The 72,089-nt window shown below is 32.8% G+C and overlaps 2 protein-coding genes and 1 long non-coding RNA gene across 4 annotated transcripts; 2 read left to right on the top strand and 1 right to left on the bottom strand.

The window, feature by feature from the left end:
• Positions 1-553: 553 nt before the first annotated feature.
• On the bottom strand, positions 554-39,118 carry LOC110647784 (cleavage stimulation factor subunit 77). 2 transcript variants are annotated; one of them, XM_058139137.1, is made up of 24 exons: positions 38,909-39,118; positions 38,697-38,777; positions 38,539-38,613; positions 38,380-38,442; positions 37,364-37,473; positions 31,939-32,039; positions 29,681-29,745; positions 29,379-29,519; positions 29,158-29,286; positions 28,385-28,431; positions 26,906-26,969; positions 25,826-25,946; positions 25,523-25,581; positions 25,359-25,427; positions 12,435-12,575; positions 11,774-11,838; positions 11,548-11,644; positions 10,046-10,105; positions 8,985-9,137; positions 7,013-7,079; positions 6,796-6,897; positions 4,262-4,429; positions 1,953-2,153; positions 554-899 (listed from the first exon to the last, which is right to left on the bottom strand). In XM_058139137.1, the coding sequence occupies exons 2-24, from the start codon at positions 38,724-38,726 to the stop codon at positions 736-738; spliced, it is 2,292 nt and encodes a 763-aa protein (XP_057995120.1). In that variant the 5' UTR covers positions 38,727-38,777; positions 38,909-39,118; the 3' UTR covers positions 554-735. The 2 variants fall into 2 exon arrangements, with proteins under 2 accessions (XP_057995120.1, XP_021657456.2); XM_021801764.2 differs by having other exon boundaries at positions 29,681-29,742; positions 38,909-39,117.
• A 167-nt stretch (positions 39,119-39,285) lies between these two features.
• LOC131175337 (pentatricopeptide repeat-containing protein At1g31430-like) lies at positions 39,286-41,493 on the top strand. Its single transcript, XM_058139138.1, has one exon. The coding sequence runs from the start codon at positions 39,293-39,295 to the stop codon at positions 41,174-41,176; it is 1,884 nt and encodes a 627-aa protein (XP_057995121.1). The 5' UTR covers positions 39,286-39,292; the 3' UTR covers positions 41,177-41,493.
• A 2,232-nt stretch (positions 41,494-43,725) lies between these two features.
• Positions 43,726-50,378, top strand: LOC131175438 (uncharacterized). The gene is made up of 4 exons (XR_009145644.1): positions 43,726-44,145; positions 48,244-48,307; positions 48,919-48,988; positions 49,076-50,378. It is a non-coding gene; the product is annotated as an uncharacterized LOC131175438 (long non-coding RNA).
• Positions 50,379-72,089: the final 21,711 nt, after the last annotated feature.

The following is a 72,089-nucleotide window of genomic DNA, read 5'->3' on the forward strand; positions in this document are numbered from 1 at the left end:
GGAACATTAAGTTGCAACATCTTTTTGGCATGCACAATGGTACTAAGTGTGAGCAGTGTTGTTTTGACGCCAACCTATTTCACACATATTTCTCCAACACTACTCTGCTGCAAGAGAGTACGCCAAAAAATAACCGAGATGAATGAAGGGATTAATGGCAACATACTCCATGCATAGGATTACTATCCTTGATGAATATAGAGAGAGAAAGTGTTAGACACTCTTTTTGCCTATGATTACCATCAAAAAAATAAATTAAAGCAAGATAAGGCATACACATTTAAACTAACAAAACCTAGCATGTCATTTTCTAGTTTGATGGAGTTGGCCTTATTTACCATATTCCCTTGTTAACTCTGTTTTTAAATCACTTTCATGCAAAGTTGTAAGTTTCCAATTATTAAGAAACTTGATTATCACTCCCGAGTCCTGAATGTTGAAATTAGATACTAGATCATGAACATGAACGAAGTACTTCTATCATTGCCCAACGGTAGCTGATTCTGTTTCATGCTTGCCAAGCAATGTATTTCAGTAAGTTCACTATCAATCGAAAGACAACTTCAAAACTTTATGATGGAAACTGAATAAAGTTTTACATTAATAATTAAAATACAATTATTTGCTTAAATTAAAAATGGAAACAAATATCAGCCCGGATAATAATATTAAATACATAAGCCAATTTACAAAAGAATGAGGGGGTGGGGTGGGGGGGTGTGGAGGAAACAAGTATCAGCCAGTGCTACCAGAGAGATCTCCAGAAAGAGCACTTCCATAGGATGCTGATCCTGTTTGTGAAGTTGTACCTACACGGGCTTTTTGAATCTGTCTTATTCTGAAAGCATCTCTTGGTAGTGGCTGGCTTTGGACAGTTGCAGTGTCATCCTCCTCTTGCCCTATAATCACAATAACATATATCAACTTTGAATACAAAAAGTAAGGGTGAATTAATACTACCCTGAGGTTTGGTCAAATATTAGTTAGCCATTGCTTTGCTTTTTCCAAAACTGACCTAAATGGCCTCTAAAATTTGATTTTGTTCTGTTAATTTTTGGTACATTCAGCCGTTAGTCAAAGATGAAAACTAAATGGACTTCCAAATCCTCGTAGCCAAGTTGTTTACGTCCTTAAACACGACACTCAGCCATCACTTGTGTGGCTGCCAATCAATGCCTAGTTTAATTCCACCAAACTCCAAGCAAAGCATCAATTTTGACATCCTCAATCTCCAAGCAAAGCATGATTAGGTAGAAGAAAGGCGGAGAGGAAGAGGCCTAAGCAATCAGTGAAATCAGAAGACTTTGGTTTGGCATTAGATAGAGAAGAGTGCGCATGAGTGATGGCTTTTTTAATTTGAGAGACTTTTTCACTACCGAGTCAAATCCCAAAATTAGGGATTTTGACAGGACTCTTTGGTACATACTATATAGAGTCAAATCCTAAGGATCATTCCTTTCCGCTTAGAAAAGCAAGGACTGATTAGTATATTTGACCAAGCCCCAGGAGATAATAGTGATTCACCCAAAAAGCAAATATGTAAAACAGAACACCAATAGATGGAGCAGTTTAGTGCGCTCAATTTTAAAATGAGTACAAACACATTTTATTGCTTCAGCATTGTATGTGGCTTCTACCAGTGAATAAATAGGCTATTTAGTGACACAGTGTGGTGATACCAGGAGGTTACACTTAGCATGGCACGTCAAAAAAAGTTTGTGCAACACATGCATGGCAAAGGCTGCACTGACATACGGATTTAAGCGCTAAAGGCTAAATTGCTTTTTATGCATTGCAAGCAAAGATAATCACATCAACTTCCAACACTATAAGCATTTCATCTCTAACAGAGTATTTCCTAATACACTTGGTGACTGAGATATATATGATTTGATTCCAAAACCAATATATAACCATAATTATCCATAGTTTTGATGAAGAGGAAAACATACTGTCTAAGTCCTTCCTTTTTCCAGATTGTCTATCTCTCAACTGTTTGAAAGATGAACCACTAGGGACAGGACGAGACTTGCTCGAACCAGAAAGGTCACTTGTAGCAGGAGCAGGGGAAGTCCCTAACTTTCCCGCCTGCCCATTTGGTATGTCACTCTGCAAACAAATTGATAATACAATATCCACATTTGGTGTTGGACCTAGAATCATTCAAGAACAATCCATTAGAAACCAAGGTAATTTCATTCATGATCATTAATCTTGTCACTAAATTTCAATATAACCACTGAACGTCAATTTATATCAACAAAATCACTAAACTTCAATTTTTCAAGGTCTAATCAACGAAGGAAAAACATATTACGTTCACGAGAGTTGTCAATTTTAGCCAATTATTTTAATTTTATCAATTCTACCATCAACTTGTAGGATGAGTTAGTTCACTCGTTAAAAAAATTCAGTTTCTCAGTTCGGTTTCGGTTTTAATATTGAAATTCCCTAGCTCACTGAACTGACCAATATTTACATAGATATTAAAAAACAAAAAATTGTAGAACTATCATGTTACAATTTATAGCTGAAATTCTCTCTTAAACAAACATGAGCCAGCTATTCACTATAATATTTTAAATGCCTTACCATGGATTTATAGAAGTGAAGAGATATGATAACTCCTCAATTCTTCCAGATGTAGGACAATGAGAGGAGGCTTGTGCTTCCTTTTATTTATTTAGTTCTTCCACATTTAGGAAGATTGGACAAAAACCTGGAACTTTGTTTGGAAGGTCGCATGGAAAATACAAAGCTTAAATCTCAGTTCATGCCCATGAAGACAATTATAGAAAAAATGTGAGACAATCCCACTTTGGAATCTTGACAGGCAGACCGGGATTTATTTCTCCGTAAATAAAGGAATTCCCCCCACTTCACTACATTAGTTTGAACAGTTAAGGCCAAGTTAGAAAAGCTGGAAAGAATAAATTTTTTTCAAAGTTTGAATGATATCATCTATACTCGTTACATTGATAAATGCATGGTTAACTGACCAGTTTATGCAGGCAACAAAAAGTTAGATGATGATTCTCTAGCAGTTCAGTTTTGGTTTCACAAGTATGTGAACCAAAAGGATTGATTCAGTTTGTGACGGGGAATTGTTCAGTTAACCAGAATATGTTCACTCCTAATTTTGCATGTTTGAAAGGAGGAGAGAGAGTGGAGGCAGTGAGAGAGGACTGAAAGGGAGGGAGGGAAAAGGGTTTAATTGTCATTTTGATTAAAAATTATACTTAGTTCAGTTCAGCAATGAAATCTTTTTTGCCAATTCAAAATTAATTGCTAAAATTGAATGGTGGAATTGATAAAATTAAAGTTTATAAGTACAATAACCATGGATGAAACTAACCTCAACTACTATAGCGTGAAATCACATAAATTTGATACCAGAGCAAAGTTAGTATGTAAGGCACGGCTCGTTTCGCTATGCAATTAATGCTTTTTTATTTTGAGGGAAGTGGAGGGAAAAGAAAAGAAAAGGAAATTCATTTCTTTAATTTCTTTTGTTTGGACAGCAATTAGAAATTATAAAAAAAGAGGGGGGGGGGGGGGGGGTGTTGTTGGGGTGTGGTGGGGAACAATGGAAAATGGATTTCCAAATTTCCCTCTAAAAAACCACCAAATTTCAAACCAATTTGGAGTGAAAATGAAGGAATAAGAAAGTAAAAAAGTTATGAAGGCTGAAGTTATGAATATATCATTGACACCATATAAATAGTAAAGGCAACATGATAAGGGTAAAACAGTAAAAATAGACTTTATAAACTTATTTCTTTTTTTTTTTAATCCACCTCCTTACATAAGGTAACAAAAATGGAAAATAGATTTCTTTTCTTTTCCTTTATTTAATTTGTTTTCATTCCATTGCACAATTAAGGAACCAAAAAAAGACTAAATGATATTTGGACATAAAATCTATTCTTGAATCTATGCAAACAGAAATTAGATATTTCACAAAATCTACGTAAACATAAGTAAGCAGTTTTACTAAAGAAGTAATAGTTGAAAAGCTTCAAAGCATTTTCACTAATCCCATTTCTTTTCCACAAGTTGGGATCATATGTTCTTAAATTACTAGACCTTTTCTCGTGTCAACAAATATATTGGCTAAATTCCTTTAAGCAACAAATGTAATTTCACGTTCACTCTAATATGCATTAGAAAACAATCTAATTAAAACTTAGTCAATTGGAATTTGGAAATTTGGTATGAATTAAATTTTATACATAACAGGCATTGAAGTTCTGAAAGTTACCTTCAACTGTAGGCAAGTTTACTAAAAAAGACATCAGTGCCGGAGGTGTTGCTTTCAATACTTCATCAAATGCATTGGTTGCTCCAGAACCCACCAAACCAATAATGGGATTAGACATGTTGGAAGCAGTAACTAACCCAGGGGTCGTGCTTGGAGAAATTCCAGCCTCTCTGATAACAAGATAACTATTAGTTATAGTTAAGATTATATAAGCATGTGGCTCCAATGGTTTGGAATTTTGGAATATAGAATCTTATAAAACAAACATTTATATTGCATGGAAATTAAAGTGAAACACTAAAGAATACATCATCTTAACCAGACTCTTTTCAAAGAAAAATTATCAACACTGATGAATGATGATGCCCAACATTAAACTCTATCGAGCCTCTCAATGAATGCAGGAAAATGTCGACTAATTAAAGCAAAATTTCTGCTGAGACAACAGTATCTACATTTTTAGTCATCTGGTTGGAGTTATCTTTATTTACATCAATATTATTTTAATAAATGTGAACCCATGTTGCTCAAAATAATGGATGAACTAGAAAGAGATGGGTATTGGGTCTAGGCATCTGACCTTTCTCAACTATACACTCTAGGATACAAACACTGATTTAAAAAAACAAAAAAATAAAAATAAAAAATAAAAAAAATAAAAAACACCAAAATTAGATGCAGGCATGTGGATGGACACATCAGGTGTCAACTGTAAACTAGTAAATAGTGCAACAAGTAATTTATGCAAATTTTCAGAATAGACACATATAAATGCAAGCATTCCTGTAAATAATTTAATGAAATAATTAAGTAAAATAAAAAAAAATAAATTCTGTTAAAAAGTAAAATATTAAATATAATAAAAAATCAAATAATAATATTATTTATCACGTCAAAACCATGGGTTAATTTGACACTATACTAAAAATTATTGCTTCAGTTCGGCAAAATTTAAATTTGAGGGTTTATTTGGCCAGTCAACCCCTCCTTGTCCCAAATAAAATTCTATACCTACAACAGATGTCCACAGAATCTTTGTTTCAGAGATTTTACCATTACCAAGACTCTACTATCCTTGTACAAATATCCCATTCAGAAAATTCAAAGTCGTCTACAAAGTTTTGTCTACAAAGTTCCCTTGAATTTAGAAGAACTTCCAGACATTTTTATAACTTTCAGAAAGCAAACTATGGCCGAGTCAAAAAAACAAACCAAACATATCTAATTCGGGTTTGAATTTTAAAAAATTTCAATTAATCAGTTCAGTTCAGTTAATTCATTAAAAAAAGAAAAGAAGTAACCAAACCGACCGAATTTTAATACACACCATTTAACTCTATGCATATGTATGTATTATAAAACCCTAACTATCTCTCATTCATGCTGCCTGCCCACCTCCTCTGTGAGATTACTCTCAAATTCGATTCTCATCCTCCTCTACTCAATCCTTACTCTCAAAATTCTCAATTCCTCATCCTCACTCCCTTAATTCATTCTCATGCCATTTTTCACCTCAATTTCTCACCCTCACTCTCATCTCTCTCTTTCTCACTGCATCGCGAAGGCAAGGCAAAGAATCCCTGCATAAACTCTTCTTTTCTTATTCCAAAAAATAAAAAATGTGCCTTTCTTTTTCTTGATTTAAGTTCTTTTCATTTGATTTCCCATTTTCACATCACTAATCCAAAACAAACAAACAATGACTAAAGGTTTTTTATTTGATTTCCTGTTTTCACATCTTTCTTTCTTACTTGGTACCAAGGCAACAAACCCATGACTGCTCTGGCAAGAAGTCCATCTAAGCAAGCTCTACCAACAACGATTCAGTGAAGCTAGCTAGTAAATTGTAACTTTGAATGCTATGTCGTTCCTCTGCTTGTACACTGATGTTTAGTTTTTCTTTTTTTTTTTTTTTTTCCTCCTTTTGCATCAAATTATTTTTCGATTGATATTTAATAGTGAAGCTAGATGGTTAATAGTATTGCGTTTGTGGATTTGTTTCAATTTTTCAGATGTTGAATTGCCCCTCTCATCTCTAGCTTATGAAAGATATTATTTGTGGATGTTCAACCTCAGTTTTACTAGTCCTTTTTTTTGTTGGGCGTAAATTCTGTTGATTGCTTTTTAAGTGTTTGTTTGTTATGTAGGAGTGGTTGCTCCTGAGGTGGTTGCTTGTTTAACCAAGCTTTTAAATTTTCTTATTTTTCACTCTTTGTTCTGTAAATTGCAAATCTTATTTGTTGATTGCCTTCACCTTGTTTGAATCACTTGCGAGTTGTGAAAGCATCACATAACCAATAGATCAAATTGAACTGACTTATTTTGGTTTGATTCAATTCGGTTAGTCTCTTCAATACGGTTCAGTCCCTTATAAAATAGAAACCACTTTTTGATTTGATTCAGTTTGAAACCGAGGCAACCGATTGCACACCTAAAGCAAACTGCATAACAATGCCAATGGGTATTGTAGCATTCAAACTGACACATAATGAGAACTTTGTTTAGAGAATTATGATAAAACCAAAGTTACATACCATGCTTTTGCCTTGGCTCATAAATCACCATACAAGAAGTATCTGGATAAACAACTTTTGCAGATACTGCTGAATTGCTTGTCAGACCTGTACTATCCTTATCTGCATAAATGGAACAACAACAATTAAGAAAGTGATGAAAAAGGGAAATAAAGATAGATAGAAAAGAAGAAAAAGTAGCTATACAATTTTTCAGGAAGAAAAATGCAATTAGTACCTACAATCCCAAGTCCATTAGAAATTGCAGACTTCTCCATTTTCTTACTAATATTTTTAGCAAGCCACTGCAAAAGAACCACAGTAAAGTTTCAAACCAACTATACAGTTACAGAATTTGTAACTCAAAAGGATCTTACACAGTTTAGAATGCTCCTACACATGTTTAGGTAGATTTCTAAAATCAAAAGTGCATGTATAATCTCTATGATAAATAACTAAACAACAAAAACAGCAATTCAACATTTTTTTTTCATTATCAAATAACAATTTATGATGATAAAAGCAACCCCTTGGATTAGTTGACTCAAAGCAATAAATATTGTTTTTGCATTGTTTTGGCTATAATATTCCAAAAGTAACTTTGGCTACGTTTTGCTAAGGCATCCAAAGGAATGCCTAGAGTAGAACAATTGCAATAACCCCTGAAGAAGCCTCAAATCCAACTTTGAGCCCATTTAGGATTTTGGATAGCTTTCTCAGTTTCTCTAGTCAAAATCAAGTCTCTTTTTCAGGTCTTATCCTTAGTTTTAACTGTCAAGGGTATTTTGGTTATTTTTGGTTTTGCTAGATAATTGGTTAAAAGTAGTGGTGCATAGATTTTCTTCTGTGTCAAACAGTTATATTGGGCCTTTGTTTGTTATAACATTATATGTAATAATATCATATGATGCTTTGAAGTTCAATTGCTAGATGTATAAGAATTTAAATAACGTCAAAAACTTTTTCAGGGTAGGTATAATGCCTAGGGATGTCACAGCACTCACAACAGTACAGCACTGGAGATATAGTTAATATTTTTGTTGGACAATGATCTCAGAAGCAATTCTAGAAGGCACTATTGTGTAGCGGGCCAACAGTTTACAAGTTTATAAAACTAGGATCTTGCAAGTGCACTATCAAAGTAGAAGCAGTTTGTCATGACAAGAATCTTCTCCATTGAGGGAAAGAAATGTTGATGCCATACAGGAATGAGCTTGATTATCAATCCTCACTTGTTGAGGGGCACACTGATCAAAACAGAACAAACACAGACTGGATATTGATAATGGGCTTAGATCTGCTTTAACACAACGAACCCCTCACAGAAAAATGCTAGCTAAATATGCTTTTTGAAATATTAAACTAACGAATACATAGTCTCCCCAATGCACTAACAATGTGGGATGTGGGATGTGGGATGTGGGATGTGAATGCTGCATATGATTCCTAGAACCATTGAACATTTGAACTTTTTTTCTTTTCAAATATTTAATACTTCATAACCAAAATCAACAAAGCCCAGGCCTAGATTTAGTAAAATACAGTTCAATAAACTTGTAAAATCACAGCTCAAGGTATAGTTAAGTCCGGTACAATGGTGCCAAGTTCCTGAAGTATGGTTTTCCTTTTTTTCTTTCAACTAAAAGCACCCACATTTAAACCTCTTTTCGCTGCTGTTCAACATACTTTTGGCCAAGAATTTGTATTTCTTTATGGCAGTTGATAAAAACTAAAGTTGATGATGTTTCTAAATGTAGGATTTCAGTGTCAAAGTATCACATGTTCAGCTCCTTGAGCACTAAAATATTGTTTCATATCTTCTGTATTGAAGATCTATTTAGAAGGTTACTTTTTTTACGTTTTTTGGGCAACTAGAGTTACATTAATCAATAAATAGAAAATTGTATTAATCCATCATGAAAAAGGTAAGTGCAAAAAGAAGGGGTCATTACCTAGGGATAGTGCAACACAAATTGAGTGATAACAGAAATTTGAAGACAATTTTATCCTCTAATTATTCTGCATGAGTATTCATAATTCCCAAATTTGCACCCATGTGGCATTTCCAAGACTTATACCATTATACTAGGCAATGGCCTGTGGCTCATGTTTGCATTACATCCCCTTGGTGTGCTTTTAATTTAATCCAACATTTTCTACTAAACAGTGTTAAAACAAATGATAATTTAGAAAAGAGTATTCCAAGGTACCTCTTGACGGGATAAATGATCCAAGTCCTTGGAAGAGCATGGCCAAAGATCCATGAAACTATACCGTGAGACGACTTCTTGCAACGAACCCTCTAATGCTGATGCTCCATCTTCACCTGACCTCGAAAGAGCTTCTTTTCTTCTTTGCTCAACCTAAATTACATTATTAATAGTTAAGGCTGAAATTTGACAGAAGAAAACCAAATGTGTGTATGCATATGGCATGAAACTTCTAAAGTGAATATTTTCAATAATTATCAACATCTTTTTGTTCATGGGTAACTGAGTTTGTATTTCAATTTTCATGTACAGATGTGTAGATACCCATCTCTATGTATTACCATGGGAGGGTGAATTATGATTTATGAAACCTCTTCTATTTTCCTGCAAGGATTAGGCTAGTCTCAAATCAGAAAGTAGACTCACCAACCATGCATTGTATAGGTTTGATGCGACTATTGCTTTTATGTGAGGTGTACAATATGACACAGGACAAGCTAGAAAGAGATTATTAGTCATATGTGTCCTTTCATGCATGTGCAATCTGGTTGGTAAGCATCACAAACTCAGAACATTACTAGAAAAACTAAGAGCTAATGCTACATAGCAAATTTGAGCATAAGATTCAGCATAATATAGCTAACTAGAGAGGAAGAAATTATGAGATAAGAAAATGGTAAAAAGGATCTACTATTGCCAAATTGAAGGAAGGCTAAGGCAATCCTAGGGAGAATTTGGATGAGTCAGCAGTTAGGAACTAAGTCCAGGAGTCACGAATAAAGGACGTATGAGGTGAAGGCATTCAAATTGTTTTATAGAGATTTCCCTCTAATGCTTAATGAACTTAAGAATACTGAAAGAAACCAAAAATACGAAACTATACTGCTCTAAGGTCATGGGATATTTATAGATTGAGAAAACAACTCAGACCAAAAAGAAGGTGCCTCTGTACTTAACATTCCATGAAACCATGCTTGTTATGGTACAAAATTTATAAAGATCAAAATGCTGAAAAATGTCACATCTCGTAAAATAAATAAATAAATAAATAAAAATGCTACCTTTAACATGCTAGCTAGATCTCCATATGTTTGCTCGAATTGAGTAAATCGTTTCCAGACCTGCACAAGCATTTGTATGAACATCAATTAACAAAGGTCAATGTAGATATGATATGTGAGAATGAATCAAGATGTATTTGGCATTACTGTTAAAACTACTATTGATAAAAACACTTTTTTAAATATGTTAGTTATAGGGTAATAAATTTTAATTTAAAATTAAATATGACATGTTTCAATCATAAAAACTTTAAAATAACAAAACAACTTTTATTAAACTGCTTTTTTCTCAATAGCATCTAAATGATACTTTTTTTGAAAAGTGCTTTTTTGGCTCATAACCTCGATGCCAAACAGGGCCTCAGTGTATCGAACAATATAGCGCAATTTAAGAATAATAATTAAAAAAATCTTGATATTCTGTTGCTTTACCATGGATGCATTCCATTGATTCAATTACAACATTTAGACAAAGGCATGCATCTAATAGCATGACTCATCATAATTCAAACCAGAAAAATTGGATATGGGTGTAGGGTAGAATTTATTACTATCCTTTTTCTCTGACAACCCCTGCTTATACATGGCTTTGGTAGCACCAAAAAGTAAGCTGTTCAAAGAAAATAACTTCAGTTGCTTCTTAAAGAAAAATATCAAGCTTTCCAGGTTAGCCACTCTATCCCTCATCCTCTGTCTCTGTGAGCTTGTGACAATGGTAGTTGTATCACTTCAAAGCATTCTTGGAAATGCATTCTGGTATGTTCTTACAAATTATTTTTGAGAAGTAATAACCTAGCCACAAACAAAAGTACAACCTAAATGGAAGAAAATGCCGACAGCATTGAGCTAGGCATTGAATGAAAAGGACTACTAGGAGGGGTTGAAAAGAAGTCCCAGACTGATTTTGACATAGCAAAACGTTCTTCTAAAGGCTTCAAGGTTTGATTTAAAGTTTGAATCTTAAATTTGTATGAAATTACTTGTTAAATTGAAGGATAGATGAGACATTCTAATTTCTATGCTTCAAACAGAGAAATCCCAATGCACTCCAGCTAAGACCTTATTAGTATCACACCTAGAATCTTCCAATTTTAACGGGAGTTAAAAATCTACTAGATTTCTGTAAAATTGTTGTCTATTACTTGAAAAATTAAGCATCACAAGACAGGGTAATCGTAGAATATCCAATAATTCTAAACCAAAATCCACCTTATGCATTATTTAATATTGACACTCGAAGTGAAAGATCCTCTGAAGCTATTCTATATTGAGATAAACCTAAACTATCTTTAGGCACGATATATAGCAAATGTTTGTTCAACCCTCCTTAATCTCCTTAATATTTCAAACATTTTCCTAATATTTTTATTTGTTATGACAATTTAAAAACTTCTTATAACTCGATCTATACCATGAGGATAAATAAATATCTGTTTATTTAACTATAACCACACCATTATATCCTCATAAGATCCCAGAAAATGATATATTAGATACTGAACCTCAACAGATTCTTCTGGTGGCAACGAGCTTAATGCCCTCTCAAACAAAGCCCGGATGTTTCTGTCATCATTCAAACGAGACAAGAAATCTGCATATCTGCAGCATCAACGGGGGAAAATGATATTAGATAAACCATATCATCAATAGCATAATTATGAAAAATCCATGAAAATTATATTTCCCATTAATTGATATCTTATAATTTTTAAGACGAACTGAACTCACTCGAGAATATATACAGGCTCATGCATAAATCGTTTCAATCCTGCTTCGAAAACATTGTGTGCCATCTGCAGGAGAGTGGAACAACAGACAATATCAATTGAATTTCTTCTGTTAAATCTTTTTTTTTTTTCCTTTTAACATAGAAGAGTTTATTTATTCATAATCAAAGGAAATAGAAATTGGAAGAAAAGATGTCTTCCTCTCAATTTTGCATTAAATAACAACCAAAGACACTACTTTTAAACTTTCTGAAGCAGAAACTGTAGTGAGGCCATAAATTCACAAATTCCTACAAGTTCATAATCGATCTTCATTTATTTGTTGAAAGTACAACCTACGAGATGTGGGATAGTTTGTTAAAGATTTTAGGTTGCATTTTAGAAAGAAATATAGAAATTAGTTTATTTGGGTTATTGTAATTATTTAGCGTATTTTATTAGGGTTAGCGTTCCTACATAAGTTTTATTAGCAGTTCTTTATTGTTAGTTTTATATTTTGAGAGTATGAATTAAATCAAATTTCAGGGCATTGTTTTATTCTACCATGTTTCCGATTTTCTTTTGTGGTTCTACATCACTATGTTAAAGCCTTGAAGGCATAAGCAATAAACAAGAAACAGTGATGCAAAGTTTTAACACTTTTCCCTGTAGAGGAAATATACCTTTGGATCCTTGTCAAGACAAAACGCCATCAAGGCATATGCAACATACACATGATACGTGCAGTTTGGGGATTTGCGAGCATCTAGGAAGTACTTGCGTGCTGCTTCTACCCCTTCATTCCTTCTTAGAAAGCGAATGAACTACAGCACAAAATACCATGGAAAACAATAAATTCAATATTTAAAGCAGCATGGAACAGTCTGATATCAAGTACAAAATAAGCTAAACAAAAACATTCTTTTTTAACCACAGATTAATGACCAATGGTAACCCAAATCAACCAAAGAAGAAAAGGAAAAGAAACTGAATTTACAGACTAACTGAAAATATAATGATGTTCACATGTTTGAATATTCTGAAATCCCTATTCTGACATTTGACTGATCAACATTTGCAAATGCATGTTTCTACAATTTTATCTTTGTATTATTTTTTTTCCCCAGAATGACTAAGTAAATCACTAAAAGGCACCGTGGAAATACAATCCAAGTAGGAAAGAAAGAAAATTTAGAATAAATAAACAGCATGAAAGCAGTAGCAACAAAAATATGTCCGCCAAACCATATAAGAGGGTCCTAAGTAAAGTTTCTTGCAAGAGAAGAGAGGCACTTTCTCTTTTACTAAAATGCATCTTTTGTTTTGTTATAGAGTCCCATTTAGTTAGCATAATTATAGGGATGTATATATTTTCCTATTTAACTCCGCCTAAGTAGTTTGCGCTTAGCCGGTCCCAAGCCCGGATAAAGGAGGAGGGTTGCGGTAGGTGACAACCAGCGTAAAAATTTCGTCACACCTTATGATATGGATTCAAATGATATAAACGTTGGGGCGTCCTCTACTAACGACGCGGTACATCGGAGCCCGGGTGTAGTGAGAAATATGCAAGGGTGTAGGGCGTTCACCGAAAGTGACGCGCCATGCCGGCGCCCGGGTGTGGTGTTAAGTGAGCAAGGGTTCCCATATCATGGACGGATGTGGGTAAAGAAGTTAGTCCATAGAACAGATAGTAGAACAGATAGTGTAACAGAACACAAGATAGACATAGAAAATAACAGAAGATATCATAGAAGGAGACCAATTAGGAAGGAGCAGGATAGGAGGAGGATTAGGGTTGGTACTTGGAATGTTGGATCACTTACAGGAAAATTAATGAAGCTTGTGGATACCTTGGAAAGTATAAGGGTGAATATTGCTTGCATTCAGGAGACTAAATGGGTAGGAGAGAAAAGTAAGGAAGTAGGTAATTCAGGGAACAAACTGTGGTTTACCGGAAAGGAGAGAAACAAGAACGGAGCGGGCATAATCATAGACAGGACATTGAAAGACGCAGTAATAGCTGTGAAAAGAGTAGGAGATAGAATTATACTAGTAAAGCTAGTACAAGGAGGAGAAACAATAAATATAGTTAGTGCTTATGCCCTACAAATAGGACTAGACAGTGAGAGTAAACAAAAATTTTAGAAAGATATGGATGATTTAATGCAAAGCATACCGAATGAAGAGAATGTTTTCATTGATAGAGATTTGAATGGACATGTAGGAAGTAATAGACAAGGTTATGAGAATGTTCATGGAGGTTTTGGTTTTGGGAGGGAAAAAACATCCTGGATTTTGCTATGGCATACGACTTAATACTAACAAATACCTACTTTATAAAAAGAGTCACATTTAGTGACTCTCAAAAGTGGGCAACATAGAAGCCAAATCGACTTCCTCTTAACCAGGAAGACAAATAGAGCTCTATGCAAGGATTGCAAGGTCATTCCAGGAGAGGCTTTAACAAGTCAACATCGGTTGGTGGTCTTGGATGTCAGGTTTAGGAACAATTCAAGTAAGGTCATAAGAAATAGTGTAGCTCGAACAAAGTGGTGGGAGTTCAAAGGAGTAAAGCAAGCGAAGTTCAAAAATGAGCTTCTCAAGTCCGAAGTATGGAAGCTGGGTATAGAGGCTAATGATATGTGGATACAGATGGCATCAAAGATTAGAGAAATAGCTAGAAAAGTATTTGGAGAGTCTAAAGGACATGGACCACCCTCGAAGGAGAGATGGTGGTGGAATGAAGAAGTACAAAAGGCAATGAAGAGAAAAAGAGAATGGTATAAGAAATTACCTAAATGTGATAATAATGAGGCATATGAACAGTACAAGATAGCAAAGAAAGAGGCAAAAAAGGCAGTTAGTCAAGCAAGAGCACAGGCCTTTGAAAAGTTATATGAGAAACTTGGAACTAAAGAAGGGGAGAAAGATATTTATAGATTAGCAAGGAGGAGAGAAAGGAAATGTCAATATCTTAATCAAGTTAGGTGCATTAAGGATAAAGAAGGAAAAGTGTTGGTGAAAGATGAGGACATTAAAGAAAGATGGAGAAATTATTTTAATGATCTCTTTAATAATAGTCAAAATGGTAATAGCGTAAATATAGACTATAGAACAATAGAAAAGAATGTGAATTATACTAGAAGGATTAGATCTTTAGAAGTAAAGGAAGCACTTATGAGAATGAAAGTGGGTAAAGAATATGGACCTGATGAAATACTAATTGAAGTGTGGAAGTGTTTGGGAGATATGGAAGTGGCATGGTTAACTAAATTATTTAATAAGATTCTAAACTCAAAGAAAATGCCTGATGAATGGAGGAGTATTTTAGTACCTATTTTTAAAAATAAGGGAGACATATTGAGTTGCTCAAACTATAGGGAAATTAAACTCATGAGTCATACTATGAAGTTGTGGGAGAGAGTTGTGGAGCATCGATTACGTCATGATACTTCTATCTCTCTCAATCAATTTGGTTTCATGCCCGGTCATTCAACTATGGAAGCAATTTTTCTCATTAAAAGCTTGATGGAGAAATATAGAGATGTGAAGAAAGATCTACATATGGTTTTTATTGATTTGGAGAAGGCTTATGATAGTGTTCCAAGAGATGTCTTATGAAATGTGTTAGAACAAAAGAGGGTATCTATTAGGTACATACAAATGTTGAAAGATATGTATAAAGGAGCAACTACTATTGTGCGTACAGTGGGAGGAGACGAGATTTTCCGATCTCAATTGGATTACACCAAGGATCAGCTAGAAGTCCTTACCTTTTTACATTAGTTTTAGATGAATTGACGAAACATATAGAAGAGAGTATTCCTTGGTGCATGATGTTTGCGGATGATATTGTTCTGATAGATGAGACATGAGAAGGAATCAATAGAAGCTAGAGCTTTGGAGAAGTACTCTAGAGTCAAAGGGTTTTAAGTTAAGTAGAACGAAGACAGAATACATGCATTGCAAGTTCAGTGAAGGCCAAACTGATGATAGGGAAGGAGTTAGTTTGAATGGAGTTGTACTGTCCCAATGTAATCACTTTAAATATCTAGGCTCAGTCCTTCAAGTAGATGGGGAATGTGAGGAGGATGTTAGTCATAAGATTAAAGCCGGATGGTTGAAGTGGAGACGTGCCACAGGAGTTTTATGTGATCGTAAGATTCCCAATAAGTTAAAAGAAAAATTTTACCGTCTGACCATACGATAGGCTATGTTATATGGTAGTGAGTGTTAGGCCTTTGAAAGAGTCGTATGCGTCTAAGATAAGAGTTGCAGAGATGAGAATGTTAAAGTGGATGAGTGGCCATACTAGACTAGATAAAGTCCGTAATGAGAGTATTAGAGAAAAGGTAGGAGTGGTGCCAATTGAAGATAAGTTGAGAGAAGGAAGATTGAGGCGGTTTGGTCATGTGAAGCATAGACATACGGAGGCTCCAGTTAGACAAGTAGAGCACATTAGGTTAGAGGATAGAAAGAAAAAAAGGAGTAGACCTAAGTTGACTTGGAGGAGAGTAGTACAACATGACCTAGAAGCATTACATATTTCTAAGGATTTAACCCAAAATCGTTTAGAGTTGAAAAAACGAATCCATATAGCCGACCCCAAATTTTTGGGATAAAGGCTTAGTTGAGTTGAGTTGAGTTGTATATATTTTCCTATTTAGTTAACGTATGTTATGGAAAGTCAATCACTATATTATTTCTTTGTATATTCTGTATTCTGTATTCCTATTTAGGATTTCTTATTTAGGATTTCTTCCTAATTAGTATAACACAATTATAGGAATCAATTGTATATATATACCCATGTACAGATTAATTGAAATTAAGGAGAATCATCTCTTTCTACATGGTATCAGAACAGGTCATCTATCTAGGGTGACTATTTGTTCTCACCACCTAGCTCAGGAGAGACCTTGGCCGCCGACAAGCCATTTCGACTCCGATCAACATCGCCGGCGTCACCTCAACCCCCTCATTCCACCAGCGTGTCTTTGTTGCACGATCCGATTATACCATTAAAGGACTTATGAGGTTTGGCTCTCAGATCCTATTTCAGTATTTGCTTGATTTGTGATTTTGGGTTATTTTGCTGCTGTAAGCACTTTGGATTAGCATTTCGGTTAGTTTTTTTTGTCTCAACAAATGGCAGACAATAAGAATATTATTTCTGATGTGATTATGGTAATGACTAAGATCACGGAACACAAACTTAATGGTTCGAATTACCTGGAGTGGCGTAAGACTGTTAGGGTCTATTTGCGTAGCATTGATAAGGATGATCACCTTACTAAAGATCCACCTACAGATGATACACGACAAACTTGGCTAAGGGAGGATGCTCGGTTGTTTTTGCAGCTTCGGAACTCGATCCACAGTGAGGTAATTAGTTTAATTAATCACTGTGAATTTGTTAAGGAATTGATGGATTACTTAGATTTTTTGTATTCTGGTAAAGGGAATATCTCCCGTATTTATGATGTTTGTAAGGCATTCTACCATGCTGAGAAAGATGACAAGTCTCTCACAGCTTATTTTATGGATTTTAAATGAGTATATGAGAAACATAATGTATTGTTGCCTTTTAATCCTGATGTGAAAGTTCAACAGCCCCAACGGGGGCAACTAGCTGTTATGAGTTTTCTTGCAGGCCTTCCTTTAAAGTATGAGACTGCTAAATCTCAGATTCTCTCCAGTTCTGAGATTTCCTCTTTGCATGAAACATTCACACGGGTCCTTCGTACAGAGAGTACCCAATCTTCACAGCCTGCTAGTAGTACTCTTATTACCCATAATCCAAATGGAAAACAGGGTAATAGAAGAGGAAGTAGAGGAGGAATTACAGGCAACAGAAGTAATCAGCGTAATGGAGAGGCTAGTTCTAATCAGGACTCAAGAGGAGTAATTTGTTATTATTGCCATGAGCCTGGCCATACAAAATATAATTGTCCGCAACTTCAGAGGAAAAATCAGCGATCACAGAAGGCAAATATGGCAGCAGAGGATTCTACAGTATCTTCCTCTGAGAAAACTATTTTGGTATCTGCAGAGGATTTTGCATAGTTTTTCCAGTATCAGGCATCTCTAAAGCCTACCAATTCCCCTGTCACTGCGATCGCTGAGTCAGGTAAATCCACTACATGCCTTATGTCTTCCTCATCCAAATGGGTTATTGATTCTGGTGCGACAGATCACATGACAGGTAATTCTAGTCTTCTATCTGCTTTTCAGTCTAATCTCACTTCCTGTACTGTTACTTTAACTAATGGTTCTACTTCTTGTGTCATGGGTTCTGGAACTGCGAACCCGACTTCGTCAATTTCTTTGTCATCTGTTTTGTGTCTACCAAAATTCTCTTTTAATCTACTTTCTGTTAGTAAACTTACTCGTACCTTAAATTATTCTGTTTCCTTTTTTCCTGACCAGTGTTTGTTTCAGGATCTTACGACGAAGCAGATTATTGGTAGAGGACGTGAGTCAGGTGGTCTCTACATTCTGAAAAATCATGTACCGCGGTCGCTTGTTTGCTCTAGTACCTTAACACCTCTTGAAGCTCATTGTAGATTGGGCCATCCTTCTTTGTCTACCATGAAGAAGCTATGTCCTCAGTTTCAGTCTTTGTCAGTACTAGAATGTAAGTCGTGTCAGTTTGCAAAACATCATCGTTTTCCTTCTGTGTCTAGAGTCAATAAACGGGCTTCATCCCCTTTTGAGTTAGTTCATTCTGATGTTTGGAGTCCTTGTTCTGTTACTTCTAAAACTGGATTTCGTTATTTTGTTACTTTTGTTGATGATTACTCTCATGTTACCTGGTTATATTTAATGAAGAATCGTTCTGAATTGTTTTCTATCTTTTGTGCCTTTTGTAATGAAATCAAAACTCAATTTAATATTTCTGTGCGCATATTAAGAAGTGACAATGCCAAAGAATACTTTTCAGCACAATTTCAATCTTATATGACACAAAATGGCATTCTTCATCAGTCTTCCTGTGTGGATACCCCATCCCAAAATAGCGTGGCCGAAAGAAAAAATCGGCATCTTCTTGAGGTAACTCGTGCTCTTCTTTTTCAGATGAAAGTTCGCTTGTTTATCTCTTTAGCAGCTACATATGATTGGCCCCTGCACCAATTGGATATCAAGAATGCTTTCCTTCATGGTAATCTTCGGGAGGAGGTGTATATGGAGCAACCACCTGGGTTTGTTGCTTAGGAGGAGTTGGGTACAGTTTGTAGGCTTCGGAAGTCTCTTTACGGCTTGAAACAAAGTCCTAGGGCCTGGTTTAGGAGATTCAGTGAAGCAGTACAGGAATTTGGTATGCAAAAGAGTAAGTGTGATCACTCAGTATTTTATAGGCAATCTGAGACTGGTCTAATTCTCCTGGTAGTCTATGTGGATGACATTGTCATCACTGGGAGTAACTCTGCAGGTATTTCATCTCTTAAAACCTTCCTCCAAACCCAGTTTCGGACCAAAGACTTGGGATTGTTAAAGTATTTCTTGGGTATTGAAGTTATGAGAAGTAAGAAGGGTATTTTCTTATCTCAAAAAAAATATGTCCTCGATTTATTGACAGAGACAGAAAAATTAGGTGCTAAGCCGTATAGTGCACCAATGACTCCAAATTTACAACTGTTAGCAGAGGATAGTCAGTTGTTTGAAGATCCAAAGAGATATAGGAGATTGGTAGAAAAATTGAACTACCTTACAGTTACTCGTCCTGACATTGCTTATGCCATTAGTGTGGTAAGTCAGTTTATGTCTTCCCCAACTATTGCTCATTGGGAAGCCTTGGGACAAATCTTGTGTTATCTGAAGGGCGCTTCAGGAAGAGGTTTGTTATATGGTAATCATGGGCATTTGAATGTTGAATGTTGAATGTTTTTCAGATGCTGATTGGGCTGGATCTAAGGTTGACAGGAAGTCAACTACTGGATATTGCGTTTTTGTTGGAGAAAATTTGGTGTCTTGGAGAAGCAAGAAGCAGAGTGTAGTTTCTCGATCTAGTGCTGAATCCGAATACAGAGCCATGGCACAATCAGTATGTGAGGTAATGTTGATACTTCAATTACTAGATGAGACAGGTTTTAAGACCTCCCTGCCTGCGAAATTGTGATGTGATAATCAAGCTGCTCTCCATATTGTTTCTAATCCCGTGTTTCATGAGCAGACCAAACATATTGAGATTGATTGTCACTTTGTTCGTGAAAAGATTCAACAACAAATCATCTCAACAGGACACATCAAAACTGAAGAGCAGTTAGGAGATACTTTCACAAAAGCTCTGAATGGAGCTAGGATTGACTACATTTGTAACAAGTTGGGCATGATTAACATCTATGCTCCAACTTGAAGGAGAGTGTTATGGAAAGTCAATCACTATATTATTTATCTGTATATTTTGTATTCTGTATTCCTATTTAGGATTTCTTATTTAGGATTTCTTCCTAATTAGTAGAACACAATTATAGGAATCAATTGTATATATATACCCATGTACAGATTAATTGAAATTAAGGAGAATCATCTCTTTCTATAACGTACGTCTAGGATCAACTATATACAAATATGCATTCATGTTGAGGCAGACTTGGTTGAGGCAAGATGCTCCGTTATTCATGTAGATTCGGAATTCCATTAACGATGAGGTAATTAGCTTAATTAATTACTGTAAATTTGTTAATGAATTAACGGATTATCTGGATTTGTTGTACTTTGGCAAAAGGAATATTTTCAGTATCTATGATGGTTATAAGGCATTTTATCGTTTGGAAAAACAAGATAGATCTCTCATTGCCTATTTTATTTACTTCAAATGAATACATGAGGAGCTTAATGTCTTACTTCCTTTCAGTGCTTATGTAAAAGTTCAACAGTCTCAACATGAACAAATAGTTGTTATGAGCTCTCTTGCTGGCATGCCTCCAGAATTTGACTTTGTTAGAACCCAAGTTCTCTCTATTTCTGAGATTTCTTCTTTGTATGAAACTTTCACTTGAGTCCTCTCTACAAGAACATCACAATCTTCCCAGCCAACAACTAATAGTGCTCACGCAAGTCGTGGAAACTGGAATGAGACTAGACGATAGGGCAATAGAGGGTGGTTTCATAATTTAGGAAATAGAGGGGAAGCTAATGGTAGTCGAGACAAGGGTTCGAGTAATCATCATAGTGGTAAGTCCGCTAACTATGATTCAAGCGGAGTTTTTACTATTTCTGTCAAGAGCCTAATAATAAAAAGCACAACTATTGGAAACTTCAAAACAAATCTCAACAAGCTTAGATGCCAAATGTAGCAAATTAGGATTCTACAGTGACCTCACCTTCTGAGAAAACTATTTTTCATAGAGACAAGGAACAGAGCTATAGAAATTGGAAAGAAAAATTGTAAAGATAAGATCATTACTAAAAACAAAGAAATGAACAAGAAAAATGGTTGACAAGCAACCCCAAGGAACTAATTCCCATGCTAACCAAACTAGCTAGCCCCAGCACATTAATGAATTTGAAGAAAAATACTGCCAACCTCCTTCCTTCGATAACATGTTTATTTACAACTGAAAATGGTGCCTTCATTGCCATGTGACCTGACTCTAGAAATTCTCTCCGACAACTCCTCCTTGAATAATCCATTCCAACTATCTGACTACAAAACCTTCCTCATTTTCCATTCCAAAGACTACCCCTCCTGCTCTCAATGACAAAAGCAGATTATTAGATTATTGGTAGAAATCGTGAGTTTGGAGGTATCCATATCTTTAACACACGGGCATTGAGATCTATTGCTTATTCTAGTGTTTTGACCCCTTTGAGGTGCATTTTGGTTGGGAAACCCTTCCTTACCTACCTTGAAGAAATTGTGCCCTCAAACTAACTAGTTTATTCACTCAAATTAACATGTTTCATTATGGTTAAATTCCACCCATTGTCCCTGAAACTTAGGGCATTATAACAGCAAAGTCTTTAAACTTTAATTTGTAATATAAAACTCCCCCAATATTAATTTAGTTAACATAAAAACCTTTTTAGCCTATTATAACCCGTTTCTCGGTTATTATAATATCTGACATCATTTTAAAAAAATAAAATAAAATTACCTAAATACCTTCAAATACAAATCTAACCCCTTCCCACCCAAGCCCCTCTCTTCTCTCTTGTACCCTCTATCTCTCTCATCCTCTTTTCTCTCCCACCATCTCCGCCCCTCTCCTGTTTCTTAAGAAGCCATTAATCCAACCATCGATAATCTATTAGAAATGGTGTTGCTCACTACCAAGCTATGAGCTTCATATGGTGAAGTGCCAAATGAAGCTGAGGAAGATGACAATAAGGGAGCCAAACGTGGAGATTTGTTAGGTGACGACGCCGGAGATTGTGCCATGGCAGATCCCACCAGCAATACCAACAGCGCAAGCAAAACAACCCTTGTGTAAGCCATTCTACAAAGGAAATCAAGAGAGAGATTGTGCAATGTGAAGTTGAAAACAAATAAATAGCAAATCGGTTCTTTTTGTTCCATCCTCATTTTGATGTTCAAGTTGGGTTCTTTTTCGTTAGAGGATTCAATTAGAAATATGGAAAATAATTTTTGGGATTGGAGTTAGATTTCCCTATTGTTCTTTGACTATGATAAGTTTTCAAATATTTGTTACCATTCTTTCTTGCTCTTCAATGGCTACATTTTTTTTTTCTCTTCTTTCTATCCTTTCGTTATCATCCTTCTACAAATGACCTACCTAGAACCTTCATTATTAAAGTTCATCACGATGCCAAGCCTTCCATTTTCAATCTCCACAAGCAGTAGTACAAAAGGGACTTAGGTGTAAAGGGATGTGTGTAAGTGGTAACTACCAGTTTCATTGGTTATCTCCATTTTCATGAGTAAAACTCAGCTCGAGCTCATCGTGTGAGGAAGGAGAAGCAACAGCAATGGGTGTTGACACGTATTTTAGTTAAATTCTGAACATCACAATGTTTGATGGGTTAATGTTGTGTTTAATTGATTTGTGTTAATTTTGTTGATATTTGAATTGAAGTTCTGGAATTTACTAAAAGATATGAAGGATTTTGCTGATTTTGTTGACATGTATTTGAATTGAATTATGGAATTTATTCTGAAATTCTGATTTGTTGTTGATGGGTTGAGAAAGGAAAAATTAGAGAGACAAAGTAGAGAGCGTGAGGTTGATTGTGGCAGATTGAGAGATATGGAGATGGTGGGAATGGATAGGTGAGGAGGGAAACGGGGAAGAAAGAATGTGTAATAGAGAGAAAGGGGATCGAGTGGGGAAGAGCCACCAAGCCAAACATTGAAAAAGTTATTGCCAAGCCCAAAATATGATTGGAAGCATGACTACCACTTTGTTTGGATTGGAGGAAGGAAAACAATGAGAGAGGAAAGAAAATAAAGAGGGGGAAATAACCAGATAATCCTCATTATCCTTTTGTTTGGATGTAAGGAAAATAAAAGTGAATGAAATGAAAATAAAAATATTTTCCTTGTTTGGAAGGACAGGAAAATAAAGAGGGGAATGGAAAATGCTTTATAAATTTACAATTTTACCCTCTATATTTTTAAAAAAGAGTTTTAGTAATTGTGATAAATATTTAACATATTTCTTATAACAATGAATTAAAAAATTGTAATAACCAATAGTAATCATGCAAATGGGAAGAGGAACTTTTTCATTCAATGATTTTACAAGAATAAATTTATTTATATTTGGATGAAGAGTTTTTGAATCATACTTGGTAGCTGTGTAAGAACGGGAGATGAAAAAAAAAAAATCTATTCACAAGTTTCAAGAAAGAAAATATGGTCAAAAATGTAATTTGAGTATATACAATAACTTTCTTTTCTATTTTTGCTCATTTACTCTCTGATTCGAAGAGATTGAACCAGGGGGATTATAACTTATATTTTGCTTCCTCTTGTTATTTTACTCCCTGCATCCAAAGAGAATCAAGTAGCTTTCCTCTGCTATTTTCCTCCCCCATTTTGATTCCTCCCTTAATTTTCCTCAATCCAAACAAGTTATAAAAGTGCCATGAAGAGGATCAATTTCTTTGAACATTGAATCTAGAGAGAGATAGAAAGGATGACATGGAGGGGGGGGGGGGGGGGGGTGGGGGGGGGGTTTTGTGGGTTCAGAGAGACAGAGCGAGATAGAGGAGAAGGTATTTGGGGAAGATGATAGGGATTTTATTCGAGGGCATTTAAGTCCACTCAAGTGCGTTTTTTTTTTTTTTTTTTTATGATGCCACATCAACGTATTAATCAGGAAACTGGTTATAATTGATAAGAGGGAGTTTATTATTCACCAAATTAAAGTTGAGAAGGTTTTTATGCTACAAATCAAAGTTTAAGGACAATGTTTTTATAGGGCCCTAAATTCAGGAACAATGAGTGAAATTTACCCATTTCATTACCTCCAAAGTCCAAACTGACAAAAATCGATAAATAAATAATGAAAGGGATTAAAAGAAGATAGTTTTTTTTTTTCATTTTCTATAATAAGATAGACCACTTCAAGCCCACAGTTCATGTAGAAATCAGCCTGCCGCTAACAAAGAAATAATGACAAGTGAAAAACTGGTTTCCAAGAGAACAAACACTACAGCAAGTGATTAAAAGTTTCAGCAACACATATGCCATGAAGCATCTAAATAGGCTAATACCCAATGGTTTCAACTCTTTTTGTTCACTGAGAACATCCTTTGCTTTCCTAGCCACCTCCCTCGCAAAATAGTACCTTCTTTGAGTGCACACACCTTCCAATCTGCCTCAAAAGGAAAATTGGGTGACTTCCCTCCAAGGGTCCTTAGCAAAGGTTCTATAATAAGAATACTTCAAAAACAGCCCCTTCTACATTCTTCCATCAAACCTAGTCCCACTCTATCCCAAAAATAAATAAATAAAAAAGAAATAACTGTCCCACTGCTTCAGCACTTCTTCTCACTGACATTTTTTAGAAAGATAATTACAAAGAAATAAATAAAGGCAGAAAAAGAGAGTTGAAGAAGAAGAAAAATCTCACTCCCAATCACATCTACATCCAATTCAACCAATTGATGAACGCTGCAAACAAGAACTCATCCAAAAATCCCTATCTCAAGTAAACAGAAATTGTAAAGAAAGCAGTCCTACAGGGAGTAAATACCAGTCCACTCATCATGCCAAACAAAAAATAAAATTACCACCAACCGCATCAAAATCATCATGCCAAACAAAAAATAAAATTACCACCACCAGCATCAAAATACATATACAATTTTCTTGTTCAAACCCCGTTAAGAGTTGCATATAAATCATTAAATGGTAGGCACTATTTGAATAAATTTGCTTGCGGTTTTCTTGGCGCAATCTCGTATTGATTAAAATATATGCAACTTAGGTTATAGAATAATGGGAAATTGTAAATATATGGCCTGCATTTCATTTAGTCAACTCTATTTAATTTTTGGCACTGCATTCTCAAACACCGTAAAAACATTCAAAAACTTATTCAAGAGAACAAGCATTGCTATGCAAGCAACAAGATGTTCACTGAATATTAAACAAAATAATAGAATAAAAATTCTCCAGCAGTCCAAAAAGAACTTACTTGTATATGTGCTAGTGCTGTTGTATTAACACCATCACCCAAAAGACTTTCATATATTTTCTTTGCTGGCTGCATTAAAGCAGGAATATGCTTAGAACAAGAACCAAGAAGTCTATCACATTAACAAAAAGGAAAAAAAGAAGAAACATATGGAAATTCCATACCTGGATTGCTCCACGGGATTCTTCCAACTCAGCATATGCATATTTCAGCATTTCTGAATCTGGTGAGTAAGACAGAGACAGACAGACAGACAGAGACAGAGAGTGAATAAGTTGCTCCAAAGGAATAAAGGAAATAAGAAGAAAAGGCCTTCCTCAAGCCAATTGAAAATTATAGTTTTACTTGCCTATTTGTTAATCGTCAAGTCAATTATAGCATAAAAAAGAACAAAAAAGAAGGCAATATATGGATATACTGTAAAAGTTCAAAAACTTTGTCGAAAGGCAAAGGAGAAATAAAATTACCTGGAAGAGCCTTTAAAGCCCGTTGAAATACTTTGATTGCAGCATCTGTAGAGCCACTTTTTGCATGCCAAGTAGCATAGTCATACCATATATCAGGATAATGGTACAAATACATCAGGCACTGGATACAAATAGCATATAGTAAGCAATCCATCAAAGAAACGATCAAGTGATACTAAATCAAGATATAAACTGAAACATTTTTCTTGCATGAGAATAGGACTTAATTCTTTGTAAAGAACATGATTTCTTTACAAAGAACTAAATCCTATTCTCATGCAAGAAAAAATTTTCAGTTTATATCTTGATTTATATATTATCTAGCCCGCTATCAATTCAAAAAGTAGAAAACCCCTTTTCTGGGCCTGCAAGGAAAAGTTCAACAATTCCTCAGCTAAGGTTGAATTTGGCATTGCTTGCACAAAATTAGTAGGCTATTATAGAGACAATATATCTGTAGAAACCAACTATGGAGAGAGCTTTAAGGTGAAAATGACATTTATCATGGAGTGCCCCTTTTGAAAATTATTTTGAGCCACAATTGCTTTCAGTCACACCGTACAATGGTGACATTTCACGAAGTCCTCAACTAGACAAGTTTATGCGTCTCCTCAACAATAATACTCTTAACACTTCTAGCACAAAACATATATTAGTCCATATAACATGGACATGTGGCTCACATGGTAACATTTATGCATATAAGATGCCAATAATCCCAATATTCCATAAGATATTAGACACCCAAAATTTTATAAAATCTTGGCTTTTGAAATATATACATCAAGACAGAAGTTATACACACACTTTTTTTTTTCTGCACAATGGGATGAAATGAAACCATTGAAAAAGTTTACAACACTCGTTTAACTAAAGCATAAACAAGGACAAACAATACATGTATATAAATGATATTTGAGTCAAATGAAAGGATTTATAAGCTTCAAAAAAATAACCAGAGCATATAGAGACAGATGTGCTTCATTGACCTCGGTTTTACAATACAAAATAGAAGCCAGAAATTTCTGGTGAAGAGAACGGAAAAGACACAAGAAACATAAAGAAGCAATTTTCTATTACCTGCTCATAGGTGAATACAATTCGCTTATTGGAGGACACACTGTCTATCCTTTGGGGGTTTCCTCTAAAATAAAAAAGTTATATGAAATTAATCCATAATACCTATAGGGGGGAAAGACATCTAAACTTTGTAGCTAAAAATCAATATCCAAGTAATGAAAGATGCAGCAAACATCACCAAAATATGGCACTCCATATCTAAGGTATGAACCTCTCATTTAACATGTCAATGCATCTCAATGATATTGTCTATCTTTTTTACATAAACAAAGGATGTCAAATTCAGTCTCAGCTCTAAAACAGCATTGACATTTATAAAATTTATAACCTATTAGATGACAACAAAAAATTAGTGATAAAATAATCAAGATGTAAGAATAAGATTTTATTGCTCTAAAGGAAATCAGGTTTGAACATTGAAATTTGCAGTAGTTGATAAAATTACAATTCAAAAGTATGCTACTTTTCATGTTTCCCTTAAACATTAAGGCACCCAGGTTAGCAATATAAAGGACAAAAAAAGCTTTTTCAAATTCTTACAGCTTTGCAACAGCGTTGTCAAGAGGCGCCCGGGCGCTCACCCAGGCACCCGGATAAAGCGCCTTCAACTAGACGCTGCCTAAGTGCCCAGGAGAGGCGCCACCTGCCCCAAGGAGGGAAATTTATTTTAAAAAAAAAAAAATTGAGAAAGGGAAAAGCTGACTTGATTTGTTTTTTTAATGCTTTTGATCTTAAAGCTTAAAGCATATAATAAATTATGAAATTTGACAATTTATTGATAGTGTAATATGTTAGACTTTTTTACATTATATATTTAATTATTTATTATTTTAGAATAAATTAGTGCCTCACTTCGCTCGGGCGAGCACATAGCACCTCGGGCAATGGAGTAACTTTTCGCCTTAAGGGTGCCTAGCGATTTTAACAACACTGCTTTGCAAAAACATGATCAACTAGGAAGCTTCTCATATTTAAAGTCAGGTATGATTTCTTCTAATTATAATAAACACTATAAATCTACCATTGCAAAATAGATGAGTAAAATCTCCATGTGACGGAGCTGTAATTCCACCTCAAGCAAAAAAGCATAGAATCAAGAAGAATATGAGTCCTTATGATAAAAATACTTGGCTTTGGGATGTAGAAAATTTATGCCACTATGCTTTTCATTAATCTTAATATGGTGTTTCTGGCACCATACAACTCAACATATCATCCAGGCATGAAGATTTGGGGTGTGATACTATCCTCCGAGGGTTTTGATATTTGAAAGACATAGTGTTCTTTAGTTTTCCCCTTCAAGCCTGCATATCAATGTGTTATCTAAAGCTGCAAAGCTTAGTGCCAAAGGAAGCATACATTTATTATTTTGGTTTTCTTTTTTCCTGATGGAAGAGGGGGAAGAAGGTGGTCAAGATTGTCAGGATCAAAAGAAAAGAAAATAAATAAATAAATAAATAAAATGCCAAGTCTTCTTACTTTTCAAAAGCTAAAAGTCTTTTCCAAGCCATCCACTGCAGTTCTTCCTGTAAGAGCAGGGGCATATATTACTAATTGTCCTAAAAGATGGAATTCAGGAAATCAGAACTCATAAAAAAGAAAAATAAAGACCATTCTCACACAGGCCACCTTTTCCTGTTCAAAAGTATACTGAAAAGCAGGAAATATAAATGACAAAATATAGGAATCCATTTGAAACAAGCCTACCAATAAGCATTTAACATTTGAAACAAAAACTGTATGCACGGTAAGCTTATAAAAGGAGGATCATTTCAGTTTACTCTTGATCTTAAATCCTAATTCCACACAAAAATTTTCCACTAAAATAAATAGCAGATTGATATAAAAAATAACAAAAAAAGGAAAATCATTTCCTTGAAATTATATAAGAGGTGAAGATCAGTTGTTACATCAAGTTGGTTGCACAAACCAAATGTCACCTTAAGATCTTTTAGTCTAATCATCATGACATTTATTCCCACACAATTCACTCTTGTCCTTAGCCAATTTATAAGAAGCTAAACTGGCAGCAGAGGGAGAGAGAGAGCAGGAGGAGGAACCAAAATAGAAGAAATGAAACACTTCAGTTGAAAAAGTGACTTGCTGTTTACCTAATTCACAAGCCTTATCTTTCTACACATTCAGGTTAGATTCCCAAAACCATGTAAGGTCATACACATTTGTGGACAAATACCACATAAAAAATTTAAAAAAAAAAAAAATCATAATAACCACAAGCACCAGGAAATTGCCTTGTGGGAGCCAGTTGGTGGTACAGCTAGCATATTCCAATCAATTTCATCAACATATTTCTTCCGCTCCCTATAGACAGCCCTAGCACTGTTATATTTTGGTTGATAGTCAGATAATAGTCCTTTGGCCTGGTTAAGACGAAAAATCAGATGACAGAACTATACAGACATGGGCACATAAAAACGCATCACAAATGAATGTCACATAACCAGAATAATACCAATTGTCGGCTAACAGAGTTTTCAAAATTTTCATAGTCCTTCCAAAGTTGCTCAACATGATAGGTAGGAGTAACAATGGCTTTTTGGTATGCTTTCCGTACAGCAGTCATCCGCTGTGACTCTTCCTGTGCATTTAGAGCCTGCAACATAATCTCACACTAAGAACAACCAAAGAAAAATAAAATAACAATACAATAAGCAAAGTATAGAAACAAGGCAAAAAACCAATTATATGCCTCCCACACATCTGTTTGCGGCCCAAAATGTTAAGTGGAAATCATGAATTGGAAACTCAACAAACCTGCAGTGACTTTAGAAAGGTGATGTACTCGATCCATACAGGTCCAGATGCTATGTCAGCACCTGCTAGCACATGCATCAGAAATAAGCACCCATTAGATCACTCCCATTTAATATTCTTGTCAAAAATATCATATTACGCCTTTTATTCACATCTATATGTTGCACAATCAGTATCCTGAATGGGCTATTTAACTTGAGAAACAGTGGTTTACCTCCAAAATTCTTTTCATTTTTGTGGAAAATATTTCCACAATTCCAGTATTTCGGCCACTTAGGAAAAATTGACTAAAAGAAAATGTTTTCCTAGTCAAAAGGAAACTAGGTTATTTTCAAGGAAAATGACTTCCAGCTTTCAAAACCAGAACTCACTTTATGGATTTTCAAAGACTCATGAAAGGAGAAAGAACTTATAGGAAACCATATTGGCAGAAATCCATTAGTGTATTAACCACAGCTGATCATCTCTAGCTGTCACTAGCAAATTCAGAATTTACCCCTTTTTCATATAATTTTCTCCATATTCAACTATAAATAGCAGAGTATGAAGTTCTTATAGGTCCGTCCAATAATCTCATTCACTGAAAACAAATTAATATTTTCCAATCTACATGCCAAAAAATATTTTCCAGTTGACTTTCAACATTGCAACTTAACATCAAAAATTTTCACTCTCATTAATGATTTCCACAGGGAAGTTATTTTCTATGAAACAAACAAAGCCTAAACTCACGAGCAGATACCATCTATTACCATCAGGTAATTAGCCATTGCACTTGTTTACTTTTTTTTTTTTTTGTTAAGCATGGGGCTCAAGTAGCTTAATTCCTCCCAGGCTCTATTCAGAGAGAGAAAAACAAAAAGTTCGGTATTTAGAGAGAGACAGAAAGAGCAAGGGTTGAGGATTCAAATGTTGAGTTCCAACCACAGAAACTAACTAATATAATAATTTTATTTTCTTTTTTTTTTGGCTCCAATATTATTGTATCTCCAACTATTATGTTTTCCACACCCCAAAGTGCCAGAAATGTGCTCCAAAATCAGTTTTACATTCATCATATGACTTGGGTAAAATTTCCTGCCATCATATCCCAGAGAAGAAACCATAGGCTCGAATAGCAACGTAGTCTACCATTGCCTGCTAAGCATTTTTGTCATTTTTATGAGTGGTATTGTTGACTTGATTCCACTGTTTTCTAAAATCCTTCTCTATAGCTAATAGGTTGAAAATTGAAATTGTACAATATATCAACCCTATCGCAATTCATTTCAGAACTTCTTATTAAAGGCTAAAGCTTATAAAAAATCTGACGACCAAACCATGCACTCTTAATTAAACAGTCTCAGGGGCACAACCTAAGAGTCTATTAGGTATAGCTGTTAGAGATGTTGTTGAGAAAAGAAATATCATCAATATGAGCTTACAGGCCAATAATTATTCTTTAGGGCCAATGCAAGGAAGACTTTCCACTCCTAGACTTCTTATTTGTGGAGAAAGAAACGAAGAGAGGAATAAAGTTTCTAATATTGTTCCTTTTACATTACATACTTATTAATGAAAGAACAAAAATAGATTTAAGAGGTTGAACTCAATTAGTGTTCAACTTTCATTTCAAGTTATTTTACATAGTGAACATCTGAATTTAGGGTTATTCTTCATGAAAAATATAGATATTTATTTATCCAATGTTTGAGGATGGCTTTAATGTAATGGTAAAGTTACTCCATTTAAGACCTGGAGCTCATGGGTTCAACCACGGAAACATCCTGTGTACAAAATAGGGGTAAGGTTGCATACATTAACCCTACCCAAAACTCACGAATGTGGGATACTTAGTATAGTGGGTCACCCTTTTTTTATTTATCTAATGTTTATTCATGCAAACTTCTATATACAGTTTGTAGAAGATGAAGAAATTTAATGCAATTTTATTATAGTCATAGGAACATATGGTTCACTGTGGACATAGAAATGGTAAACAAGATTCCATTTTTCTCTTTTGGCAAGCAAGGAATTCAGAATATTTATGGCATTTCTATGTTTGAATAACTTGAATTAAGAAGGCAATGAAATCTAATTCTATGTATATCCTCTAACACTACCATTAAATTGTGTTTTATCTCAAAGATAAATAGGAATGGAATTCTTGCAACAGGATATCTAGATGACCTCTATTACAAGGGTGAAACAAATTTAACCTTTTGCTATAAATAATGAAAATAACACATCAAAACAACATTAAAAATGAGAAAACACACCAACATAACCAAGCATAAAATCAAAAGCTTTTCTTGTTTCTTCTTGTCCCTCTACGCCCTTTTTCTCATTGACCTTCCTAATGAATCGAATGTAGCAGCGCCTACAAAAGCCAACAATTATTCTTTTATATAAAAGAATATCAGCCAATAGAAGAAGGGGATAAAAAAAAAAAAAAAAAAAAAGGCCTAAGAGGAGTATAAGATGCCTTCCTCTCGTTGATGAAACAAAACAATGAAAACCATCAGCACAGCCATACACAATGCTCTCTAGTCTCATTGAATGTCTACTAGAACTATCTTGCATTCTTGTTTAAGCCTTTGAAGCAAAAACCAATAAGAAAGTCAAAAAAAAATTGTCCACATTTATTGTATACTCAAACATTAGCTCTTAAAAATACTAGCCTTTCTTTTCTCCCCAGAACTCTTAATTACAACAAAGCCCACAATCATAGAACAAAACTAAATAGATCAACTACAAACATAAAGAAATTAAAAAAAAAATTAGAAAAAAATAACTTAACAACATGATGAAGCAAAATCAACAGGGAAATTTTGTCATAGATATTAAAATCCATTCTTAAAACCTCATCTACAACTATGAAATTTCAGTGTTAGCATTTTTTTAACATGTTATTAGATATAGTTATTAAAGGAGCAAGGCACATAAAGAGGCAAAGAGAACCTGGGCCTAGATACAAGACGCAGGCGCACCTAAATGACATGAGGTTCAAAAAATAAAATTTAATAAAAAAAATTAAAACTAAAATCAAATAATCATAAATATAGCTCTACTGAACCAAAATTATCAAAATATCAATCTACAAAGCATTAATAAGCATAGAAAAATACATAAAAATGAATAAGGACTTCATCATTAATATCATTTTTCCCCTTTAAAAGATAGTATAAGAACTTGTTAGAAAACAAAATAAAACAAACCCCAGATTTTTTATATTCACAAACAAACCAAAATAGAACTATAAGTGTTATTAGAAAAAAGGAGAAGAACAATTCAGATAACCTAGAAACAATGGTACTAGATTACATGTTAGTGTTTCTTTTTTTTAGAAAATAGAGCAAATAATCAATAAACATATGACCTAAATAACATTTTATGGTCCTTTAAAAAAATCTCAAAATAAATGGCCAACATAGCATTGTGAATGGTTTAAAGAAAAAAAAAAAAAAAAAAAAAAAAAAAAAGAAAAGATAATTTTAGATAAACTAGAAACAAAGGAAGCATTAAAGATGAGAGAGATAATGAGAGAGGATTGAAAAGAGGTATGTGGAGAGGGATTTACAAAGCATGAGTGTTAAAAATAGAAATATCGGCTATTTGCAATCCTAAGTGTGGTAATTTGATGAGATTCTAGCAACCTTTTATCATCGTGACTCTAATTCCAACAACTCCAAAGTGCATCAACATTGGATTCTAGCATATCGACAAATTCCGAGTCGAGTGGTATTGTCTTTTGCCAACGGAAGTACTCGTTGGAGGTGGAAATAAAGAAGGAACGCCTTCTAGAGCCTTGTGCCTGGAACAAGATGTATGCCTAGGCACATAGGGTAAAGCGCGTATTAAAGATGGCTTGCCTTTCACCTATAGAGACATTAGGATTGGAGCCTTAAGCCTGAGGCACACCTTTAACAACACGGTATTAAGCCTCTCAATCAATCAAGAAGGTCCACAACTGTAATCCTAAGCACTAACTATAATTAGGTAGAGGGGTGCAATGGATGTTCAAGTAAGGAACAAATTAGAGATACTAAAACTCATTCTTGAGTCCCCACCTGCAAGTTTGAAGTTTTAGGTTAGGTGGTTCTTTGAAAAAAAAAAAATATATGCAGAGAGAAAGAGAGGATTCCTTGCTTATGAAGTAGCCTTAAAAAAGCTCCATCATTGTACCTCTTTTCCCTCAGTGATCTTTCTTTTTCCTTCATCTCTTACTGCTATTATTGTTCCCTACAATTCCTTTCCTCTTTATACTTTATTTTCTGACTTTCTTCCTTTTTCAGGCACCAAGACTTCCTTTGCCTGGATTGATTTTATACCATCAAGTCATATTGGCAACATGATTTCTTTGTTCTCCCCCTTAGATTTTTGTGTCCTACCTTTTAGATAAAATTTATTCCACTTAAAAAAAAAAGATTCCCCAAACCGTCAGATATATGATCAAGCTCAAAGAAAAATTCTACATTTTTGGAATTATTGATTTGAGATCAAAAATGCAATACAATAGCTGGGCTTTGAAGCCTATTTTTTGTGAATGAAATATTGCAAATTATTTGGCTTATCATCAAAAAGCATAGAACAACTTCATAATTCATCTTAGGGCCTGTCAATGAAGCACAAAAACAGCATCCTCTAAAGTTTCCCCGTTTGACGCAGCGAAGCTAGATAAATCACACACACACACACACACACACACAAAATCCTCTCCTCTAAGTTTCCCCCCGTTTGTGCTAGATAAATCACACACACACACACACACTGTCAATGAAGCACAAAAACAGCATCCTCTAAAGTTTCCCCGTTTGACGCAGCGAAGCTAGATAAATCACACACACACACACATTGTCAATGAAGCACAAAAACAGCATCCTCTAAAGTTTCCCCGTTTGACGCAGCGAAGCTAGATAAATCACACACACACACACACACTGTCAATGAAGCACAAAAACAGCATCCTCTAAAGTTTCCCCGTTTGACGCAGCGAAGCTAGATAAATCACACACACACACACACACACACACGCAGCGAAGCTAGATAAATCACACACACACACACACACACACACACACACACACACACACACACACACACACATACACACGTGAGAAAGAGAATTTGAGAGTAAAAAAAATCTGCTAAAAATTTATTGATTAAAATCTAAATCTGAAATACATAGTTTTGGGAGTATTTATAGAGTTTTAGACTCCCAATCCTAATAGGTAAATAGCTCTATTAAATAGGAACTTAAACTAAATCCAAATGCATTAGGAAGATAAAGATAAAGTAGGAAATTAAATAGTCCTAGCCAAAGTAACAAACATGATTGAGTCCTAAATAGAATAGAAAAAGCCTCAAAATTAATTCTAGAACAATTATTACTGCTGTAACTTGCTAAACAGGGAGTCCAAGTTGACCTAGGACTATTGGAGCAAAATAATAATAATAATTAAAAATCGTAGCTCCCCTTACTGCCCACCCAAACTTGCCTCAAACTTGTTTTTCTACCGTTTTCACACCAGAATACTTTCTTTATTTTTCCCTTTAAACCTTCTCCTATTTTTCAATAAAATTATCACAAATAAATTCTACACCAGTCTCCTCCACTTCGGAAAAACTGGACCTCAAGTTTGAGTCATTAGGAGGATACAAAGGGTCATCCATGAAGTGGTATGGATACAAATCAGCTACATTGAAAGTACGCGAAATTCCCATGCTATCCAGCAAATCAACAACGTATGCATTGTCATTGATTCGTTTGACAATTTCATAAAGTCCATATTTCTTCGATTGGAACTTGTTATAAGTACTCACGGGAAACCTCTCACGGTTCTTGACTCAGTTTCATGCTAAACGAAAAAGCGGTTCACCTAGCCGAGTGTGAATAAACTCAAGACATTTACTAAAGTTAGAAAAGCCTACACCTGTCTAAAAGTGGGGGAATTTATCTAGTTTTCAGCTAGTCCTTATATAAAGTGCATTTATACGATATTGGTGTACTTTATTCAACTAATATCTTGCCTTAGGAACACCATCACCTTGTCACCCACCTCAAACACTTGCTTTCGCTTGTGTTTATCAACTGTTTCTTTGTACTTCTTGTTAGCCTCTTCCAGCTTCAACTTTACCTCTTTGTGTACCTCAACAACTTATTCTGCCATGTTCTTGGCTGCTACACTCTTTCCATCTTCTTTAAGCAATTTGACCAAGTCAAGAGTATGTTGAAGCACTTTTGTGTATACCACTGAAAATAGAGACCTTCCAATAGCACCATGAATGGCACTATTGTAGGCAAATTCTGCTTGAAGCAAATTCCTATTAGGTTTAGAAAATTAATATTTACAAATACCCTTATTTACATGTAATTTGGGTATCAATAAATTTCCAACAGATTTTTTTACTCTCAAATTCTCTTTCTCAAACGTGTGTGTATGAGTAATTTATCTAGCTTCGCTGTGTCACCGTTACCATTTCGAAAACGTTTCCGTGTCGAAAATGCAGGGACACTGCAAGGAAATGTGGTAGGGTCGTGTCCAAAAATTGCAAAAGTTGGACACGCATTTCCTCTTAAGAAACGCGTTTCTGTCCGCACAGGACCAAAGCGGTCGCAGACAGAAGAGCAACACTTTGCAAACAGAAGAAGAAGAAGAAAAAGAAGAAGAAGAAGAAGATGACCAAAGTCGTCGCAAACAGAAGAGCAACACTTCGCAAACAGAAGAAGAAGAAGAAGAAGAAGAAGAAGAAAACTCACATGGTCAGCACAGAGGTTGGATCATCGATTGTTGATTATTTCCTGCAATTGACGAAGATTGTGGGAACCCTAGGTCCTAAATCTCAATCTTTTGAGCTTATTTCTAACTGCCTATAGGCTGGAACGTCTAGTGAGCGTCGATATTTTGATCTGTTTTTGCATCTAGATAAGGAAATAGATGAAGTAAATGATGGATTTTTATATACGTTTTGATGGTTAGTGGCTTGGTTCGATTTTTCTTCAGGAGATGCTAGAGAACTTGAAGGCAGCTGTTAAATATATATATATATATATATATATATATATATATATATATATATATATATATATATCTATATTTTTTATATTTACGCGTTTTCCCACGTTTTTATTTCCTATATTTTTCAAAATATCGTCTCCCTGTCTCAACGTTTCCATTGCTGTGCTACATAGGGGCTTGTTTAGCATTACTGTAGGAGTTGCTATTGAAAAAAACACTTTTTTAAATATACTAGTTACAGAATATTAAAAAATAATTTTAAAATTAAATTTAATAAGTTTTAGTTATAAGAATACTAAAATAATTAAAAAAAAACTTTTTCCAAACTGCTTTTTTCTATATCTAAAATGGTGCTTTTTTTTTTCCTGAACGCAGTTTTGACCCTCCAACCTCAATGACAAATAAGCACTTATTAGTGGTAAGCAACAAGTCACCTGAAAAACTACACAATCTGTAGCCTAGGTCAAAGTTTTCTTTTACTTTTTTTTTGGAACGCTAGGGATGTAGAACTGTTGTTGAGTGCAGATATAAGGTTAGATTTGTTTCTTGCTATTCCTTAATCAACATAAAACAATATTTTTCCACTGGAAAGTGGAGAAAATTCAGAGTGCACTATATCAACTTCAATAAGAAATTAAATGGAAGTATCAATAGTGAAATGTTAACATACAAAGAAAAGACATACCAAAGAGGAACTTGAAGACAATTCAATAAACACCGGCTAAATATCTGCTTTGTAGCATCATCATTGTTTACAGCCATATATGCCTCCACATATTGCTTCCAAAATTTTGCCTAGACACAAAGGGAAATAGCTTCAAAAAGGCAGACAGTATTTTAAAGAATCATAGTCATAATTCATGTTCAAAGAATCATAGAGGATAAAGATGAAGTTAGTTAAACAAGCCAAACAATACACATTATTTCCAAAGCAATGCTATAAAAGTAATGATTACTAAACTGAAATATATAGAATTACTAAATATATTTTTAATTACAGCATTTAGTGATTCAGAAGACCAAGATGGCAACATGAATGACATTCCATTTGATTCAATACGGGCTGACAAAATTCTCAAGACAAGCAACCATATCCCAGTATTAGTAAATGCTCTACAACATTGTCCTCTTCAAATAAGATATCTGGCACTGTTTGTCATATCTTGACTGACAATTAATTCAAAAAGATATTCTTAAATAATTGTGTAAGAGCTTCGCTAATATCTAACTGCAAACATCAATGCAGCAGACTCATGTCTTACAATTAGCTTTTCCACCATGGTTCAATGGTGTGATAGACGCATGCAAAGAGAGATTTGCGACTAAAATAAAAATAAAGAAATGAAAGTATGAACAACTCTATCAACAACATGATTAACTCCTAAAAATATATTTCTGGAAACAGAAAAAGAAAAATATATTAGTCTTATTCTAAATTAATCAATGAAAGCTTGCTTAAATCAAACATGATAGATTCTATATGGCCAGATATGTCTCTGGCATACACATTAAGATTATAAAATAAGAAGAGGGAACATAGATTTTTTTCCCCAAAAAAATTAAACACACTTGCATACAGTTTTTTTGGCAGAAGACATGAAATGCATTGGCCAGGGAATAAAGAAAAGTTAAATGAGTTGTTATGCTAATCCAATTTGAGAAGGCCTAGTCCATAAATCATTAGAAGTCAAAAAAACTCACAGCTGTTGGAAACAACAACAGAAGTTGCTCATATATTGGTGCTGCCTGAGAAATGGGCAAATGCTGAAATTTATTTGAAAAAAAAAAAAGGAGATTAAAATCCACACTTAACAAAAAAAAGAAAAAAGAAACTAATACAAACGAATCACAAATTCAAACCTGTGCGCTATTGGCTAGAATTTCTGCAGATTCAACATTGTATTTATCAACCATTCCAGCACCAGTTGTTTGATCCTTAAAATTGAAATCAAACTTGATATAAACAAAAGCACAGAACAAGGAGGAGAATCTCAGTCAAATCAAAGATACCAACATACCTTTGTCTCAGCTCCATCTGGATTCTCCATCTCTTCACACCAGCAAACAAATTAGGGTCTCAATTACTCAAGTAACAGTACCTGCACAAATTTGCGTTACTTATTAGCCTCAATGAGCTGATGAGTGATAATTGAGGTTAACTAGATTTGACCCACAGATTGCATTGGGAAAACAACTACTATGATGTCAGGCGATTTTGAGAGAAACTCACCTCTGGTTCAAAAAGTGTCGAAAACGGCTAGAAGCGGAGAAGAAACCTTCGGGTTCTCTCTCCTCTTACCTCACCACTGAGGCCACTTCTCTCTACTTTTTAATCGCGGCACATACCTGACTTCACCAGAGTCCCTCTCTATCTCTCTAGTCTCTATTTCCCTGTTTCTACTCCCACCAATTTCTCACTTTCTCCTGCGGTGTTGAGCCAGAGCCCGGTGATGAAACGGCGTCGTTTTACTTAAAAGGTCGTGTGCCCTGACTATTTTGACCCAAGGCCCTCGGCTGGCAAGCCCTCCATGTTGACGACATGCCGTTTCATTTGTCAATGGAATTTTAAGCAAGCCACAGCCATGGCCTACTAGTCCGAGCCAAAAAGAAAAAAATGATGACTCTCCCAACTCCCTCCTCTGCTTGTGCTGCTACTACAATCCCAGGTGCACGTACCCATTTCGTTAATTCTCAAGAATTCTCTCTGCTTTCAAGTCTGGAATCATGCAAATCTGTGCGAGAAATGAAGCAAATCCATGCTTTTATTATCAAAGCCAAAGCCAGAAAAGCCCCTCTTCCAGTCCAGCTCCTAAGTGCTAAAATCACTTATGTCTTTCAACATTTTGATTTCATTAGCAGCAAGGAAAACATCCTCTCCTACGCTTGCTCCCTTGTCAAGCTCTGCTACCATAATCATGTCTTCATCTTTAATTCAATCATCCAGTCACTCGCAATTTGCAAGAACAGCTTCAGGCCTACGATGGGATTGTACCGGGAAATGTTGCTAGAAGGTCTCTTGCCTGATACATACACTGTTCCCTACGTTCTCAAGGCTTGCTCGGAATCCCAGTCTCTCAGAGAAGGCCAGCAGATTCATGCCTATTCCATCAAAACGAGTCTTGCGTCAAATGTGTTCGTCAAGAACACTCTGATGAGGCTTTATGCTGTTTGTGGAATTATCAAATCTGTTGAGAAGGTGTTCGATGAAGGTCCTGATAGTGATTTGATCTCCTGGACCACTCTTATCCAAGGATATGCCAAGATGGATTATAGCTCCGAAGCCATCAATACATTCTTTCGCATGAATTGGAGAGCCGACGAAATGACATTGGTGGTTGTACTTTCCGCTTGCTCTAAATTGAGAGATTTGGATATCGGTAAGAAAATTCATGCATATATGGATCATCACAAAATTGACTTCCATTCGGATGTCTTTCTGGGTAATGCATTGCTAGATATGTACTTAAAATGTGGCCAATTTGACTTGGCTCGTCAGGTGTTCGACGAGATGCCTATTAAGAATGTAGTTGGTTGGAATTCCATGATATCGGGGCTAGCGCAGCAAGGACAATCCAAAGAATCCCTAGACATGTTCCGCATGATGCAAAATATGGGTTTAAAGCCTGATTCCTTTACTATTGTTGGTGTGTTAAATTCATGTGCTAGTCTTGGAGTGCTAGAGCTGGGGGAGTGGATTCATTCTTATATTAACAAAAATCATATCAAGGCTGATGGGTATGTTGGGAACGCACTAGTGGATATGTATGCCAAGTGTGGAAGTATAGACCAAGCCTTCAATGTTTTCCAAGCAATGAGATGTAGAGATGTCTATTCTTATACGGCCATGATTGTTGGCTTAGCAATGCATGGTGAAGCAAAGAGAGCATTGGATATCTTCTCCGAGATGCTTATAATGGGCATAAAGCCAGACGAAGTAACATTTGTTGGTGTCCTTTCGGCCTGTAGTCATGCGGGACTTGTAGAGGAAGGGCGAAGACATTTTGAGGACATGTTGAGGCACTACAACCTAGAACCTAAAAAAGAGCATTATGGTTGTATGGTTGACCTTATGGGTCGTGCTGGGCTAATTAGTGAGGCACTAGAGTTCATAAATAAGATGCCAATTTTACCTGATGCTTCTGTTTGGGGATCACTTCTTGGAGCTTGCAAGATTCATGCTAAGGTTGAACTTGGTGAAAGTGTAATGGAAAAACTTGTAGAGATGGAACCTAGTAAAGATGGTGCATATATACTGATGTCAAATATATATTCCTCTGCAAATAGATGGAGAGATGCTTTGAGGTGGAGAAAGGCAATGAAACAAAATAACATGAAGAAGACTCCAGGTTGTAGTTCAATTGAAATTGATGGAATGGTTCATGAATTTCGCAAGGGTGAAAAGTCACATCCCAAAAGTAAAGAGCTATGCAAGTTGCTTCAAGAGCTGACACATCAGTTGAGAGACGTTGGATTGGACGAGAACATTGTGTCGTGTTGATACAAACACAGGTACGGACACACACGAGGGACAAGGGCGCATTAGGCTCTTTGAAATTTTTTTTCTTTAAATTAAGGGTATATTGGTAATTTGGAACATGTAAATATAAAAATCTTTTTAAAAAAATAATAATTCAGAAAATAATTAAAAACAATAGTCAATTAATCCAGTTACTATTTTGCTTAACTCCTTTAATTTTGAGGGTAGGTTTTTTTATGCTGCTAGATTTTCTAGTAAATCAACAATAAACGATTAACTTTATCGTGTCCTATTCCTTAAAGGGAAATTTACACATAGTCCTCGGACCTTATCACTAATTATTTCATGCTTGTATTTTAAAAATTAAAAGATTTAAACGTTATTCTAATTTTCTTTAGTCAACCAATTTTCTTATGGTCCATTGAGCGAGAAATTTTATAATGACTAAATTACCCTAATAGCTATATTGATAATACCCTTTCTCTCTCTCTCCCTTTTCTTCCGTCTCTCATCCATTTTTCAACATGTTTGGCATTGAGTTTTAAAGGCTGAAACTATTTTTCTGAATTAAAGCACCATTTTAAATGTTGTTGAAAAAAGCCGTTTGGAAAAAACTGTTTTATTATTTTAATGTTTTTATGACTAAAACTGATCAAATTTAATTTTTAATTATTTTTTAATACTCTTTAGCTAGCATATTTAAAAAAGTAATTTTTTAAATAGCAGTTTCAACAATAATACTAAACGGGCCCTTTATTTCTTTTGTATCCCTCTCTCTTGTAATCCCTTTGTCTCTCTCCTTCTTGCATCTAATTTCAACTCCTTCAAAGCATTTCAAGCAAAGAAAAATAAAGAAAGTTGAACAATAACAATAACAGACAAAGAAAACAAAAAAAAAATTCAAGCAAATTAGGAAATAGAGCAATTTAGTTATGACCCACATTATTAGCAATTTCAGTCGATTTTGAAAATTGAACTATACCCAATACTTCAATTCTTCAATAGCCATTCAATACTCAAAAGTTTGTAAAAACAATTAAGCAACAAAATTAAGCAATGTGAGGCATGGAAAGCCGAATAAGAGACCATTCTACTTTTGCCTTCATAACATAATACATGCAAAGACTAAATCCAATTGTGCCAAGCCGCTTGTAGACTCTTATTTTGTGACGAGTATATGCATTAAGGCCGTAGAAAACCCGATGATGAAAAATTATATGACTGTAAGATATAATTGAAGGTATGGAACTGAATTATTAATTTCGTGGCATGATCTTGAAAAAAAATTAATAATACGCATTTTGGAAAATTAATTTAATCTAAATAAAATTTTATTTTGTTTAAATTTGATATGGGTAGTTTTTAAATGGATCTAATTAAGTTTAATTGGATGCTATGAGCCTAAGAAAGTCTAGTTAAGAATTTTAAATAGGATCCATTTAATTTATTTTTTGAAAATTAAAGTAAGAAATATCTTTTTCTCTATCCCTCTCCTATACAAACTCTCTCTCCCCCATTGGCCCCACTCTCTTCCTCACTCCCTATTGGTGCCACTCCCTTTCCCTCTCTTCCTATTGGTTGAAACACCTCACCCATATCCCAGTCTCACCCAAATTTCTCAATCCCGATTGTTTAAGTTGTCTGAACCTTATCACCCTAGGACTTCAAACTCTATCACACCTCTCTCCCAAAACCCTATAAATACCCCACTGATAAAAAATAAAAAAAAAGGGAGGAGGACAAAAAAAAATGTGGAGGAGAAGATAAAAAAATAATAAAAAAATAATAAAAAAAATTAAAGAGAGGAATAGCCAAAATTCTTTTAGTTCTTCTTTCTTTCTAGCGATATTTCTTAAAGGTTAATTCTTTTATTTTCTTTTTAAGATCTATGCCATATAATGTTTAATTCTATATTTTTTGTTTTTAAATTTTTTTTATATTCATATAGATCATGTAATCATGTTTAATTTGAGGGGATACACAACTCTGCACATGTTCAGTTTTTTGTCTCTCGTATTTTTATTATTTTTCGTTATTTTCTGAATCTATAAAAAATTTGTAAAAATTATATTCATATTCTACACGAAATTCTATTAATTTTAGGCTTAAAAATCACTAAAAATGTTTTAATATTTTGTAAGTTATAGCTGTTTCAAGTTAGAGTTCCTGTAAAATCTGATTTGCAGGATACCCGACTTTTAGAACTCATATCTCCCTTGTTTCTTAATATTTTTGTGTAAATCTGGTGTCTAAAATTAAGTTTTGAACCTTGTAAATCTTTTCCAATTAGTTTCGCATTCATATCTGTTATGGTTGGTGAGTTATGAATTTTATAAAAAAAGTAGTGTGATTCTGTTACTGGAAACAGTTACGATTTGTGTAAACCATTCGGATAGGGTTTTATTTGGTTTATAAATTTTATGATGTTGTACGATGTTTTGACTATCTTCTGTAAATTTTATGATGTTGTACGATGTTTTGACTATCTTCTGTAAATTTTTCATGATTTTTAGGCTTATCTAATTATTTTTCAAAAATCAAATTTCTTGCTACTGTCAATCTGCCAGAATTTGGAAATTATATATTTATGCATGTTTTTGTATTTTCTTGGGTTTTAATTGATATTTGATCTATTTTTCTGTGTTCTTTTAATTCAAGAAGTATTATGAAGTGTTTGGATCATGTTAAAAAACTTAGACCATTAGGTAGTTGTAATTAATTAGAAATCTTAACCCTTTAGGAGACTAGAATTAGAATCCAATGCAAATTGTTATTAATATTTTCTTTATTTCTTTTATTTTCTTTAGTTTCTTTATTTTTTATTACAAACAAAATTGATAAGTAGCCCTAAGGTAAGTACCAAAGAGGGCATTTTCGTGGAGCTTATGTGGAGCTAAACAGGAGTAAGTCAGAGATATCATTACCATACTAGAAGAGAATACCCTTTTTTAAGGGTAGCTTACCCCAATGGCAACTGCATTTACCAATAAGTAAGTAGCCCTAAACTCCTCGAATAACCATTGGCATGAAATTGTAATAATAGTAGAATTTGTATTTGGTAAATTAAAATTAACTTTGTTTATAATTTAACTGACTTTTGCATGTAATTAATTTAAATAAATACTTTATAAATTAAAATTAATCTTGTTTGTAAATTAAACTAACATTGGCATGTAAAATAAATTTAATTTAATATTTGGTAATTATAAAATAAATTTGCATATTAGAAATCTTTATTAGGTTGTGATTGTTTGAGCCTTATGTGACATTAGAATAAATTACACATGTACATAATTAACTTAGTTCAATTATCCTTAGGGTAACTTGGTGAAAATTAATTAATTAGGTTAAATAGAAACGTAGGTTTATTTGAAATTGAATTTGTTTGTAAATTAAATTTTTAATAATAAATTAATTTTAGTCATCTGGTAAATATCATTTAAATAATTAGCAACTTCATAGATAGGAATTACTTGTGCATGAAAATTATGTGTAAACAACAACACTTTTGTGAATTACTTGCGTGTGTAGGATTAGAATTGCATTTTTTAGAATAAAATTTAATAAAAGAATAATAAACAAGACTTTTAGAAATATTAGTAGAGGACTGACACTCGAATTAATGAGGTTAGACCAGGCGTAAGGGGTGCCTAACACCTTCCCCTTACATACCCATTATCCCGAACCTAGACATTGGGCTATGGCAATGACAGTTGTGGAAACTCTGCAAGGAGTAAGTTGCCATCCATGACCCTCGGAAGAAACACTAAATATGTCCCGGTTATTACCAGGGTGGCGACTCCTGTCTATTTATGCCTTCGTGGCATAAATCCTTAGTATCGTGGTATTATTGTGGGAAGACGATACTTATCAGTGGTTTAATTCTATTAGGATTGTATGAAGTGCATGTCTAGGAAATGTTGTCTAAGGAGGTGGTACTTAAGTGAGACTATTGTGACTTCACCATCTTTCCTAGGCATTACCTGGTGCATTTTATATAATTCTAATGGATGATATTTCGCCTCACGCCCCCCTCCTACATCGCCACAAACTAATTAAGCAAAAATAACTCTCTCAAGCACAAATTAAGCAAAGCCAAATCCTCAAAAACCCCAATTCTATGCAAATTGAAGAATTGTTTTGCTCAACAATCAACATTAAGCAAGAAAGCAAGAAGAGTTTATAGTTCAAAGGGAAAAACAACATACAACTCACTACCGCCGGCAACCAAGGAAGACTCAATGACCATTATCGATGTCGTTACCTCCATCATCATTTGTCATTCAAGCTAGGACCTTTCCCTACAATGGCAAACTTACAAAACCATGCCAGAGTGACCTTAGCACTACCATCATCGCCATCACTGATTGAAGAATTGTTTCACCCAAGAATTAGTTTCAAGCACTAAGAGCTTATGGCACAAAGGGATACTCAACATCAAATTCACCGCCACTAGCAATGGAGAGTCAACAATCATTGTCGACATCTTTACCTCCATCATCATTGCCATTCAAGTGAGGACCTTTCCCTACAATGGCAAACTTGTGAAAACCATGCCAAAATGACCCTAACCCTACCATCGTCAACATTAAAGCCCAACAGCATCACTACAATTGCAACATCATTACACAACGCAAAATCTTCCCTACTTATCATGACTTCCCAATGCGACGTCTTTAGGGACCTCGATAACCAAGGAGGTGAATGATAGTGGTAGGGGATAATGATAGAACATTAGGGAGGCATGCAGATTTGTGGGTGCCGTGGCTTGCGGTTGAAAATGGAGAGGTTATAAAAAATTGATTTGGTGCTCAGAAGTAGGAATAAAGAAGTGAGGATTGGGAAGAGAATGATAACCGCTAAACTTTTTGAAGGGAATATGGCTAGTGTAAAGAATGATATGGATAACATCCTTAATGAACTTGCACCAGCGATGTTATTATTGTAAAATCCATAAGTACATGAATCGTACAGTAGTACTAAGATATCGTTACCACAAGTATCGAGTTAACTACCAAACTATGATTATATATGCTATTTAGACTTATGATTGTAGATGAGAATTAAATAAATAGTAGTAAATATAACTAATAAAGATATGACTAAATTTAGTAAACTGAATTTAACAAGTATCAATTAATAAAAAAAAGAAAAGTGATTCTAGAGCTAGGGTTCATACTTTAATTATTTGGGCATTTAGCCAATTAATCTAACGAATTGGTATTTATGTCTCTAAAGGAAATTAATTCTAAGAACTCTAAGATTCTCTTTCAAATTCCTCAAAGATATATTTTAACTAAACTAATTTCTACTATTGTGACTCTTGATTTAATTAAAATCCATTAAGATCTATAATTAATTTATAAAAGTCCTATCATAATCTTAGTCTATTACTAGAGTTGAAGATTATAAATTCTAAAACTTGGTTTTCCACCATTAATCTTCACTTCCCGATTCATCAATTAGTGATTTAGAGCATAATTTAGTGTGTAACACCCCTATTTGTATAGTCTAGTATATTTTACTGTTCCGGTGACCGGAGCCGGTCCGAACAATTAAGGGGATTAGAACCACACTTAAGACAACTAGAGAAGCCATAAACACAAATAATTAATAATTGTCAATTAGTTAAGTATAAGTAAGAAAAACATAACATAAGAAGTTAAATGAACCGAGAGTCACAACGATGGATGACCTTCTCGGGAAGGACTGCGAAGTCGATTTAAAGTCAAATTTGGAACCGTAAAATGTGACGCCGTGGTCCTTAGAACTATCACGAACATAGTGGAAAAGAGAAAATCATGAAAAAGAATTGTTAAGCCAGTCAAATAATTAGGTCAGGGAGCCGGAAGAAATATTGAATTATTTGCAAATTGGGTCGAACCGGCAAGGGACAATTTGGTCAATTGACCCCGAGAGCTGACTCCTGACCTAACTGTCAAATAAAATCAGAGAAAAGAAAATTTCGGGATCAAAAATTAAATTAAAGAACTAAGGAAAAATAAATGAAAAAAAAAAAGTTAATTACATCACTTTTATGACATCAAAATGATGTCAAAATTAATTTTTAATTTCCCACCATATTTGACTAACTCAATTACATAAAAGTAACCATAAAAGACCTAAGAACTAAAAAAGAAAATAACCCTTTCTCTTACCTTAAGTTTCGGCAGCCATCCTTCCCTTAGCTCCACCATTGTTTCCCTCCATGAAAGCTTGAGTTCAAGCTTGTAAACACCCACTTAACCCTACCTTGTCCCAAATTCTTCCATAAAAACTTGTTAACCTCACTTGAGAAGAAGATTGATCATAAAAGAAAGAAGAAAAGAAGAAGGAAATTGAAGATTTAGCATCCAAGTTGAGCTTTGTGATTTAAGTTGTAAAATTTAGTTTATTAGTTATGTTTATAGCTTAACTAACTTAGAAATAAACTTAAAAGGAAATGAAATTAATTGTTGGAGGACTAATAATGGATTTTGGTCAGCTAGGGTTTGCCATGGTAATGCATGAATTTGATTGGATTAAAAGCGTAGGCAAGCTTGTATGAAGGTAGAAGTGATATTGATATGCTTAGATTTGGTTAAATGTAACTACTAGTGTGGTTAGGGTTTGGCACCTAGGGTTTAGAGGCAAAAATGTGAGAATTGGTCAAGTGGTGTGTTTGACCTTGTTTGAGATGAAAAATAGTCATTTGAGACCAATTGGAGTATGTTATAAGTGTGAGAACCAAATGCAAATTCGGGTTGCTTAGGGTCATGCTGCAGGCAGCAGGACCAAGGTCCCTTTGAGGGACCAAAACTGAAAATTTACAAATTTGCCTAAAAAACTTAGAATTTGAGTAAACAACCAAAACCAACAAATTTAGTGACCAAAATGTGGTATGTGAGTGAAGTTGGAATTCCCATACCTATTAAGCCTTAGAAAGTCAACAAATTGACTTGAATAGTGTAGTGAATAGTAACCTCGAAACACAAATTTTGAAGAACGTCAAGTTTAGCATATATAAACTAGATAAAAGTGAATTTGAATTTATTTTTGGATTTATGCTAAGTTATGATACTAAAACACTGTGAAACTCTATGTTTCAGTGGAAAAGAATACCGGGAAGGAATCCGAGGTGTCGAGTCAAGGCCAAAAGGCGACTCATATAAGGTTTGTGCACAACGTAGAATTTCTGTAAATTTTCTTCTGCATATTGTTTTGAATAATTTGAAATATTGAATTGTAACATCATTGTGATGAAATATTTATTATGCTTTTGATTTAAATTGTTGAAAGTTATTTGTGCATATTTAAGATGGCATAAATGTTTAGTAAATTGTTAAGATAAGTTTTGAAACCACAGTATCATGACCATATATTTGAACACCTCACTAGCATGACTAGTAGGGATAATCAGTTTTGAATTTTGATTCTTTCTCTGGCTGAAGTGTTGAGGTGTGTGCCAGTAAAAGAAGAAATTGAATGGATATCCATATATTTGAGCTAGCTAGCCTTGTGATGTGACTTCTCCTTAGCCTTTGGCTATTGAGATTATATTTGTTTCGAATGGCATGATATAACTGTGGTTTTATGAAATTGGTTTTGATACTTCGAAATGAAATTGTTTGGATTAAAATCTCATAATTAATGTTTTGTATTTAATTCTCATGTTCAGTCCAATTTTTGAATAAATATGATTTAAATTCTGCATAAAGATTATTTTAGTTTGTTGTGCACCACTGAGTCCTAGTACTCAGCGATGGCTGTTATTGCTGTCGCAGATATAGAGACTAGAGGAGCTGCAGATTGAGCTGCTGAGGATTGAGGAGCTACTTGCCTTGAAGCTATCGGGTATATTTTATACCCTGACTGTAAAAATTTATTTTGATGTATGTAATGTATGTAAAGGTATGGACATGTAAAATTAGTCTTGAGCAGATCAGAGCCGCTTGCGTGTCCTCTTGGGCGATGGTGGGGCAAACCTCAGCGAAGACGTTGAGTCCCAAAAGGGGGGAAAAAGGTCCCTTAGGCAAATCCCATATCGGCAAAGCACAGAGATGGTCTTGGGTTCAAAAAGTAATGATATATAAAATGGGGGAACTAATCACTAAAGGCGCCTTTTGGTGGAATGACCTGGAAAGTTGGAAGAACTCTAGGGTTAAGCGTGCTCGCTTGAAAGAAATCCTAGGATGGGTGACCTCCTGGGAAGTTCTTCATTCCACCTATGGGACAAAACCGTGAGGCTTATGGCCAAAGTGGACAATTCCTCTAGTGGTTGGAGTCCGATCGTTACATAGTGAGGCTTAACACTAAGTATATAAATAAAGCACAAGGAAAGGAATCAAAGCACAAATGCTCATTTTCATTAAATAAAATCAAAGGAATACCATGAGTTAAAATAGAGTGTTACATTCCAACTCTAAAATTTATTCACTCATGTTTATATTTACAATGAAAGTCATAAATGATACTACAACTCCCAAAAATTGAACTTATAGGCAATTAATGAGTAACCGACTAACAGGTAGATACCTGAGCATTGTCCAAGTAATGATACTCTTCCAGTGTATTCCTAGTTACTTGGATCAATCACTTGAGAATAAGGATCCTGATATACTCGCCAAGATCTCAGTCCTAACATCCCTAAAACTCCTAAGCAATTTCGAGTCTAGGTCTTATTATGATACTAACTCCTAATTCTAATAAAAATCTAAACCAAAGCCTATAAGAGCCATTAGTGCACATATCTAACTCAGTTAATCCCATTTATCCATTGATAAGTTCCTAATATTGACTTAAGCATTGGAGTGTTGCCAACCAACCCACCTAGTATTTTCTTGAATTGCATATCCAAGATCCATGATCCAAACCCACAGAAGAGGAGAATAGCATCACTGGCGTCGTCTATGAGAGAGTTGCCTCAAAATTTTCCTATTTGATGAACAAATCTTATGATTGCTATTTTTCACCATTATTTTCACCATGGCTTCATGTCCACCACTAGTTGATGGAACCACTAATGACGTCACTACTGCAAATAACACACTAACACAACCCATGTAGCCATGAATTTGAAAGATTGTCAGAAGAAGATTATTACAACTCTTTCCACTAACCGTCTTAGAATGGACTTTAATTTATACCGAAGATTAAAGCTGTCGAGGAAGCCCCATCGAGTTTAATGATTGCTACACTTGTGTCGACGACAGAGTCGGAGTTGACTGCAACTTTTGAGCATAAGATTTTATAGCGAATGAACTTTTCTTTGTTTATGTGTTTACGTTTTGGGGTTAAAACCCTTTAGTTTTGCAATTTCAATAAAAAGATATTTTTCAGCAATTTTCTTCATTATTATATCGCTTGTTTCCTTGTGTTTTTTAAGTACCTTTTCATTGCTTGTGGTGTGCGGTTGAAGACCAAATTTTACATGTTGCTTTTTATCTTTCCAAAGATCGTAGTATATTTCAATTATAGACTACTTTAATTAGCCTTTTCAACTATTAAAGATCGTTGCAAATCAAGAGACTTAAAAAATCTCAAAGTAGACTATACTTGATCGTTTCGATGTTATGGTAATACCAAGGACCAGTTTAAGCTTTAGAATAATATTTGCTTGCAATGAAATCATTCTTGCATGTTTATTTTCTCAAAATATATCAAAGGCTATTTATGAGCCTTGGTTTAGAAAATATAGAGTCAACTGTTAATATTTTTCTTATAAACTAGCGGAATTCCCCCGTGTTATGCACATTAATATATATATATATATATATATATATATATATATATATATATATATATATATATATATATATATATATATAATATTTTTATTCAAAATTTTCTCCTAACTAATTTAGTTTTAAAAATTTTATCTGTTTTAATAAAATTTTCAATTAATTTAAGATGTAATTAATTAAAATTATCTTATTTAATTCCTTTTATAATAGTTTAGACTTTATTAATCCTACTGATCAAATAAATTAGATCACTTCAAATTACTTTCTAGTTTGATAATATTTTAAATCTAAACTGCTTTGAAATTTGATTCGCCGGTCTAATTGATATTTTAAATTTAATAATATTTATGTTTATATACTACTTAAATATTTTGCTTAATTAAAAGAATTTCATTTTGGATTTTTTTAAAAAAATATAGTAAAATACTGATTTTTAGGAGATTTTTAAAATATTGTATTTTGTAAGTTTTTTAAAATATTATTTCATGGAAGTATTTGTCAGAAAAGTTTTTTTTTTATCTTTTTTTCGGCAAAACTGTTTTCTTAAAAAATGAAAAAAGATGGATAAAACTTCATAATAAAATTTTCTTTGAATTAATATTTTTTCTTTAAAAGTTATTTTTTTTTTTTCATGATGGCTATTTTTATGTTTTAATCAGTAAGAATTGACTAAAAAAATTAAAGGGGTAAAATAATTAAATATTAATTATCCAATAATATCAATCTATTAATAATTATACAATTAAATATTACTTTTATAATATAATTTTAAATTATTTTATTAATTTTAAGATGTATATATATATCCTTTTTAAATTTTTTAATTTAAAATTTTAGGAAAGATTAAATAAGAAATTGATATAAATTTTATAATTAAAAACATTAATTAAATATATCTAATATTTTTAATTATTTAACAATGAAAATTAAGATAATAATGATAATAATAAATATACTTAAAAGAAAAATAAAAAAACAAATTAAATAAAAACAAAATTAAATACTTAACATAAAAGACAATAAATTCTATAATCTATTTATATATATAAAGCAAAGATTTTTTCTCTGCCACATAAAATTCTAAAACTATCATATTTATACAAAATTATAATTTTAATTAAATAAAACAAGCAAGTTTGCCACATAAAATTCTAAAACTTTCTGCTTTATATACATAGATAGATTATAGAAATTATTATCTTTTATGCTAAGTATTTAATTCTAATTTTATTTAATTGGCTTTTTTATTTTCCTTAAATAGTTCTATTATTTTCATTATTACCTCAATTTTCATGGTCAAATGACTTAAAAATGCTAGATATATTTAATTAAAGTTTTTAATTATAAAATTTATATTCATTTTTTTATTTAATCTTTCCTAAATTTTGAAATGAAAAAGTTAAGAAATATATATATAAAGTGATAATTATCAATAGATTGATACTATTTAATAATTAATTATTTTAATTATTTTACCCCTTTATTTTTTTAGTCAATTCCTACCAATTAAAACATAAAATGTACATGTAATTCTAAAAATAGTCATTAGAAAAATATTAATTCAAAGAAAATTTGATTACAAATTTTTATCCATCTTTTTCTTTTTTTTTTTCGAAGAAAATAGTTTTACCTAAAAAACATAAAAAAACAAAATGAAAAAACTTTTCTGAGAAATTCTTCTTTGAAATAATATATAAAAAAACCTACAAAATGCAATACTCCAAAATATCCTAAAAATCACTATTTTAATGAAATTTTTTTAATTAAACAAAATATTTAAGAAGTAATTATAAACATAAACAACAGTAAATTTCAAATATCAATTAGACTAACGAATCAAATTTTAAAACAATCTAAATTTAAAATATTATCGAACTAGTAAGTAATTTGATGTGACCTAATTTATTTGCTTGGTAAGATTAATAAAGTTTAAATTATTATAAAAAAAAACTAAATAAGATATTTTAATTAGTTACACCATAAATTAAATTGAAAATTTTATTAAAACAGAAGAGAAAACTTTTTAAACTAAATTACTTAAGAGAAAATTTTGAATAAAAATTAATTTAATAATAAAAATTTATCATTATTAAAAAAAATTATATATACATGTGTGTGTACGTTACCATGCATAGCACGAAGATTCTGCTAGTTATAGAGTATGACAATCTCTCTAAGTATCACATGGCAAATGTAAAAGAAAATTTATATACATGGTATCATCAAGAACAACTCTATATACTTTATATATATATAGATAGATAGACAAAAATAACATAAATATATAAATAAGACTTGTAAATAGAAACTAATAACCCTTGAAAGAAGCAACAAAAATAATAGAGTAAATCAAAAGAAAATTAAAGAATAATTAGATCAGGAGAAAACACTTAGTGCAAAGAAGGATGCTTGATATGTGCCTAATGACAGAAGGTATTAGCTATTTATAGGCAAACATAGAGAAAATTTTTATCAGAATTAATTAAATCATAAAATCATTATTAATTAAAAGAATCGTTATTCTTTAATTGGGATAATTTTAATGTTAGTATTTAAAATATTAAAACTCCAAAATATTAGCTGTAAACATTAGCCAAATAAGTTGAAGATAACTCCAAAATCAATGGCCTTAATGGCCATAATTTTTTTTAATGACCATAAATTTTATTTAATGGTCATAAGTTACTCTTTGTTTGTAGCAATAATAATTATAATAATAATAAATATATTTAAAAATATTTCAATATTTTGATTTTCTTTATCTTGATTTTACTGCAATTAACGTTTTTAAATTAAAAATTAAGGAATATGATAATAGATAATAATTATATTTAGTGATTACATTATTTAAATTTGGAATATCAAATTAATTAAGAATTGTATATAGAAAATTAAATTCTATAAAAATTATATATTATAACTGTTTAGAAAATACCAAAAAAAATTAATAAATTCAATTAAAAATTATCACTTGACATAAATATGATAGTTTTGAAATTTTATTTGATGGTACTAGAAGAAAAGAATTAAAAACTATCACTTGACATAAATGTGATAGCTTTATAATCCTATGGAAATGAAATATAAAAAATTTCATAGAATTAATAATCTGCAATTTTAAAATGATTTTTCTAACTAAATATGTTGTGCGTAAATTTGTTAGTTAATTTCATTAAATTTTATGTAATTTATTTATATTGAAAAAAATTTTGTTTAATATTAAATATTCTTTGAGATTAATTACAAAAACCTTACATTTATTTTATAATATATTTTAGTTACTATCTTTTTGAAATTAACATTTTTAATCTTTCAAGTTTATTAATAGATTAATTTTAAAATTTTTATTGTAAAATTATAAAATTTTCACTAAACTTTAGTTTATTATATTTTAAATTCGATTATATTGTGATTTTTAAAATTTAAATTTTAATTACACTTTACTTTTTAAATATTATTTTTAAAAGTATTTTACTCTCTCAAAATCTTTGTATTTTTTTTTCTCAATAATAAAATTGATACTGAAAGTGCTAATTTTTTTAAAGTATAATTAAAGTGTTAAATTTAATTCATATACTCAATCAATCAAAAATTAGAAGACTATAATTCTATATAGGGCCTACTATATTTTTTTGGTATAATATAGTAGTTAAGTTAAGGTTATTTTAGTAAAATAAAGTAATGGGAGGTAAATTTGAGTTTTTTAATCTCATTTTGTTTGGGAGAAGGTTGTGGAAAATGATGATTTAATAGCATTATATTGCTTAGATGGAAATTATGAAAAGCTAAGGTTACCTATGATATTACCTAAATACCCTTATTATATAAAAGGATATTGTTTTAATATTTAAATAATAATAAGTATGAAATTTTTAAAATTTATTAAAAATAATATGGATAATAAAGAAATGATTACTCATCTATATATATATATATATATATATATATATATATATATATATATATATATATATATATATATATATATATATAACTAGGAGAATATCCGTGTTATGCATAATAGTAATATATAGTTTTTATTTTTTAATTTAATTTGTTAATTATAGTCTAAAATTTATTTCTTAATTAATTTATCCATATAAATAAAGACAAATTATTATTATTATTATTATTAAAATAATTTTCATTTAAAATTTTATCTTAATAATTTAATTTAAATAATATTTTACCTGTTTTAGTATTACATTTTTTTATTAATTTTTGGTGTAATTAATTAAAAATAACTTATTTAATTCTTTTTTATATATAAATTAATGGTAGTTTCTATTTTTACATTTTTGAAAGTATAATAAAATTACTTTATTTGTAAAAATAATTAAATTTTACTAATCCAGCTGGTCAGACCAATTGGTCTTAATATGATGTTTCAGAATTACTATTTAAATATTTTCTTTAAGAAATTTCCTTTTTTTTTTTAAATATTATTGTTGAAAGTGATTTTTAGGAGATTTTTCAAAATATTATTTTTTTATAAGTCTTTTTAGAAATATTGTTTCTTTAAAATATTTTTTGAAAAGTTTTTTTCTTGGAATTTTCTTTTGGGAAATTTTGTCTTTTAAAATTTTGAAAAGTTGGGAAAAAAGTTTTAAACAAATTTTCTTTGAGCAATTTATTTTTTTTTAAAGTTATCTTTTGTTATTGATTGAAATTATTTTGTGATAAAAAATGCCATAATATAACATAATTTACTGATAAATATAATGTATAAATACATATTTTTTATGTAAGTTATAATTTAATATTAAATATAATTAATATTTAGTCAATTTTTAAATAGAAACTATTAAAATTATTTAATTTACTTAGTAAATACTATTTGATTGATCATTTACGATTTAATCTTATAGATGACATGATTTTATACTCTCCAAATCTTATACATGACAAATATTGAACAAAAATAAGAAGAGGCCTTTAATTATGTATGAATTACGAACACGATACAGGAATTAATTAAGTATTATCATATTTTACTAATTAATTATAATAATATTGATAATCAATATTATAACAAAAAAACAATTTTTATTAAAGAAAAATAAAATATTAATATAATAAAATTAAAAAAATAATAATTAATAATAAGTATGCCCAAATCTTATACATGACAAATATTGAACAAAAATAAGAAGAGGCCTTTAATTATGTATGAATTACGAACACGATACAGGAATTAATTAAGTATTATCATATTTTACTAATTAATTATAATAATATTGATAATCAATATTATAACAAAAAAAACAATTTTTATTAAAGAAAAATAAAATATTAATATAATAAAATTAAAAAAATAATAATTAATAATAAGTATGCCAAACTCTCTTTGCGTCACGTGGCAGTTTCAAGAGAAAACTTACCACATGGCAACTTCAAGTAAAACTTAGCCTACTTTGGATATATAGATAAATAGATAGATGTTGGGAGAACTTTTCTTGGTATTGCCATGTGATAAATTTTTCATTGGTGTTGACACTTGTATACAGTAGTTATTATTTTTTATGTTAAGTATTTAATTTTCTTTTTATTTTCCTTTTAAGTATTATTATTTTCATTGTTATCTCAATTTCTGTGATTAAATGATTATTTTTGTTGACAATTGATTGTCACATTTCAAAGCCTCCATAATTAAATTTATTTAAAAATTTATTATATTATTTGCTTAGTTTATCAAAATTAGTAATAATATTGCTTTTCTGTAATACTCAAGTATCTATTTATTATTATTCTATTATAATATATATATATATATATATATATATTTTATAACATCTCAAATTTTTAAATAATTATTTTATGTGTAAATTATGATATTTTAATGTATTAAATATTATGATATTTAATTTGAATTTTATAAGTTTTCAAAATCGAATTTTTATTTTTTGAGATAATAAATTTTAATGATTTTTAAAAATTAATTTAAAGATCACATGGTAAGTTTAAAAATATATTTACACTCCATAAAATTTTCTGACTTTTTTGTAATTTTTTAAAAATTTTTTGGCCTCGTTTTAGGTCGCAGGGCAGAGTAAAAATCAAATTTCATGTGTCTTGAATCAAACTAACTGAATTGGACCAGCCCCTTTTCTTTCTTCTTTCTCCTCCCTGTGCACACCACCTCTCCTCCTTCTCTCTTTATTTTCTCTCTCTCCTCCCTTCCCCACCATCGGTCGAGCCTCCCCCCTCCTTCCTCCCTCACCGGCGCCCCTCCAGCCAACCTACCCTGCTGTCGCCGCCCCTCCAGCTGACTAGAAAACTCACCCAAAGACCTCCCTCCCTTCAATGCGCTGATCCAGTCGATTTCGGTAAATTCGGCTACCAATCGGATCGAGTCCAGTCTCCATCATGTTCTATTCTTCAAGAGCTTTCCATAAACACCAATTTTATCAATTTTCATTGGGTGGTTTGTGCGAATCGAGTCTGAAAAATTTTGGCCTATTTTGACTTTTGGGCTATATTTCTTTCAAACCGTGAACTCTATAAAAATTCTGAGACTACCAGCACGCTTTACACGTCGAGAGCTTCACAACGACACCAATTTAGAATTTTTCTGACATCAAAAATCTGATGGGTCCAATGAGCTTGCCAATGATTTTTTTGGTTTTAAATGAGTTTGTTTTAATAAATAAAAATTATATTCTAACTTCTGGTGTTGTGGGCTTTGCAGAGATATTTTTATTTTGGAGAAATTCTACGGGCCATCGGGACTGCATTTTTGGGCTAGGCAGGTGGGTTGCCAGACCTACTTCAGAAGTGAGTCAATATTACAGTGCTGTCCACCATTTTCAGACACCGTAAATGCGTTCCAAGTGTCAGAATTGGTGCAAATAAACCCGAACTCTAATTTGCCCTTTTTGCCTAATGCTACATTTAGAATATAATTCATAAAATATTCATGAGTAGTTAGAAAATTGTAATTCCTTCTGCAATAGTAAAATAGCATTGCTAAGGACTACAGGGCATGTTTATAGAATTTTTGGGGTTAGTTTGGATAGTTTTTGTAAAAAGTCAAGTTTAAGGTTAATAGCTAAATTGTGTAGTTATATGAGTTTTGATTGGTTTGGTAGGCCCAGGAGGGGCAATATGTTGTTGTTGTATTGTAGGTATAAGGTCATTGGATTAAGAAGTGTTGTTTTAGTTGCCTTGTAGATTAGTTAGGTTCTAGGTATAGAGAAAATTCTGCTAGATTTTCGGCATAAAATTAGAATGTCTTTGACTATTTAAACTCTTGTTTGGTTTTCATATTGATAAATGTGTGAATATAATTGTTTACGTTATCCGAGTCAATCTTCCTCTTCTTCTTAGTCGCTTAAATGATCTTCAGTTAATCTGTGAGTAGATATTGATTTTATTTATAATTTCAATATTATCACATATATGCATGTATATATTTAGCTAAATGCTAGGCACACTCCTTTGTTGCACATTTTATTGAACTTATTTGTGGATGTCGCCTTAAGGTAATTTGGAGCTGTGTGCGTGTGTTGGTGTGTACATGGTATGGATATGGATATGGATGGAATAGGTAGTAGCGGCTGGAGCTTGACTCGTTGGGACCCGATCCTTATATATGGATAAGTTGGGCCGAGTACGACTTTGAGTTGATCTTGTTGACCCCCACACTTGGATTATTAAAAGAAAGTCCAGCTTGAGTTAACCTCGCTGACAGGTATTGGAATTAAGAGAGCTACATAGGATATATATTTCGTAATTGGTTAACCAATCCTTTGGAATGAGCTGTTCAAGCTCATTTCTAGGCAGTTGCCTAGGTATCTGAACAATTGTTGGGGTGGTTTCAGTATCAGCCAATACAAGCAGAGCATCATTGGAGACAGATGGCTGTGAAAGATCTACAGCATGATCTTGCAATCTGTAGATGATTTGATGGTGTAAGGTGGCCATCATCGAAGAGGTCACCTGAGCAGCGCCAGTGAGTTGAACCTGAACTTTAAGGGCAGTGCTAAGATGTGGATCTCTTAACGAGAGATTATAGTTTGGGAAGAAAGATGGCCACTGCCCCTGGGATCTCCCAGGTTCTGGAGCATGTGATGAAGATTGTGATTGTCAAGACAATTACTGGGAAAATGAATATGACCATCCTCTGTCTGATAAAAATTGGAGGAAGCTCACCAAACAAACAAGAAGAGCCTCTTGCAAGCCGCAACAAGTTCTCAACAGAGACTATCCAGATAGTAGCCCATGGATTGGTATCCATGAGGAAACCAAACAGAAGAAGCCTCTTCCCATCTATGAGCTTGCCCTTGAGATCATCAGAAAGGAAGGAAAGAAACTACCCCCTCTTAAACCAGTTTCTTCTCCTCCTCCTGCACTTCCCCAAGTACAACCTTGTATGATGTTCTCACCTGCCTCCTATGAAAACCTTTAAATTACAAAAGAAACCCCTTTCAAAATCAATCCCAGAATTGTCTGTAAATCCTGTTACCATTAGAAACAAGGTTCCTGAATGGGAAATTTCAGATGGTAGAAAAATACAGTCTGAACATCCTCCTCTTAGGATAGTTAAAATTCCCCACTTGGAACAAACAGTAGAAGCAAATTTCTTACAAAATTCCAAATGAAAGTGATTCTGTGAACATAAAAAACATTGTTTTGCAGAATAACTTTACAAATGCCCATTTGCATACCATTGGTAAGCAATTACAAAAAATGGAACAAAACCAACAGGCTACAGTTTCCCAAGTTGAAACTAAGCCAGATACAAAATTGAAAAACCCAATTTTCAAACCATTCCAAGTTTCAAAAAATAGTCAAAAAGATTTACAAAATAACAACAATTCTGAGTTCATTCAAGCTTTGAGAGACATGAAAACTAGGCTAGAAGCTTCAACTTCTACTCCAGTAGCACCTGAAACACCTCAAACTTCCCAAAGGAGTGTCAATATAATTGAGGAAGATTCAGATTCAGATGTCCAAAGCCAGGAAAACCAGCCCATCCAAACTCAGTCTTCAAAACCTTTACAAATCAATAGACTTTATTGGCCGCGGGTAACAACACCCCTTCCAATAACAGCTCCAGACTTAGGCATAGAAAATAGATCTGAAATCCTGACCCAGTCTAAATTCAATGCCTCTACTGTCTATGAATGGAACATAGATGGTATGTCTGAATACAACATCTTGAATTTGCTCCAGCAAATGACCATGGCAGCAAATGCTTACAAAACCCAAACTGGAACCCTGCAGACAGCTATTCTTTGAACTCCTCATTGCAGGATTCTCAGGACAGCTCAAAGGATGGTGGGATTATCATCTCACGAACCTACAAAAATCTGAGATTTTAGAATCCATACAAACTCAAAAAGATGGCGTGCCAATTCTTGATGAGTTAGGCCAACCAATCCCAGATGCAGTAGCCACCTTGATAGTGACAATTTCCTTACACTTCGTAGGTGACCCATCTCATCTTAAGGATAAAAATGCCGAACTTCTTTCAAACCTTAGATGCAAAAAACTGAGTGATTTTCAGTATTACAAAACCACTTTTCTTACTAGGGTAATGCTTAGAGAAGACTCTAGTCAGCCCTTTTGGAAAGAAAAATTCCTTGCTGGACTTCCAATCCTTTTAGGAGAAAAGGTTAGGAATAAAATTAAGGAAGCATTTGGAAATCAAATCCCGTATGATAAATTAACCTATGGTGAACTAGTCAGTCTCACTCAAAAAGAAGGTTTAAAAATCTGTCAGGATTTGAAATTACAAAAACATTTGAAATGGGAAATGAGAAAAACTCGCCAAGAGTTAGGATCTTTCTGCAAACAATTTGAAATAGGAACCAAAAACCCTACTCCAGACTGTGGAGGAAGTTGTAGCAGAAAACCTTACAAAAAATCATCCCAAAAATACAAAAACTCTTCAAAACCAGAAAAAGATTCCTATTACAAAAAACTTCCAAAAAAGACTAGTAAACCTAGTCCTCAATCCAAATCAAAGTTCAAAAATTGGACTTGCTACAAATGTGGTAACAAAGGTCACACTGCAAATTTTTGCAAATTAAACAAAAAACTTCATGAGTTGCAATTAGAAGAAGAAGTTATTAATAAGATAACTGCTCTTTTGATTGAAACTGAAAGTGAGTCGATGAATCAACCCACGTAAGAAGGATTACAAATTGATGAATTAATCACAAGTTCATCATCCAGTTCAGATTCTGAAAATGAACTGTTTACAAAATCAAAATTGAAAATCAATGTTCTTTCAAAAGACCAGAAGTTACTCTTAGAAATCCTTACACAGGTTGAAGATTCTCAACTACAACAGGAATTTTTAGGAAAACTTTTAAAAACCTTTGAAGAACAACCAATACAAAAACCTTCTATTCTACACTCTGTTACAAAAAACACATATGACCTTACGGCCATATTGGGTAGAAAGAAGACTTCAAAACAATCAACTGTTTCAGTCCAAAGCCTCCAGGAAAAAATAGAAGTTGTTAAGGTTGAGCTTAATGAACTTAAAGAAAAACAGGCACAGGACTCAGAAACACTTCAAAAATTACTTTCAAAACAAATCAATGAAGAAATCGAAGAAGAAAATGAAGAACATACTTTAGAAATTCAAAGTCTTGAAAAACCTACAAAGGATTTTCTCTTCATTCTTAATGAGATTTCTTTCAGAAAATATTTGATTAGAATTTCGATAGTTTTTTCAAAAGATTTCAGGATCGATACAATTGCCTTATTTGATACAGGTGCAGATATAAATTGTATTAAAGACGGCATTGTTCCAGAAAAATTCCAAGAAAAAACTACTGAAAATCTTTCAGCTGCAAACAATTCCAAAATCAAAATTAATTACAAAACAGAGGCTTCAATAGCCAGTTCAAATCTTCTTCTACAAACTTCATTTGTTTTAATAAAAGATATCAGTCATAGTGTCATTTTAGGGACTCCTTTCATTAATTTGATTACTCCCTACAAAGTCAACTATGATAGTATTTCTTTTAAAACAAAAAATCAAAATCTTGTTTTTCCTTTTGTTGAAAAACCCAAAACAGAGAATTTGAATATCATAAAGGCTTATTCCATTTTTGATAATCAAATAAATGTTTTGGAACAGGAAACAAGACCGCATTTACAAAAAACAAAATTCTTTTTAAACAAGCTTGTTTTCAAAAATCAATTTGATTACTGCTTATTACAAACTAACCCTCATGAGTTTTTGCAGATGACAAAATCACCCAACAATGGAGATTTAGTCCATTTTGGACCAATAGTCCTCTCCAAAACTCCTGCTCAGAAATTCAGAATTAATGTAGCCAGAACTGCATATGTTCCCTCAGAGAGGCACCAATGTTTATTAGATAATCTTTGGACTCTAATACAAAACAAACGATTGGGAGTTTCAGCTCTCAATGCACTTTGTGTTGAGTTTGAAGAAGCTAATAATTATGTGGCTGACCTCCTTAGCAGAATTAAATATCATGAGGATCATATCATGGTAGCTCAATCATTCATTGAGTTTTTACAAAATCAAATTTTATACAAATCCATTACATCCAGAATTAGTCCATCAGATCCATCCACTTCTAACCAAAATCATCACCTTGAATTACAAAAACAGGAATTTGAAGGCCTAGGATCCCCACTGGATTCTAGTGTAAAAATTCAAAGACGAAGGACTGAAGGCCTAGAATCCCCACTGGATTCTAGTGTAAAATTACCATTGGCCCCACTGGTCAATGTGAAAAATTATCACCACAGTGAAGTCCTCTTTGCTTCACTTGGTGCCAATAGGTCCTTAGCACATTTCCAAACCCGTTGTCTTTCGAAGAAATTCAGGCAACAAGTTCTCAACGGTCTTCCTCAAGAGATCCGCGAGCAGATCCTACAAAATATCATCCAGTCCAGAATCAAAGAACAGCTGGATGTTTTCCAAAAAGGTCTCAACTTTACAAAAAGCAATCAGCAAGGTCAAAATGGATGGTCATGGGAATGGGAGTACTACTCAAACCCGTTTCATCGCACTCGTGGCCGTCACAACTCGCGACCTGTGCTATCCAAATTGTGAACACAGCTTAGATTTCAGCATTCCCCGCTTCAAAACCACTCAGATGTCTGGTACCCGGTATCTAGACGCTCGAGAACTATTCAAATGGGGCATGTTAGCTGGAGTTCGAGTTACAAAATCTAATTGTGAAATGACAAGGTTTTTGGGAAATAGAGTCCTTCAAGAAGTCAGAAGACTATTATTACTCCAGAAACCAGTCAACTTACAAATAATTTCAACACCTCCAGAAGTATTAGCAAATGGAGAGCTCCAACAAGCAATCCATTACTTCTACCTGGATACAAAACTTCCTCCTCTCTATCATCTTCCAGATTGGCCATGCAATCATGAAGATTATTTCGTCCAACTCAACAAATGGCGAGCAAAGACAGTTGTTGACAACTGGAGATATCCAGAATATATACTAGTCCATACAGGTACATATTCTCGGATATTCGTTCATTACGAACATTTGCCGAATCCAAAACCCTTTCACATTGAAACCCAGTATGAAAATTACATGGTTCAATATGAAAACTACTACGACTTATCCTCTGTCTCGTCCGATGACGAAACAAGTGATGATGAGGAAACATGGCACAACCTACAAAACATGTTGGAAGGCTAACACGAGTGGTCCAAGCTCCACTCCATAAAAAAAAAAAAAAAAAAAAAGAGAAAAGAAAAGAAGAAAGAAAAGAAAAGAAAAAGAAAAAGAAAAAGAAAAGAAAAATTTAAGACCGGCAAAAGAAATTTATGACGGCAAAATTATCTATCTTGCTTTTTCTTCATTTTTACTTTTTAAAAATTTTGCACTTTTACTTTTCTTTTTGTAATCATTTTACTTTGTTTTCTTTTACTTTATTTCAAAACCAGACAGGACACTATTCACCTGTCATATCTTGTACTGTTCACTTTTTACTGTTCGCATGTGAAGGAGACAAGAATCACTGTTCACACGTGAAGACATCAAGTGGCGTATTAATCGCTCAAACTTTCCAAAATTACAAAGCTGCCCCTGGACCCTTCTATTTAAGGAGGCTTTCATCCAAGGCAAACCAAGAGCTTTCTTTGGAACTTCAGAGCTTTTACAAAGGAGCCAAAGCCTCTCCAAGCTTCTCCATCCCCAAGCTTCTCAAGTCCTAGAAGGTTTCTCGCCGAGGTTCAGAAGGAGCAAGAAGGTCGATTCACTTCCCATCTAGCCCTACCTCTACCTCACCTACAAACTTACAAACCCTTGTACTTCCTTGTAGTAGATCTTAGGAAGCTCATGTGTTGAGCAACCTTTGTAAGTCCTACCCGGAATTACATCTCCAAACCTTTGTACAAATCTTACAAATTTATAAGATTTTGAAGTAAGTTTTCTTCAATTTCTTTTACAAAGTTTATTTTGCATGCATATGGTCGGTTCAACCGCCTGATCTGCATAAATATACGTATATATATTCATAACGGACTGGCTCTGCCGCCTATTGAGTATATACATGTATATTCATATTTAATATATATATATATATATATATATATATATATATATATATATATATATATATATATTGATGTGACACACAGGTGTATAAGTGCTTCAAATAATCTTTTGTGTGAATATTGTCTGAATTGTTTGAAACTATGTGTGTATGTTGTTAGTAGTATGCCCTAGAGCATATCATTTAGTATGTATCTTGTACATGTTTTATTAATAAAAGGCATTTTCACTTTTCCATTTATATAATATATTTGTGTAATAGAAAAGGTCCATTGATATTTTGTTAGAAATTCTATTCTTAAGTTGTTAAGAATATGAGTGACAGTATTTCTAGCACAAAGTATCATAAATTGGTTCACAATCGAGGATACTTCACAATAAGGACATGACTTATCCAGAAAGATTGTAATCATGTTTGTTCCAGAGTTATTTACATGAGATGTAAATAAGATGGAATGGTGAGTCTCATTCCATATAACAAACATGATAGGCACTTATACATGATAAGTAGGCCGAACCAGTGATATTTATGACAAACACATGGAGTTTACTCTTATCAGTATTTTATCATAAATCATATCAGTGCATATAATCTTTAGACCTGAGATAGCACATTTATCTTGTATATAGGTGGTTTGAGTTTGATACTGCTTTCATATTTGTACTGTGTATGGGTATATGGGCATGTGTTGGCTTCTACTAGTTATATATGGAGGTAGGTGTTGATCAAGACGGAATATGTTACCCTAAGTAAATAGGGATAAAATCCTATGTTCATTTAATTGTTCTTGATGTTTCAAGTTCCTAGCCAGGACAGATAGATTTAATCAGAAAAGAGTTTCTGATGAGAAAATCTTTTTAATCAAGAACTGGAATTAAAAGAGAACATAATATTCATAGTAAATGGGATTTGACATAAACTATGACTCTAGCTCGAATTGGGATTTTGTAACAGAGAGATTCTAGTGCGTGATAACATATGATTATAGGTTCATTTAAGGTAAACCTTATTACTGATTGGGTGGCCATGACATGTTATGCTAGGTGTTAATCATTGTTTATGAGGTGCATAAAATAATTTAGAGAAATCATTTATGGTAAGAAAGAGTTCTGATGTTATTGAGAGTTGATATCATGTATCATTGCCAATTAGTGATGAGCCTAGTGAGTCACACACATACACAAGTAATCACCAAATTAAGTATGATTTAATTAATTAATTAAAGAGTTTAATTGATTAATTAAATAGGTTTAGTTTGCAATTAGATTGCAAAGTCCCTGGCATAGCTTGAAACCAAATCTAGGTTATTGGATGTACAGTATAAGTTAAATTTATATTTAAAGTGTTTAAATATAAATTTAATTAATGAGAAATTAATTAATAGAGATTAATTAATTAATTTATATTTGATACAAATTGATTAGAAAAAGAGAAATAATTATTTTTTGTTGAGAACTCAAAATTAAAACACAAGGGTATTTTTGTCATTTCACAGAGTGACATGTTGCATCATGAGATGGTGACACATGACACTACACATAAGCTTGCCATTTGTCTTTTAATCATGTAAGATGATCAAAGTCAAGATTAAATCTAGGTTTGACACTTGGCACAATGTCATTGGGTCAATTAAACTAAGAGCCAATCAGAAAGTGACATGTGGCAAGGGTTTTAAGTGGTGACCTAGCTATATAAGGGAAAGGATGAAAAGAAAAATAATAAGCTGTTGTTTATTTCTTTTGCGCCGCCACCCAAAGGAGCCTCTCCCTCTCTTCTTCTTCATCTCTCATCAATTTAAAGAGAATTGCCAACATTCTCTTGAATTAAAATTGCTAGAAATTGTTTCTAATGTCCTGTATACATCTGTAATCTCTCTAAAGGCAAAACCTGATTTTCTAATTAATTGGAAAGGCTTGAAAAGCTGTTCAAGGGGCTGTCATTGGTGATCTTGGTGTGGACAAGCTAGAGGGACAACATCTGGTGTCCTAGGCACATCCTAAAGGTGCCAAACACACTGCTATGCATCAAAAAGGTTAGTGCACTTGTTCTTGATCTAATCTAGGGTTCTAATGAATTAATCTGTTAATTCTAAAATCTTAAATGGCAAATGTAGATCCAAAAACATATTAAAAGAGTTTTAATATGCTGTTTATCATTGAAATCAAATAAATAAAAATGAATCTTGCATGATGCATGTGACCCTAGATGAAAAATTTTTGAATTCAATGATCTAAACTTATGTTTTTCATGCTTTCACTCCTTCAATTGGTGTCAGAGCCACTATATTTGCCATTTAGATTGTTGATTATATGATTTAATTGTGTGATTTGATCATGAATCACACAATTAAATCATTGCTGGTTGCAATGAAAAAGGTGGAGGCATGATGAAGGCACCATTGGTGCACATGGTTTGATCCACCCAACCATGTGCATGGTTCTTTGGGTTTGTTTGTGGGCTTGGTTCCAAGGCCCATAATGAGACCCATGACTAATTAAAGTGTTTAATTATGAGTTTTAATCACACAATTAAATTTTGATTTAAATCTGAATTTTTAAATTTGTTTGAATGTGATTCAAATCTGAATTTTTAAATTTGTTTGAATGTGATTCAAATCTGAATTTTTAAATTTGTTTGAATCATATTCAAATCTGGATTTTTAAGTTGAATATGAGATATTCAATTTAATTTAAGTATGTATGTTTTATTTAATTGTTAAATAGTGATATGCATGATGGATGATCATGGACAATAAAAGACCAATGTGATTGGATTTATTTCTTTTATGTTTCTTTGGGTTGTAAATTAATTAATTTATTTTAATTTATTTTGGGCATGTATTATAAAGGTTGTAATATTTTTGGGTTGTAATTTCATTTATTTAGTTCTTGTAAATTCGCCTTGGTATGCCAAGGATTACTATGTAATTGGATTGCAAGAAGATCAAGGAGGTCAAGAGCAATGGTGGGACCAGTGGGAGGAATTCAAGATCAAGTGTTGATTATGTACTCCTTCAACAACTCTTATAATATGAATGAATGAAATGCACCTAGGAATGCCCTGATTCAATTTTGGTGGCTCAGAATTGAATCCCTTAGAAAGTCCATGATCATACCATATTTATTATCCATGAATGCATAAGATATATGAGAATGTATGCAAGTATATGATATATGCATGCTAATTGGATAATGTGCAAAGTGAGACTTTAATAGTAATTAGGACGACCACAAAATCTTCCAAACAAATGATTAAGGTAGAAATGGTATAATTAAAGTAATTATAACATGGGCCCTCCATTGGGGCAATTATTTTAAGAAATTTTAAATAGTTGCATATGATACAATTAATTTAAGAGATTTTCTTAAGAATAATTGTTAAGCATGAGATGTTGTAAATATGTAAATGGTTTGGTGGCCAATAATGGATGTGCCTGAGGACATTAAAATTATTTGCATGTTTACTGGCTCAATGGGATCAACTTAACTAATGCAAGATAAGTCAATAATGGATGTACCTAAGATTTTGAGCATTAGAGGTTAGGTAAAGGATTGAACCTCACATGAAATGTGATGGGCAAGGAGTTGCTCACTTATAGTTTATTGTAATTCCAATAATGGATGTGCCTGAGGATGATCAATAGGATTATAAGAATTCAATCACCCACTAGAAATCCATCCAACTAGGATTTCCATTTTCTACTTTGGAAATGTAGAATTCGCTAAGTTAGTGGGAGGACCAATTTGATTAAAAGACTATAATCATTTTGGTTAATTACATGATACATTTACTAATTAATCTGATTATTTTCTGCAGTTAATTTTCTGATAATAATGAGCACACCACAACCACTACCATCCAATATCCTTGCAAGCATACTTGATCGTAATAGGTTGACATGACCTAATCTATCTGATTGGCTAAGAAATTTGAAACTTGTCCTGAACCTTGAACATATAGGATATGTTCTAAGCTCAAATGTTCCTGGTCCCTTACCTCCAGAGGCCACTCCCGAGGAACATGAAACTTTGGACAAGAGAGCCCAATGTTACATGCTCATACCCAAAGGAGCCTCTCCCTCTCTTCTTCTTCATCTCTCATCAATTCAAAGAGAATTGCCAACATTCTCTTGAATTAAAATTGCTAAAAATTGTTTCTAGTGTCCTGTATACATCTGTAATCTCTCTAAAGTCAAAACTAGATTTTCTAATTAATTGGAAAGGTTTGAGAAGTTGTTCAAGGGGCTGCCATTGGTGATCTTGGTGTAGACAAGCTAGAGAAACAACATCTGGTGTCCTAAGCTCATCCTAAAGGTGCCAAACACACTGTTGTGCATAAAAAATGTTAGTGCACTTATTCTTGATCTAATCTAGGGTTCTAATGAATTAATCTGTTAATTCTAAAATCTTAAATGGCAAATGTAGATCCAAAAATATATTAAAAGAGTTGTAATTTGCTGTTTATCATTGAAATCAAATAGATAAAAATGAATCTTGCATGATACATGTGACCCTAGATGAAAATTTTTTGAATTCAATGATCTAAACTTATGTTTTTCATGCTTTCGCTCCATCATATATTGCATTTTATACATAGGTATGTATTAGGTTTAGATAGTTATAGAAATTATATGTAAAACCAATATCTTACTCTGTGAGTTGAAGGCTCACCCTTATTCAGCTATTTTTTTCTCAGGTGACAGGTAGACTCATTGAATATAACTTGCTTTCTTTCTCGGAGAGTTAACTAGAAAAATTTAGTTTTACTCTTATTATCTTTTATTCAATTCTAGAACTCCACATGTATCAGTAGCATATTATTTTCATTTGGGGTTGTAATAACTTAATTTTTCTGGAATTGTAATCCCAGTTATATGTGATTGCTTGGATATTTGGAATTTTATCATTGTAGATGGAGTGAGCTGAGCTCCCAATTTTATGTATAAGTATTGATGATTATGAGGGTGAGCTGAGCTCCCCAAGTTATTGATATTATGTGTTACAAGTCAGGTGAGTTAGTACTCCTTGTTGAATAATCCAATTTATAACTAGATTTTGTTCGTTTATTCTCTTGAATCTGGACTACTATTTTAGGCTCTATGAATGGATTAGAAATGGTTAGACTTACTACGAGTTTCGGGGGCCTATGCTGACCCAAGTCCTATTACCGGCTCCCTTTAATACTCAAATATCTCATAATATGTGTAATCATTTTTTTTGGCAACCACTTAATATGTTCATAGAATGTTATATATTAATTTTATAAGATTAATGCATAGATTTTTACTAATGCCAGTTGAATCATTTTTTAATGAACTAACTTTAGAGGAATTGATAATTTAAAATGAGATAATTAAATAAAATTGAAATTAAGATTTTAGAATTTATAAATTATTATAATTGATGAAAATATTTATTTACGAAAATATTTGATATATTTAATTTTCATTTAATTGTTAAATTTTCATAAATTTCTTGTTTAATGTTTCTTAAATTTATTATCATTGATATCTTATAAAGATTATTTTACTTTATAATTATAGTAATTATTATCTTTTATACTAACTATTTAATTAATTTTCTTTTTTTTATTTGATTCTCTTTTTATTTTTCTTTTAATATCTTTATTATTTTTATTGTTATTTCAATTTGTATGATTATGTGATTATTTTCTTTAATAATTGATTGTCAAATCTCAACGCCTCCGTAATTAAATTTATTTAAAATTTTATTATATTTATTGTTTTTAAGTTTATAAAAAATAGCAATAATATTATTTTTTTTTAAATAAAAAGTTGGGTAGATAATATTATTTTTCTTTAATACTCATACATCTCATAATATGGATATATTTTATAATGGATTTTTTTTTTTTTTTTTGCAACTCCTTAATCTATTCATCAAAGGTTATACATTAACTTTATAAGATAGATAAATAGATTTTTATTAATGTCACTTGAATCTTTTTTATGGAACTAATTTTTGAGGGATTAATGATTTACTTTACAAAGAGATAATTAAATAAAAATAAAAATTGACAAATTTAATTAATTTTTATTTAATTGTTAATTTTTATAAATTTGTTATTTAATGTTTCTTAAATTTGTTAATATTACATTTCTTTATAAAAATTTAAAATTATATTATAAAATCATAATTTTAAATATATTAATATATGAAAAAGCTAAGGCATAGAAAATGCTTTACAAAAATAAGCCACTTGCCTTCTTAAAAAATTGTCACATGGCATATTAAAATAATTAATTAGTATAATTAAAAAAATAACAATAACCTATTAACCAACTTATTCAAAATTTAAAATAAAATGGTATATATCTTTATATTATTTGTCAAATATAAAATTGTATTAGTTAAATATACAATATTGTTACATTCTTATAAAAATATATATATAGAATAAAATAATTAGCAATCATTTAAGAAATGAAAATTAAAAGATATGACTTAATATAGTTTAAAATAAAAAAAATAATCTAGTAATCAACTTATCAACTTATTTCGAAATAGTATACATCTTTGTAGCCTTGTCAAATGCAAAGTTATATTAGTTGCCACTAAAAATATAAGATATTATTTTGTCACATTATTATAAAAAAAATTAAAGAAAAATGATTAAATATCATTGAAGAAATAAAAATATAATTTAACTTTGATGGCCACAAAAATTATTTAGCTTAATATAATTTTATAAAATAAATAGGGAAATTTACAAAAAAAAGAGTACCATGTGGTTTTAGCAATTTTTCACTTCAGCTTTTATAATTCACTTTGTGACAAAAGTGATACATGAGATTTTGCACTATTAACAAATGATGACTTTTCATCTTCTCTCTATTAAAAGGTACTAACGTGAAAAAGAAAGTTGCTGATGTGGAAGATAAAACTACTGATGGGAAAAAGAAAACTTGTAACAGTTAACTACTGATGGGAAGATAAAACTACTGATGGGAAAAAGAAAACTTGTAACACCCCCGTTTGCATAGCCTGGTATATTTCACTGTTCCATTGACCGGTGTCAGTCCGGACAATTATTGGGATTAGAGCCACACCTAAGACAATTTGAGAAGCCATAAACACAAATAATTAGTAATGTTTAATTAGTTAACTATAAATAAGAAAAACAGAACATAAGAGGTTAAACGAGCCGAGAGTCACAGCAATAAGTGACCTCCTTGGGAACGACTGCGAAGTCATTTTAAACTCAAATTTCGAACCGTAAAAAGTGACGCTGCGGTCCTTAGGACCCTTATAAACACAGTGGAAAAGAGAAAACCATGAAAAAGAACTGTTAAGCTACCAAATAATTAGGTCGTGAGCCTAAGAAATATTGGATTATTTGCAAACCGATGAACTTACGAGGGGCAATTTGGTCAATTGACCCAGAGTGACTCGACCTAATCACAAATAAAATCGGAGAAAAGAAAATTTCGGAATCGAGAATAAAATTAAAGAACTAATAGAAAAATAAATAGAAAAAAAAAAAAGAAAAGGAAAGAGGTTGGAAAAGTCAAAGTTGATGACATCACTAATGATGTCATAAACAAATTAATTAAGTGAATTATTAAATTGGAATTTGTGGTCTTCCATAAGCCAAAAGAGATAAAAGAAAAGAAAAAAAAAATTTTGATTACTTCTCCATTCTCCATTCCCGTCACTCCTTCTCCCTCATTCATCTCATTT

The sequence above is a fragment of the Hevea brasiliensis genome, chromosome 17 (genome assembly GCF_030052815.1).
Source record: "Hevea brasiliensis isolate MT/VB/25A 57/8 chromosome 17, ASM3005281v1, whole genome shotgun sequence".
NCBI lineage: Eukaryota > Viridiplantae > Streptophyta > Magnoliopsida > Malpighiales > Euphorbiaceae > Hevea > Hevea brasiliensis.

Excerpts from the sequence above, each read along its gene's own strand:
- LOC110647784 (XM_058139137.1), bottom strand. The coding sequence starts at position 38,726 with ATGGAGAATCCAGATGGAGCTGAGACAAAG. Across the intron at positions 32,040-37,363 it reads TGTCTTCAAGTTCCTCTTTG|GCGCTGCTACATTCGATTCA; the intron begins GTATGTCTTTTC and ends TGGCTTTTGTAG. Across the intron at positions 10,106-11,547 it reads CACCAGAAGAATCTGTTGAG|GTCTGGAAACGATTTACTCA; the intron begins GTTCAGTATCTA and ends ATGCTTGTGCAG.
- LOC131175337 (XM_058139138.1), top strand. The coding sequence starts at position 39,293 with ATGATGACTCTCCCAACTCCCTCCTCTGCTTGTGCTGCTACTACAATC.